This window comes from Mesoplodon bidens (assembly GCF_964165515.1).
Source record: "Mesoplodon bidens genome assembly, chromosome: 12".
NCBI lineage: Eukaryota > Metazoa > Chordata > Mammalia > Artiodactyla > Ziphiidae > Mesoplodon > Mesoplodon bidens.
This window is the reverse complement of record NC_138168.1, coordinates 91,137,621-91,209,709: the sequence shown is the minus strand read 5'-3', so window position 1 is coordinate 91,209,709 and position 72,089 is coordinate 91,137,621.

The following is a 72,089-nucleotide window of genomic DNA, read 5'->3' as shown; positions in this document are numbered from 1 at the left end:
CCTAAGAAACCTCTCCTCTTTTTACAGAAAAGCAGGTGGAGGTACAGAGAAGTATAATATCTTGTCCACGGTCAGGTCATACAGCCAGCGTGGGGAGGGGTAAGAGGTGCTCCCGGGAAATCTGAGTGTGGAGCCCCTGCTTGCTCCCTGTGTGCTTGGCCCAGCAAAGCAAGTCAGGTGGCTTCCCTGGTCTAATCACGTGGGACCACGGAGGGTCGAGCGGGATGCACAGAGGTGCCTGCCATAGTACTAGGAGAAGGGTCTGGTGAGCTGTTAGAATCACAAGAGGCATCTGATACCTTTTTTTTTTTTGCGGTACGTGGGCCTCTTACTGTTGTGGCCTCTCCCGTTGCGGAGCACAGGCTCCGGACGTGCAGGCTCAGCGGCCATGGCTCACGGGCCCAGCCGCTCCACGGCATGTGGGATCTTCCCGGACCGGGGCACGAACCCGTGGCCCCTGCATCGGCAGGCGGACTATCAACCACTGCGCCACCAGGGAAGCCCCGCATCTGATACCTTGATGACGGCGTGCAGTGAAGACATGGCTTACCCTGCCTTACAAGGACCTGAGACTGGATGCTGAGGTGGAGGTGGGGATAGGGCGCAGGGACCAAGATGCTGAGGTGTGACTGGACCGTGAAAGAGTAAGAGCCGCCCATGGGCCTGCAGAGCGTCCACAGTGCGTTAGTGGGTCACCCCGAACCTCCACGCGCTGCTGTTGCCCAGCCACCGCCCCCCCCCGGGCCTCCCTCCCTCCCTTCACAAGTCTGTGTTGAACACACCTTATGTGCCAGGCCTGGGGATGGCTGTCGGAGGTGGTGAGGGAGTTTGTTACCTCACCCAAAATTGTGAAGATATTCTCCAAGTTTTCTAGAATTTGTGTGGTTCTTAGTTTTATACTTAGGTTTGCTCTATACCATACATTTTTTTTTCTGAGTATGGAATCAGGTAGGGGGTTACTTTTCATTTTTTTCCATGGAGATGTCTAGTTGTTCCACCTATGGTTGTTAAAAAAAAATGTTCCTTTCTACATTGGTTAACAATTAATTGGCCATACAGGTATGGATCTATGCTTCACTTTCTATTCTGTTCTACTGATCTGTTTTCCTATCTTTATGCCAGTGTTTCACTGTCTTGCTTTTTAATTAATTAATTAATTATTTTTTGGCTGCGTTGGGTCTTTGTTGCTGCGCATGGGTTTTCTCTAGTTGCGGCAAGCAGCGGCTACTCTTTGCTGTGGTGCGCGGGCTTCATTTGTTGCAGAGCATGGGCTCTAGGCGTGCAGGCTTCAGTAGTTGTGGCACGTGGGCTCAGTAGTTGTGGCTTGCGGGCTCTAGAGCGCAGGCTCAGTAGTTGTGGCGCACGGGCTTAGTTGCTCCACGGCATGTGGGATCTTCCCGGACCAGGGCTTGAGCCCATGTCCTCTGCATTGGCAGGTGGATTCTTAACCACTGTGCCACCAGGGAAGACCCTCACTGCCTTGCTTTATAATAATTCTTGAATTTAAGGAGTGTAAGCTCTCCAACTTTATTCTTCTTTATTACTTTATAATATATATATATATATACACATACATATATATACCTCTTACAAATGGTTATTATTTTTGGTTTAAACCATCAATGTGTGATATAATATTTACCCTTTCTGGTAATCTTCACCTTTTCCTTCAGATCTGGAGTTCCATCTGGGAAATTTCTATTAGCATTTCTCATAGGATGGGTTTGCTGGAGAGGAATCCTTTCAGTTTTGGTCAGTGACTATCTTTATTTCACTTTCAATTTTGAATAATATTTTTACCAGGTATAGAATTCTAGTTTGTTTGTTTGTTTATATACCGTGGGTATTTTTTGGTCGTTCCCTTGTCTTCTGGCCTCCACTTTTTCTGGTGAGAAGCTGGATGTCATTCACATCACTATTATATATCATGCTATACCTAGATCACTTTACTTTTTTCTCTGATGCTTTTAAGATCTGTTAATTATCTTTTGTTTTCATCAGTTTTACTATGATGTTCCTAGGTTTATTTTTCTTTGCATTAATCCTGCTTAGGGTTTGCTGAGGATTTTGTATCTACGAGTTAGTGTTTTTCACCAATTTGGGGAAGTTCTTAACTACTGTCCCTTGATAGGTTTCCTCTGTTGCATTATCTCTCTCCTCTTCCTCTGGGACTCCAATTATTTGCATGTTTGATGTTGTCCCACAAATATTGTTTGCTCCTGCCTGATTTTCCTCCACTTCTTTTTCTTTTTGTTCAGTGAGGATTCTTTCCATTGACGTGTCTTCGATTCACTGATTTGCAGCGTCCAATCTACTATTAAACTTATCTAATGAATTCTTTATTATTAATTGCTTTGTTTCTAACATCTAGCATTCTAGAAACTGGTTCTAATTCCTAGTGTTCATGTGTTTGCTGAGTTCGTGTGTTCATGTGTCTGCTGAGTTTAGCTGTCTCTTATACATGCTATCTTTTTCCACTGGATACCTTAGCATTTTTAACATAGCCATTGTAAAGTCTCTGACTCTTAAAAACTCTTTAAAACTTCTGAGTTTATTGACAATTTCCTTTTTTTAAAAACATGGGTCTCTTTTCCTTAATTTTTCATGTGTCTTGTAATTTCCCATTTTCTGCTGGATATTTTTGTAGAAAAGAATAGTAGAGACTAAAGTAAATAATATTTACCTCCAGACAGAGGCAAGATCTTACGTGGTCAGGCTGAAGTGAGGGGATAAGCCAGTGTGATCTGTACTTCAGTGCAGTGTGGGTTTTGTTGCTGTTTCACTTGGATTCAGTTCACTACTTGCTGACATATTTGGATGGATGGGTCAGCGGAGCCTGGGATTTGAACACGGGCGTGGTTCCAGGGGCTGTCTCAGCTCTCTCACATCTGAGCTGTTGCCCTGCAATCTTGAAGGTCTTGAAAGTCTCAGGACACCTAAGAAGGGATGCTGGCAGCTGTCTTGTGCACCTCTGGCCTTCTGAAAGTGATTCCCTGTACCTGGGTGAGACCCCGCACACCTGACTGGACTCACTCTCAGCTCTCATTCTCTGATCAGCTTTTGCTCTCAGCACCCAGTGAAGTGCTCAGTGGAGGCCTACGGAGAATGGCTGGCAGTTGGGAGCAGAATTGATTCAAGACTCTGGCTACTCAGGATTCTATCTAGCCCATCCAGCTCACATGCAGATGTAAAAAATTTGGCTGTTTCTTCTTACCCTCATCCATGGTAGATTCATCCTAGTCTTGCCATTCTGTCATGGATGCGAGCATTCTTGGGTGTCTTCCCTTCTGTGAATGGCTTGTCACTTTCTAGACTTTAGTTCATTTGCATATCTTTGTGTCCTCAGAAATCTGAACAAATTTTGTGATTTTGTAGCTTACCTCCTTTTTCTTATTAAGTTAAAATCAATGGTCTCAGGCAACTTGTTTTTTAATTCAGAACAGAAGCAAAAACTCCTCTGATGTGTCAATGTGTTATTCACCTATCAAATGCTTTCTTTTTTCTTTCCTCTGACTTTTTTTTTTTTTTGAGATTTAAATGTCTAGGTATTGAGCTGGTTACTTTTTCATTAATCATCTTTACATAAAACGAGATTTTTTCCTGGCCAGCTATTGAAAGGAAAGTGTAAGACCATGCTTTACACTAGCAGGAATTTCCCTTGTTCCCCAGATGTGTGTGTGTACACGTGTGTGTGTGTGCATGTGTGTGTGTGAGCATGCATGTCTCTAATGGAGATAGGTGAAAAAATGTACTGTGCTTATGATGTGGTGTCACTCTTCTGTCTCTATGACACACTTATCTCTTCCAATATAACCTGTCTGCGGATATCTTCACTTCCAATTTAACTTCTTGATTTTTAAATTCCTAATGATCGTAATTTAAGTCTGAAGTTCTTGAGCACTTCTTTTTGACACATATAATTTAGCATGTAATTAAATGTATAGTAATTTGTATCACAGTCTGACTTTCATGGGTTATGTTAACCATGTAATCTGAGTTTCTGGGGCTTCATCAGAGTAATAACCCAGCTACTATTGACTCTCATTCTCAGGCCCTGAGGTAGTGTTCTGGATTCCTCAAAATTTCCCTCTCGTAATTTTGCAAGTCCTCGGGACTGTGCTCTTTCTCCACTGAACGGTGTCTCCAGAGCTGGCTTTAGCCCATATGGAATCCTTGTCATATCAGAGTGAAGACCTGCTCTGGACTGATGCAGCCATGTTGGGTGGGCAGCATGGGGTGCAAGCTGGCTTTCGGACACAACTCTTCTCTCCCTGGCACTCAGACAGACACATCCTGCACTATTATATACAGTACCTGCCTCACCTGGAGACTCCTGTAGTTTTAAAAACCTGGGTGTGCTGCCGTTTGTCAAGTATTACATCTCTGGCTGAACACCGAAGGCTTTCACTGAAGCTGTCCTTGCCTGGGGGCCACCAGGTTTGCCTTGGAACCCTTGCAGTGCCAAAGGTAAAAGATGACTGGCATATTTGGGGAAAGCGTGCCCATCTCACTTTTGTATTTCACTCTGTAAGAGGAGTTCCAAAAATTTTTTGTTTGTCCCTTAGGGATTAATAGAATTTTTAGTGAAATGTTTTCTTTTTTTTCTAATTCGAAAAACCCTTACAACTGTCTTCTGCCTAAAGAGACATTCACTACAGCACACAAAATGACAGTTAACACCTTGTTCCTGGGTCAAGCCCATCACACCGGGCTCTTCAGCCGTCATAGAAATCAGCTTCTACCAGATCCTTGGTATGCATGCAATTAGGTACAACTTAGTGCCTCAACACTGGGCCCTGCAGCAGTATTGCTCCAAAATCCACTGAAAGCAGGTTGCATGTAGGGGGCATACCTACATGCCTTTCACTCTTGATTCTTCCTTGCAGCCCACCAAAATTCTAAGTCCACATGGCTCAACGAATATTTTTACTTGATTTAATGTATATGGGATCTGAGGCTCTGATTAGAATTTATTTATACCCAAGAGGGGTATGAGTTTTGCAAAAACCACATGACCCCAAATAGTCCTGGGTAAAGTTGGACCTTCTTTTTGCATCACATAATGAGAAACTGGCGAGGGGTAGTCCAGGATTTACGATAAGGCTTCATGTTGCTAACAGGAGCCCAGATTCTCTTCTCAGCTCCGCAGTCTTTGCCACGTTGAATTTAACCCTTATGTTTTCGTCTTGTCGGGGGACTGCTACATTTCCAGGCCTCCAGTGCGGGAGGCTGAAAAAAGCTCTACAGACAGCTTTTATAATCTCTGTGGTAACAACAAACAAAGTAAAAGAGGGCTGAGTAAGCTAAGAAAATGTGCAGATTACTGAAGCTTCTCTAGGAAATGGAGCTTCCAATATGACATGGGTGTTGAAATGTTGACAAGTGATGGTGGTGGCCAAGGGAGTATCTTTCGGGTCCTTCACGAATGATACCGCCATCTATATAACCTTTTGTCCAGCTCCTTCTCAGATGGTACTACATATTGTAGCTTCATCCTCATCCCTTTTCATTGCTTTGAATTTATGCCTAATTTTCTAGAAGCAAGAATTCTGCCTTATTTTCTACTTAGTAATGTTGCTTAATAATATACTAGAAGACAGACCAAAAATGGTTTGAAAAATTACATGAAGTGTAGAACAGATTTCTTTCATGACCTTGCTCTTCAAATAATCTCCTCCAGCCCAGATAGGGCTTCCAGAGTATTCCTGACTATATCATGTTCTTTTAGGCAACTTCCCTCAGAACGTGGACATACCATTTCTACGGCAATATTTGGACATGCTATTTTCCTGTCAAAGACCAAGATTTTGTTAAAATCATTTTTGTTGATTCATTTTATAGAGACAAGAAAGCACTCCCCCGACACAGCTACGACGATGTCTCTCTGGTAGGAATTGGGGCTGCCCTGAGGCCAGCACACACGGGGACACGGGGTGCGTAGCTCCGATCTCCCACTGCAGGCTGCGTCTCCATCCAAGTCTTGTGTGTGTGCTCTGCCCTTAGAGGCCTAGTGTGTAAATGAATGCCATTCCTCACCTATGTAGGAGAATTTTCTCATCAGGAAAAACACATAGTTCAGACAGCGTTGAGGAAAATTCCTTGGGCTTGAGTGATTGATGGAAGGTGGGCTGAAAAGCAGGAGGTGGTGCGGATTCCAGTTAAACGGTACATGTTTTTGAAGAAAGTGGCACCTCTTCAGAGTGTCTAAAGGGCTCGTTTTTGACACAGATAACTAGCTATGGTTGAACCATGACTTATATTTGACTTTTTAAATAAAGTGTCTCATAAAAACAATTGGCATTCGTGTGACTTGTTTTTAACACATATTTTCATATTAGGGAAAATGAATACCCTGAAGAACATACCCAGAGAACAGTATTTTGTGAACTAAGAATGTTTCTGAGATGTTTTACATTGTTATTCGATATATTGAGATGAGATTAAAGAAAGAGCACGCAAATTATTTAAGAATTAGAAATAACCTAGTTTTATTGTTTTCAAAAGAATGCTACTATGTTGAGAGTATTCAAAAGCAAGAAAGGATTGCATTTTTAAGAATCTTGTATTAGAAACATGGTAAGCACTCATGAAATATGAATTATTTGTTTGCAATTTTTAGTTTACTGTACTACCAGAAATAAACTATTTTGTTGTGTTACTTAATTCTGGGCTTCCATTTTTGGTTTTGAAAATGTGTCCACTCTATCTGTGTAAGTTTTGCAAGGCATAGATTAGCCTAATGGCCTTAGTGTTAATGAGTAGTTCCATGTATCTTGTTTCATTTCTGCATGAACACCGTCATGGAGAAGAACACAGAGTATAGTAAGATAAATTCTATTTTTGAATGGTTATTCCCCTCATGTCTTCTGCCTTGGTCAGAATTAGCTGCTTTCCATGACATGGATAGTTTTTCTCTCTGCTCTTCCCTTACTAACTTCTCACCTTCTGCTCCTTTCATAGCATCTCTTCCACAGTTTCATTTTCTGTTTCTATTACAGATATTGACCTTTCAAAAAGTCAGACAGAACCTTGAAAAAGCATGGTCATCATAGCTCACAGACTCACTCACTCTGCAGACTCACTTACTCTGTGCCAGGAATTATACCTAATAATGTGTTCTTATTTTCTCTCCACACTAACCCATTGGGGCAAGCGCCGTTCCTACATGCAATTTATACGGCAGAGCCCTGGGACCTCAGAATACAGCACATTCCCAAATTCAGATGTGAACTACAGAAAACCACAGGAGGTCAAAGGGAAATCAACATGTCAGTCTTATGCTGGACAGTGAGATGCCCTGCCATAGCTATCTGTCACCACAACAACTTTGATGGGGTAGGGGTTACATAACTACTTTTATAATCTTACTGCATCTTGGAGTTTTCAGATGCTTGGCCAAGCTTACTTACTTAATGGGTTGCTGAAAGTGAAACCCAGGTCTGTATCTGTCTCTAAAGCCCGTGACCTTTCCACTACTTCTTGCCCAGGTTGCTTACAGGGACAAGATAGTTACCATGGGACGTGGTCCCTCTCATCTAATGTAACTAAGTTAAACTTAGATTGTTGCATTAGTCATTTTAAAAGTCATTCTACATAACTCTTTAAAGTATGACAGTGTATGCTTCAAACGGGATGACACTTGTCTCAATTGTTCAAAATTTCTTACTGTCTAAATTTAAAGTATTACTGGGAAATCTGTTTAGTTCTTTTCGTTATCGTGGTAAATTAATGCCATGGATAATGCAATTGAAAACAATTTCCAGTGGATAACATTGAACGTCACAGAAAAGATTTAAAAAATCCTGAAGATGTGATGGAACCATATTTACTGAGATGGTTTTCTAGCTTCCTGTAGGTAAAGCCACAGGGATTTTTACCCATGGTGTCCATGTGTTCTCGGGCGAGGTGATCAGCACAGCAGAGTGACTGCACGTCCCAGAGTGGTGGCTGAGTTACCTTCTGTGGATGACGAGGTGGCCAGGGTGCCTAATTGTTGCTTTCTGTCCAGCTAACTGAAAGTTGGGTGGGCATAAGATTCTCCCAGGGCGAATCTGGCACTGGTGTGGATATTTTCTTCATGTCATGGTGACGACTCATGAAAAAGTTTCTGATGCAATTTTTAGGAAGAGAACATGTTGAATTAGAATTCTTTTTTTAAAAATTTTATTATTTTTATTTTTTTTATACAGCAGATTCTCATTAGTTACCTATTTGAGTTAGAATTCTTTAAGATGGATTTCTCATTTGTTTCCAAAGCACCTTTTAGGCCCCATAACTTTTAATTAGATGTGGCTGTCGGTGTAGAGTCGTCCTTCTGGGTGTGGGTGGGGTGGCAGTGGATCAAAAATGTCAAGGGGAGGAGGGTGATATACGACTCTGCCTATTGCAGTCCTGACTGTGAGAACATTCCCTCCAGATGAGGCAGACAGAGCCCATGTGTGTTCTTGAACGCGTGGTTATTCAGGAGGGTAAACAGGTCGGACTGCAGGGCTCCTAAGGCTGGTTGAGTGACTTGCAAAAGTAACTGTGCACAAGTTCATAGTGGGCCCTTGTTCTGGATGCTTTACTAGGTTGAAGGAAAGTCTTACAGTTCTGAATCCAAGGACAGTGGGGGCAGAGGTGCAGTGGGAGGGAGATGAGCTGGGGCCTGGGGTGTGGAGAGAGGATGACCGCCAGCACCCGGGGCTGAGACCTGGCCTTTGCCTGACTTTCGGTCCTAAGGATAAACGTTGCAATATGTAGTATTGCCCTCAATATTTCACATATCTTACTGTACTTGGCCGAAGCCAAACAGCATAGCTGTTGTGAATGTGGGTAGTAATTGGTTGGGATTGAATCCACTCTCATCCAGCTCCAAAGCTGGTGATTTTCTGTGACTCTAGGTGGTCTCTCTTTCAAGTACAAAGCACAGGAGCAGATAAGGAAGTAATAATGTGAAGCTCACAGTGCCATGGGATAGACATGAACTGAACTTCAGTGACTACATGCTGAGCTGCTCTGCTTACCCTCCGCACAGGCCACCACTGCTAATGCCTGACCTGCTCCTTCTTGGTCCTGCAGGCTCTCCCACAAGCCCCTCACAGACTGGCCCCTTCAGAACTCTCTCCCGCCCCCCATCACTCCAACAGTAATTTGACTTCCTTATTTTGCCTCTTATGTAAAGACTTTTTTTCCTTTGAGTAAAACTACCAGGATCAGAGACTCTTGTCCTGTGTGTCTGACCTGCAGAAACATTTCGTTTGGTCACCCAGTTTTAAAAATAATTTGAATTTAAATGCCTTTTCCAGGTAGGTCCCATCAATGCCTGTTATTCTGTTCTGCTTTTTTAACTAATTAACTGTATCTTCCTGGTTCTTGCAAACACTGAATTGAGACCCTTTTATATACAGTGTCATCTGTGGAAAAGAAAAAGTCATTGTCTCACTTCAGACGGTGGTCCCATTTCTCAGGCGAGACCATTATGAGCTTCTCACTCAGTTGTACTTCGTTTTCGTTGGTTTTATTTTTTATTTTTTTCAGTATTGCATATGTTAGGTTTTGCCTTTTGATTTGACCTGAGAGTCTATATTTTACCAATGAGATTAGTTCAATTGCATTGATTGTTATGGAGGATGTTTTTAGTATTTTGTCATGATTTTTACGTTACATTTACTATTTTTATTGCTTATTTAAAACATGTTTTCCACTAAATTGATCTGTGTTTGTTTTTGTGGTTGTTTTGTTTTACTTGTGTACTTCTAGTAAGCTGGACATTTGTATTTTGTTCTAGCAGTTACTTTTATTACTATCCATTTATACTTCCTGTTCTATCCTTTAATATTTAAGTCACAATTTGGCTTGGTAGAAAATTTATCGGTCACATTCTTTCTTAGAAAACCTGTAGATATTTTTCCACAGATGGATGGAACGTTTCTAGTAATTATTCTGGAACCAGTCTGATATTTTTCTCTGACAGGTGACTTAGTCTTTTTTGTCTGGATGTTTAAAGGTTTCTTCTTTTTTTTTCTTTTTTTTTTGTGGTATGCGGGCCTCTCACTGTTGTGGCCTCTCCCGTTGTGGAGCACAGGCTCCGGACGCGCAGGCCCAGCGGCCACGGCCCACGGGCCCAGCCGCTCCGCGGCATATGGGATCCTCCCAGACCGGGGCACGAACCCGTGTCCCCTGCATCGGCAGGCGGACTCTCAACCACTGCGCCACCAGGGAGGCCCTAAAGGTTTCTTCTTTACCTTGCTTTTCAGTAACTTGTGAAATGTTCGGTGTCTGTTTTTCAGTGGCTGCTGTGGACTTTTCAACCTAAAGAATATATTTAAAAAATTTCTTTGAACTTGTTCTGTATTTCTGTATAATTTATAGCTTGACACTTGTCCTGTTCTTTTGGTTCCCTGTTTTGGGGGTATCTGTTATACATTTGTCATGCATTATATGCATGTCATTTGCACTCATCACTTTTACCTTTACTTCTTCGAATCATTATTCATTCCCACTCTATTCTGCTTGCTTCTGAATTGTGTCCTAAACCTCACTACTGTGTCTTAAGCAGTTTTCCTTCCACTGTCATCCCCATCTGAATTTCTGTGTGTATTACAGACACACTGACTATAGCTCCAGCAGTCTCTTTGACCTTAGATGGGAGCCTTGTGACAACAATGATAGAAAAGAAATCTAGAAGGACCTGGGCCTCTAAGACATCATGGACCTTCAGTACAAGCCTTGAATTGCCTCCGTCGAGATTTATACGTTAGAGAAAATTAAACTTCAATCTTTTCAATCTACTGTAATTTGAGTTTTCTATTTTATCTAGTAAAACTTGTCTCTTACCTGATATAACATGGATACATTACAAATTACCTAATTATGGACATTTGTCTTATCTGTAATATCTTGCTGCAAAACACTGCTGAGAGAAATAAAAGAAGATCTAGATAAATGGAGAGATACACTATATTAAGGGATTAGATTAGAAGGCGATATTATTAAGATGCTGGTTCTCCTTAAATTGACCTATAGATTCAAGGCAATTTCAATTAAATCCCAGCAGGCCTTTTTTGTTAGGTGTTGAAAACTAATTGTAAACTCTAAATGGAAATGAAAATGACCTAATATAGTCAAAGTAACATTGAAAAAGGACAAAATCCTAAATGATTTCAAGACATATCATAAAACTACATTAATCAAAGCTGTGTGTTACTAGCATAAAGATAAAAAAGATAAATTAAATAAAAACTACAAAAATAGATCCACATATCTATAATCAATTGACAAAGGTGCAACGGCAATTCAAGGATAATCTCCTCAACAAATGGTCCTGGGGCAATTGGTAGCCATATAAAAACAAAAACAAAAGTGTAAACACCTACTTCTCACCATTTAAAGCATCAACTTGAAATAGGCCCCAGGCCCAAATGCAACAGATAAAACCATAAAACTTCTAGAAGAAAACACAGGAGACAAGCTTAGTGACCTTGAGTTTGGCAAAAATTTAAAGAAGTTTAAACCCCAATGCCACAAATTATAAAAGACAAAAAAATCAATAAGTTTGACTTCCTCAAAGTGAAAATGTTTTCTGTTTAAAATACCTATACATTGTTATGAAAATGAAAAAGCAAGTCACAGCCTGGAAGAAAATATATATCCGACAAAGGACTTGTACATATACAGACCTCTTACTGCTAAATTATATGAAAACAAACAACTCATTTAAAATGGACAGAAGATTTGGACAGACACTTCACAAAATAAGATATATAGATAACAAATAAAAATGAAAATACACTATATAAAATTATTATGGAAATGCAAATTGAAACTACAATGAGAAACCACCACACACCTGCTATCATGGCTAAAATTTAAAAGACTGATTGTAATAAGTATTGACAAAGATTTGGGAACTCTCACACACTGGTGGTAGCAATGTAAAAGTGTACACCTACTCTGGAAAATGTTTGGTAGTTTCTTTAAAAATTGAAGACATATCTATATGTGGTCCAGCTTTTCCACTCCTAGATATTTGTCCAAGAGAAATGGAAATTTTGTTCCACAGAAATACTGGTGTACAATGCTTACAGAAGCTTTATTTGTACTACCTATCAACTGAAAACAACCCAAATGTCCATCAACAGGTGAATGGATAAGCATATTTTGGGTGTATCCACACAATGGAATACTACTCAGTAATAGCAAAGAATAAACTATTTATACATGAAATAACACTGAAGAATCTAAATATAATTATGTTGCATAAAAGAAGACAGACAACAAAAAGGTCATAGTATATTATTCCATTTATATAAAATTATATAAATTATATGCAGTTACAGAGAACACATCTGTGGTTGCTTCAGGGTGGAATTTGGGAGGGAGAGATGGCTCACAAAGAGGTACGAGAAATGTTTGGGTGTAATGGACATGCTCATGACCTTGATCGTGGTGGTGACCTCACAGGAGCACACACATGTCACAACTCATCAAACTGCACAAATTGAACACGTGCAGCTTATTATATGTTACTTATATACCAGTAAAGCTGTACAAATTTGAAACAAAAAGAGCTTTCAGGTGTGCAGTGGAAGGGTTTGGGAGTGCACAGAGCAGAGGAAAGGGTCTGGGTGAGGACGATCTGGGTGAAGAGTGACTTGGTGTGACAATCTCTTGGAGGAGTCAGCTCAAGCTGGACGGTCCTGAGGATACTGGCCACACCTTTGACTTGCAGAGGCTGGTGTGGCCCCCCCCAGGATGCAGGAGGGCAAAGCCTCCGCAGGGCACTGCTGTCAGGCAGGAAGGGGTCTCTGGGACCTGGGGTGGTGTGGGTGCGGGCGGGCGGCTTGGCCTACCTGGGGCAGGGGTCAAGGAGGTGATCATGTGATGGTCACTTTACATACCACATACATACTCATATACATATATACATATTCATTTAGGCATACACACATATCCATATCCACACACATAGGTACATATTCATATAGGCTCACATGCACACATATATATTCATATAATGTACATATATTTATCTTATAGATATACATAATGTACATATTAATACACATATACACTTTCATAAACATATATACATGTCCACACACACATATATTTTATTTATTTATTTATTTATTATTTTGCGGTACGCGGGCCTCTCAGTGTCGTGGCCTCTGCCTTGCGGAGCACAGGCTCCGGACGCGCAGGCTCAGCGGCCATGGCTCACGGGCCCAGCCGCTCCGCGGCATGTGGGATCTTCCCAGACCGGGGCACGAACCCGTGTCCCCTGCATTGGCAGGCGGACTCTCAACCACTGTGCCACCAGGGAAGCCCCCGACACACATATATTTTAATTTTTATTTTATTTTACTTTTTCCCAACCAAAAGCTTTATTTCGACAAGGGTGAAATTAAAAGGAAAATAGCGATAAAGCTCCTTTAACTGTGAATAGTGTATACAAGTGCACAAAGAATAAAATGTTTCTTGCTATTTTAAAAGTTCATCTGTCAGGAAAACCCAGTTAGGAAAAACTTAATCATCGCCTTTTTAATCTTTATTACAATTTATGAAGTGGTTCTTCTCATTCTGCCATTCTGAGCAAAATACATTTCAGAGATAGGAGAGAATTTGCACAGGAAAATTCATAATTAATACTACGTAATTAATAATGAACACATGCGGTCCTCGCCCCCTTGCCTGAGTCTAGAAGGGGGAAGCACTTCCTCAGCAGCCGTCCTGTGAGCTTGGCCCTGTGCCCTTGATCCTTGACCCTGTATGGCTGGCCTGGCTCAGCCAAGGCTGATGAGGCTCACTGCCCACAAAGGACCCTTCTTAGAGGGCTGCAGTCTGAGCCCTCCGCATGCTCCCGGCGCTCCCATTGTCCCCACGCCTCCAGACGCCCCGACCCTCCACTGCAGACCTGGCATCTGTCACGTACACCGTCCTCCGAGCCATGACTCAGCTTCTGTACGTGCCCCACGGTGCCCCTTGGAATTCGGGGGTGACACCTTGCCAGGGTGTCCCACGCGCTCTCACTGCGGCGCTGCTCAGATGGAGGGGACAAGGAACTTATGTGTCTGAGAAGCAGGTTGGCTTCATGGAGACGTGCACAAACAAACTGTTATGTGTTGTTTCTAAGTTGTTTGCCCTCCTCCAGGCCTACGAGACCTGGGGGTGATGGGAGGGGAAGTCGGCTGTTTCAGGAACTTGCTGATTTTCACACAGCTGTCATACTCTGGGAACACTTTTTACCTGGGGGAGGAGGCAGAAAGTTGATCCCAGTAACTGGAAAAATGACGCATCACTCTCTCCCAGTGCTTCCCAGGTGCAGCCTCGCAGCAGCCGGGACAGAGCTGTGCTCGGTGGGTGACACTCCCAAGTCTCCCACCTGCTGCAGGAATCCTGGCTCCCCTGCTCCCATATTCCCTCACCTCCAAGGAAGCGCCGTGGAGGGAAGTCTCAGCCCAGCGTGCCCCCGGCCCCGGCCCCAGGCAGTCATCACCTGTCACTCCTCTGGCCCCAGGACTGAGTACTGTCACCACTGTCCCCGCGCCCTGTCCTCCTGGAAACGCAGCCGCCCGAGGACTCTGTGGGGTGTCAGAAGGGATGTTGCCTCCCCTGCTGCCCCAAGGCACTTGCACTCCATCCCCAAGAGGGAGATTTCCCTGGAAGAGTGAAAAAGATTCGATGCAGCTGAGGCGCCAGGGGCAGGGGGGGTAAGCGTGTTACTCAGCTAGGTCAGTTTGCCCCACATGCAGCAAAGCCAACACTGAGATGCAGAGGTTTGCTGCGGAAAAAGGGTTGAAACTCGAGGCAGCCACCTGAGGAGATGGGAGAACAAATCTCAAATCACTTTCCCCCAAGCTCCCCGGGCCTCAGACCACCCTTTTTCTTTTTCCCATAAATATCCGGAGCCCTTTGCCTTCAGGAGGAATATTTGAGATTTGCCCAGATGCAGCCTTGCTACAGACTTCTTCACGGGATGCATGCTCAGAAAATGGCAGCGTTAGCCAGCTCTGAAGGTGGATTTTCTGGCTCTCTGACATCAAGTGGTCACCTGTTGGACACTCGCACATGCCCAGTTGGAGGGTCGATGGGTCCCAACCAGTCTTAACCAGCTTGAACTGGAACTGGACAGAGCTGACTCCAAGTTCCAGAAAAATAACTCAAGCAAACATCTTAATGTTCAGACTACATGCCCCTTGGAGGACATGCAAGTTTTTGTGAAAACAAAGAGAGCTCAATCAGTGAAGGCAGGTTCATTATTTATTAAGCCAATTCCAGTTTAATGGATCTAATTGATGACTATCCTCACTTCCAAGAGTGACACCCAGGTCAGTTACGAGGGAGAAGGGAGATGATGGCAGGATTAGCGGAGGTAGTGAACACAGGGGGAGAGCCCGTCAGGTGGGAAACAGACGAGTGGAGACATATCGCTTGATGCAGCTGTGAGATTTTCACATGGATTCGTCAAATACCATTTTAGGAAGTCTGAGCTGGGTATATAAATCTGGGAGTTGTTGTGCACGGGTGGATGAAGTCAAAGAGTGGATGAGGTTTCTTAGCAGACTTTGAGGTGAGGCACAGAAGAGGAGTCTGCATGGAAATCGGAGGGACTTTTTTTTTTTTTTTTTTACCAAATTGTGCAGCTTGCAGGATCTTGGTTCCCTGACCAGGGATTGAACACTGGCCACGGCAGTGAGAACGCCGTGGATTCCTAACCACTGAACCGCCAGGGAATTCCCCAAGGAGGGACTGTCATTTACAGATCAGAAAGGGCAAGGAGCTGGCAAAGACCACAAGATGGTGAAATGGAAGGGCTAAAACAGCACTGATGGACTGACAGATGAGGGAAGAGAACTTCAATGGGGACTTAAGCCCTGCCCAGTATGATGAGGACTAAAATGTGGAAGCAAATCCTAAGAACCAGGTTTAAAAGACGAAGTGCTAGAAAAACAGCTCAATTTTCCTCCTCTTTATTCTTATCCATCTGCAAATCTGCCGTGGCTCTTCACCTTGCTCTCTGCAGTGTTTTATTGGATGTTCGATAGCAGCATCCAGAATCAGGAAGCCATATGAACCTTGTGTGTCTGGTCCAGGGTCCATCCCGCCCCAGAGGCCAAGAAGCAGTTGGTAAAAGCCAAGAGGGAGCTGAGATGACTCCTCGTAGCTGTCCCTCAGGGTTGAAAAAAATACGAAAGCAGTCTGGCGGTTTGAGGGATCTGGGTTCACAACTGTTACTTTCCTCTTGTTTTGGCTCAATCCACAACCACTCCTGCCGATAAGAAAGCAAAAAAGCTGTGAAGGTTTTGCTTGTGTCACACAAAGATTAAAGCAAGAAGAAAATAATGGTCTCCATAGGAATCTAGAGAAGTAGGAAATGTCTGGGGAAAAATGGTGCATGGTTGCTAGGGACTGGCTACTGTTCTCTGTTGAAGCTATGAGTTATCAATTCTGACAAAAATAGTTCACAGGAGCCTGCTGAGCCTGGGCAGAGAATCTCACTGCACCCTCCTGGATGGGCAGATGGCGTCTCTCTGTGAACACAAGACAGTTCTAGGCACGGAAATCATGGTTTTTGAAGGATTTTCCCTCCTTCTCCATCTGATTCCCCTTTCTTGCATCGCAGGGACACAGGGCATCCCACAGAAACACTCTTTTCCTTGGAGGCAACCCGCAGTGGAGAAAAAAGTACCACCGCAAAGCAAAGGTATTTGCTGACCCTGTCAAGTTTTTCAAACCAGAAGCTTGAATCCTGGGTCCTGTGGGAAGTTCCCAGGACATTTCTGGACTCATGACGTTGATTGCAACCATTTTTGTATTGTCTTTTTTCTGTGCACTTTCTTTTTCTTTTTAAAATTTTTATTGGAGTATAATTGCTTTACAATGTTGTGTTAGTTTCTACTGTACAGCAAAGTGAATTGGCTATATGTATACATATAGCCCCTCTTTTTTGGATTTTCTTCCCATTTAAGTCACCACAGAACATTGAGTAGAGTTCCCTGTGCTATACAGCAGGTTCTCATTAGTTGTCTATTTTATACATAGTATCAATAGTGTATATATGTCAATCCCGATCTCCCAATTCATCCCACCTCACCCCTTTCCCCCTTGGTATCCATACATTTGTTCTCTGTGTCTGTGTCTCTATTTCTGCTTTGTAAGTAAGATCGTCTATACTAATTTTTGTGCACTTTCCTTTTAATAATTTGTTATAAAAACATATACAAAAATTTCAAAGAATAATGCAATTAGCACCTTAATATCTATAATGCAAAATAAAGTCACCTCTCTAAACATCTTTCTGATTGTATTCTCCACAATCCTGACTGCAGGGAACTGTTCTTAAAATTTATTTATTTATGTATTTTAATTTTTGGCTGTGTTGGGTCTTCGTTGCCATGCTAGGGCTTTCTCCAGTTGCGGCAAGTGGGGGCCACTCTTCATTGAGGTGTGCAGGCCTCTCACTGTCGCGGCCCCTCCCGTTGCGGAGCACAGGCTCCAGACGCGCAGGCTCAGTAGTTGTGGCTCACAGGCCCAGCCGCTCCGCGGCATGTGGGATCTTCCCGGACCAGGGCACGAACCCGTGTCCCCTGCATCGGCAGGCAGACTCTCAACCACTGCGCCACCAGGGAAGCCCCAGGGAACTGTTCTGAATTGTGTTCATTTCCAAACAAACACCTATGTTTTGGCTATTAAGAATAATGCTACTATAAACATTTATATATGTTTTGTGTAGACTTATGTTTTCATTTCTCTTGAGTATATTCCTAGGAGTAGAATTGCTGGGGCATACGGTCACACTATATTTAATGTTTATTTAATTGAAATATAGTTGTATTATGTTATAAGTGTACTACATATTGCTTTGACATTTGCATACATTAAGAAATGATACCAAGTCTAGTAACCATCTGTCCCCAACCAAGTTATTACAATATTATTGACCATCTTCCTTATGCTGTATATTACATTCCCATGGCTTATTTATTTTAGTTTATTATTATTATTATTTTAATTTTTATTTATTTTGGCTGTGTTGGGTCTTTGTTGCTGCACATGGATTTTCTCTAGTTGCGGTGAGCGGGGACTGCTCTTTATTGCGGTGTGCGGGCCTCTCATTGCAGTGGCTTCTCTTGTTGCAGAGCACGGGCTCTAGGCGTGTGGGCTCAGTAGTTGTAGCACACGGACTTAGTTGCTCCATGGCATGTGGGATGTTCCCGGACCAGGGCTCGAACCTGTGTCCCCTGCATTGGCAGGCTGATAATTAACCACTGCGCCACCAGGGAAGCCCCAGCTTATTTATTTTAAAGCTGGAAGTTTGAACATCTTAATCTCCTTTACCTATTTTGCCCAACACCAACCCCCTCCCAGCAACACACTGTTTGTCTTCTATTTCTAGTCATCTGTTTTCACTTTGTTTGTTTGCTTGCTTTGGTTTTTGACTTCCACATATAAGTGAGATCATGTGGTATTTTCTAGAACATATGGCAGTTTGTTATTTGTTGTCTTTTTGTTGATAATCATTCTGACAAGTGTGAGGTGGCATCTCATTGTGGTTTTGATTTGCGTTCCCCTGATGATTATTGATGTTGAATATCTTTTCATGTGTCTGTTGGCCAGCTGTATGTCTTTTTTGGAACAATGTCTATTTAGGTCCTCCACACATTTTTAATTTTTTTTTTTGATGTGCAGTAGTAAGAATTCTTTGTATATTTTAGAAATTAACCCTTATTAGATATATCATTTGCAAATATCTTCTCCCATTCAGTAGGCTGTCTTTTTGTTTTGTTGCTACTTTCCTTCACTGTGCAAAAGATTTTTAGTTTGATGTAGTCCCATTTGTTTATTTTTGCTTTTGTTTCTCTTGCCTGAGGATGCAAACACAAAATATATTACTAAGACCAATGTGACAGAGTATACTGCTTATGTTTTCCTTTAGAAGTTCTATGGTTTCATGTAAGTCTTTAATGGTCTTACATTTAAGTCTTTAATCCATTTTGACTTTATTTTAGTATATGGTGTGAGAAAGTAGTCCAGTTTGATTCTTTTGCATGTAGCTGTCCAGTTTCCCAGCACCGTATTGAAGAAGCTGTCTTTTCCCCATTGTATATTCTTATCTCCTTTGTCATAAATTAATTGATCTTATAAGTGTGGGTTTATTTCTGGGCTCCATATTCTTTTCCATGGATCTGTGTGTGTGTTTTTGTGCCAGTACCATACTGTTTTTTTTATTGTATATATAATTTTTTTTACATCTTTATTGGAGTATAATTGCTTTACAATGGTGTGCTAGTTTCTGCTTTATAACAAAGTGAATCAGTTATACATATACATATGTTCCCACATCTCTTCCCACTTGCATCTCCCTCCCTCCCACCCTCCCTATCCCACCCATCTAGGTGGTCACAAAGCACCGAGCTGATCTCCCTGTGCTATGCGGCTGCTTCCCACTAGTTATCTATTTTACATTTGATAGTGTATATATGTCCGTGCCACTCTCTCACTTTGTCACAGCTTACCCTTCCCCCTCCCCATATCCTCAAGTCCATTCTCTAGTAGGTCTGTGTCTTTAAAACAGTATGGTATAGTACCATACTGTTTTGATTATTGTACCTTTGTAGTATAGTCTGAAGTCAGGGAGTGTGATTCCTCCAACTCTGTTTGTCTCTCTCAAGATTGTTTTGGCTATTCAGGGTCTTCTGTGTTTCCATACAAATTTAAAAATTGTATGTTTTAGTTCTGAGAAAAATGTCATTGGTGTTTTGATAGCAATTGCATTGAATCTGTGGATTGCCCTGGGTAGTATGGTAATTTGAGCAATATTAATTCTTTCAACTCATGAGCATGGTATATCTTCCTATTTGTTTGTATCATCTTGAATTTCATTCATCAGTGTCTTATAGTTTTCTGCGTACAAGTTTTTTACCTCCTTGGTTAGATTTATTCTTAGGTATTTTATTGTTTTTGATGAAACTGTAAATGGGAATCCTTTCTTCTCTTTTCTTTTCTTTTTTTCTTTTTGGCCATACTGTGCAGCTTGTGGGATCTTCAGTTCCCTGACCAGTGATTGAACCCGGGCCCTCAGCAGTGAAAATGCAGAGTCCCAACCACTGGACCACCAGGGAATTCCAAATGGGATTGTTTTCTTAATTTCTCTTTCTTATAGCTCATTGTGAGTGCATAGAAATGCAACAGATTTCTGTGTATTAATTTTGTATCCTGCAACTTTGCTGATTCATTTATTAGTTCTAATAGTTTTCTAGTGACATCTTTAGGATTTTCTCTATAGAGAATCATGTCATCTGCAAACAGTGACAGTTTTACTTCTTCCTTTCCAATTTAGATTTCTTTTATTTCTTTTTCTTCTCTGATTGCTGTGGTTAGGGCTTCCAATACTATGTTGAATAAAAGTGGTAAGAGTGGACATCTTTGTCTTATTCCTGATCTTAGAAGAAATGCTTTCAGCTTTTTACCATTGAGTATGTTGTTAGCTGTGTGTTTGTTATATATGGTCTTTATTGAGGTATGCTCCCTATATACCTACATTGTTGAGAGTTTTTATCATAAATAAATGTTGAGTTTTGTCAAAATCTTTTTCTGCATCCACTGGGATGATCATATAATTTTTATTCTTCAATTAGTTACTGTGGTGTATCATGTTGATGGATTTGTGGATATTGAACCATCCTTGGGATAAATCCCATTTGATCATGGTGTATGATCCTTTTAATGTATAGTTGGATTCAGTTTGCTAATATTTTGTTGTAAAATTTTGTACCTATGCTCATCAGTGATATTGGCCTGTAATATTTTTTGTACTGTCTTTTTCTGGTTTTGGTATCAGGATGATGCTGACCTCAAAGAATGAGTTTGGAAGTGTTCCTTTGCAACTTTTTGGAATAGTTCATGAAGGATATACTAACTCTTATTTAAATATTTGGTATAATTCACATTTGAAGCCATCTGCTCCTGGACTTTTGTTTGTTAGTAATTTTAAAAATTACTGATTCAATTTTGTTACTGGTAATTTGTCTGTTCATATTTTCTATTCTTCCTGATTCAGTCTTGTGAGATTGTATATTTCTAAGAATTTATCCATTTCTTATAGGTTGTCCATTTTATTGACATATAATTTTTCATGGTAATCTTTTATGATCTTTTGGATTTCAGTTGTGTTGGTTGTAACTTCTCCTCTTTCATTTCTGATTTTATTTATTTGAGACCTCTTTTTTTCTTGATGAGTCTGGCTAAAGGTTTATCAATGTTGTTTATCTTTTTAAAAAAGTGTTCTTAGCTTTGTTGATCTTTTCCACTGTTTTTCTACTCTTTATTTCATTTATTTCTGCTCTGATACTTTTTATTTTAGGCATGGTTTGTTCTTCTTTTTCTAGTTTTTTTTAGGTGTAAGGTTACATTGTTTATTTAAGATTGTTCTTGTTTCCTGTGGCAGACTTGTATCGCTATAAACTTTCCTTTTAGAACTGCTTTTGCTGTGTCCCATAGATTTTGGATCATGGTGTTTCCATTTTCATTTGTCCCCAAGTATTTTTTGATTTCCTCTTAGATTTCTCCAGTGACCCATTTGTTGTTTAGTAGCATATTGTTTAGCTTCCATGTGTTTGTGGGTTTTTTTCTTGTAGTTAACTTCTATTCTCATACTGTTGTGGTCAGAAAAATGCCTGATATTATTTCAATTTTCTTAAATGTACTGAGGCTTGTTTTGTGGCCTAGCATGTGATCTATCCTGGAGAATGTTCCATGTGCACTTGAAAAGAATGTGTATTCTGCTGCTTTTGGATGGAATGCTCCATATGTTTCTATTAACTCCATCTGGTCTAAAGTGTCTACTGTTTCCTCATGGATTTCCTGTCTGGATGATTTGTCCATTGATGTAAGTGAGGTGTTAAAGTCCCCTACTATTATTGTGTTACTGTCGATTTCTCTCTAATGTCTGTTAATATTTGCTTTATGTATTTAGGTGCTCCTATGTTGAGTGCATATGTTTACAATTGTTATATCTTCTTCTTGGATTGATCCCTTGATCATTAGGTAATGTTGTTCTTGTCTCTTGTAACAGTCCTTATTTTAAAGTCAATTTTGTCTGATATAAGTATTGCTACCCCAGCTTTCTTTTGATTTCCATTTGCATGGAATACATTTTTCCATCCCCTCACTTTCAGTCTGTATGTGTTTTTAGATCCGAAGTTAATCTCTTTTGGCAGCATACAGATGGATTTTGTTTTTAAATCCATTCAGCCACTCTATATCTTTTTTTTCTTTTTTAACATATTTATTGGAGTATAATTGCTTTACAATGTTATATGAGTCTCTGCTGTATAACAAACTGAATCAGCTATACGTATACATATATCCCCACATCCCTTCCCTCTTGTGTCTCCCTCCCACCCTCCCTATCCCACCCCTCTAAGTGGTCACAAAGCACCAAGCTGATCTCCCTGTGCTATGCAGCTGCTTCCCACTAGCTATCTATTTTACATTTTGCAGAGTATATATGTCTGTGCCACTCTCTCACTTCCTCCCAGCTTACCCTTCCCCCTCCCCGTGTCCTCAAGTCCATTCTCTATGTCTGTGTCTTTATTCCTGTCCTGCCCCTAGGTTCTTCAGAACCTTTTTTTTTTTTTAGATTCCATATATATGTGTTAGCATATGGTATTTGTTTTTCTCTTTCTGACTTACTTTACTTTGTATGGCAGACTCTAGGTCCATTCACCTCACTACAAATAACTCAATTTCATTTCTTTTTATGGCTGAGTAATATTCCATTGTGTATATGTACCACATCTTCTTTATCCATTCATCTGTCAATGGACACTTAGGTTGCTTCCATGTCCTGGCTATTGTAAATAGAGCTGCAGTGAACATTGTGGTACATGACTCTTTGTGAATTATGGTTTTCTCAGGGTATATGTCCAGTAGTGGGATTGCTGGGTCATATGGTAGTTCTATTTTTAGTTTTTTAAGGAACCTCCATACTGTTCTCCATAGTGGCTGTATCATTTACGTTCCCATCAATGGTGCAAGAGGGTTCCCTTTTCTCCACACCATTTCCAGCATTTATGGTTTGTAGGTTTTTTGTTGATGGCCATTCTGACCATTGTGAGATGATACCTCATTGTAGTTTTGATTTGCATTTCTCTAATGATTAATGTTGAGCATCCTTTCAAGTGTTTGTTGGCAATCTATACATCTTCTTTGGAGAAATGTCTGTTTAGGTCTTCTGCCCATTTTTGGATTGGGTTGTTTGTTTTTTTGATATTGAGCTGCATGAACATTTCTTGTAAGGGCAGTTTAGTGGTGCTGAACTCTTTTAGCTTTTGCTTTTCTGTAACTCATTATCTCTCCTTCAAATCTGAATGATAGCTTTGCAGGATGGAGGTATAGAGGGTCCAATAGGTCTGCAAGTCTGTGGGACAATATAACTCTAAGTCAAATGTGAAAAATTAGGTATGTATATTTTAACCCATAGAGCAGCCACTATAAACACAAAGGGATATAGCTGAAAAGCCCATAGATGAATTAAAATAAAATAGAAAAAAATCAGATTATCCAAAAGAAAGGAGGATCAGAGGAACAAAGCAAGAAAATAATAATAAAATGGAAGACAAGGACCCCACTATTTCAACGCTTACATTAAATGTTGATGGTTTAAACATGGTAATTAAAAGCCAGAGATTGTCAGACCAAACTATATGCTGGTGACAAGAGACATACTTTAAATATAAAGACAAAGATAGCTTGAAAGAAATGGAACAAAAAGCATACACCATGAGCAAGAATAAATACCATATAAGAAAGCTTGAGTGGTTATTGTAATATCAGAGTATTACCAGAGACATTTTATTATCATAATAATAAAAAGTAACCATTCGTCAGGAAGACTTAGCAATTAAATATGTATATATGCTTAATAACAGAGCGTCAGATACATAAAGCAAAAATGGACAGAATTGGGACATATAGACAATTCTGCAATTACGGCTAAGAGTTATTATGCCTCTTTCTGCAACTGGTAGAACAAACTGAAAAAAAATTAGTAAAGACACAGATGATTGAACAATACTATCTACCACCTTTATCTAATTGATATCTATAGAATACTGAATTGAATAAGTGCAGAATACAAATTCTTTACCAGCGCACATAATACATTCACTAAGATAGGCAATATGTTGGCACATAAAGCAAGTCTCAATAAATTGAAAAAGATCAAAATCTTGAGAAATGTATTTCTGAACACAATGGAATTCAGTTATAAAGCACTAACAATAAAATATCTAGAACCGCCCCCCCAAATATCTAAACAGTATAGTTCTAAATAATTCATGGGCCAAAGACAAAATCAAGGGGAAATTAGAAACCATTTTGAACTGCATGACAACAAAAGAAAGAAGCTTATATCTGTGAATGCTTAAATGAGGAGTCTGAGCTTGGGGAGTCTGAGGTCAATGGGTGAGATATGGAATTAGCGGTCATTAGCATGCAGGTGTAATGGGCCAACACACACTTCCCAAGGAGAAAGGCAGAGGCTGCACATGGACCTCAGCGAACACTGACTCTAAGGGATGTGCACAGACACAGAAAGGGAGGTAAGAGAGAAGCAGGTGAGCATAGGAGATCTGATTAGCTTCTGACCTAGCTCCACCAGCCCCTGGGCTAGCACAACAAGGATTATCCTCATCTGGAAAAGAGCTGTGAAAATGCAGTTTCGCTGTGTCTTCCGCTGCAATAGTCTAAAAGGCCACACGATGGCGGCACAACATCGGCAGTGCTTCCCAGGGCCCAGTGTCATAAAATACTTGTGTGTTAGCGCACCCTCTTCTGTTGTGTGACCACACACTCATCCACTTACTACGTCGCTTATTGTTCTGACAAATATTTATGGAGTTGTTGCTATGTGTTAGGTACAAGCCCTACTACTGAGAACAAGATAGTTTACTCCCCACGTGTGGGATTGGGGTGCAGACAAAAAACCGTTAAGTCAAACAGGATAATTTCAGAGAGCAGTAGATGTCTGAGAACAATAGAAATCCGCCTTCTGGACAGCAAGTAGTGCTGGTGGAGAAGCAGAGCTGTAGGCGGGACTCGGCTATCACTGTATGGTCAGGACCTGCCGATCACACACTGACGCACAACTGTCCGGGGACAAGCAACACACACACATCTGACCATCTAGGCTCGTCTCACCCTTTCTGCTCTTGTCACCCTTCAACACTGAAATAAACAGCTTTTATTTTGCCTAGCTGTGCTTTGACTTTCCTTCTGATGTACGAACCCAGTTTACCTGTCTGTCTATCTATCTACCTACCTATCATCTATCCATCTATCCATCTTCTATCCATCTGTCTGTTCCCGTCTGCCCATCCCTCCATCTCTCCATCCATCCATTTAGGGCCCCATTCCACTATCAACCCCCCACTTTAGATGCCACTTGCATCTTCTTGGGGAGTGTCCCTCTGTGTGCTGCACAGATCCTCTCAGGCAAGCAAAATTCAGAGTTTAAATCTACGTAAATTGGGACAGGCTCAGTGACAGGAGAGTGGAGAATAAGAAATCATATCTTGAGTTGCAGTTGAAGAAACTTGGGCTGTTATCTAGAGAAAAGAAATCTCAGAGTTTTGGGGCAAAGTCAGGGCAAGGTGAGAGCCTTCCATATCTGGAGTGATTGTGTGAAAGGCAGGGATGGGGTTTGCCCTTGGTGACCTCAAGTGCAGAAGTGAAAACGGCTGTCAGAAGCCGGTTTTGATGGGATAAATGATAGATCTTTTCACAGTGTTCGCTAGGCAGAGGTGCACTGCCCTGCATGTGGGCATTTAGAGAGGGATACGGGCGGGGTGGGAGAGGTCAAACAGTGGATGGCAGTTCAACCAGGTAACTTTTGAGATGTCTTATCATCCTGAAATTATCTGATTTTTAAGAGAAAATGAAAAAGTCAGGAGTAACTAGAAAGAGGAGTCAGGAAAAGAAGTCAGACAAGATGACAAAGTTGGAGAAAAGCAAGAAGGTACAAAATGGGGTCATGAAGCCAAGGGGAGGGGCTTACATACATGTACTAGTAGCCAGATTGCAAGGGGCCAAAGAGAGGGGCTGATACAGGGGCTAAATAGCAGACAACATTTTATAAACATGTGCCCTGCAGGGACACGTTAGGCCTGGAGCTGAAGGGAAGGCAGGAAGGAGAAAGGGGTTTTTGTCTCTTGGTTTGTTTGTTTAAGGTTTTTGTGAGCAGAGGGGATTTACCAGCAGAGAAGATGGATGGGGAACCGCTGAAGACAAGTGATCATGGAAATACTCAGTTTATCCAGGAGACCTGTTGGTGTTATGGGGTATTCGTGGCAAAGGTCAGTGCTGTCTGTGAGGTCACCACAGCAAGACAGTGTGAGAAGGGCGGCCAGGAAGCACAGGAAGAGGAAGGGCTAGGGATTGAAATCAGAACCAAACCTGGATTTGAACCTGAGCTCAACCGCTTAAAGTTGTTGGGATCTTGGGCAAGTCATGTAACTAGAGCAGTCTCAGGTTCCCATCAAGTAATAGTCAAATGATTGCTATGATTTATTGAGTGTTTACTGAGACCCAGCCCTATGCCAAGTGAGTGCGCCCCATGTGTCAGCTCACGGAATTCTTAACACTGCGCATCCAGTAAAATGATTTCCCAAGGTCGCAAAGCTGACCCCAAACACTATGGGATATGGGGCCTCCCTAGCTGTCTGCCTCACAGTTGTTCTAAGGGTTAAAAAAATCTTGAATATTCAGAGTAGTTGTGATTATTGTGGTGGGATAAATATGCTTTATTTTATATTACTTATTATTTCTTATTTTACTATGTAGCCCAGTGTTTTTTTTTTGGCGGTACACGGGCCTCTCACTGCTGTGGCCTCTCCTGTTGCGGAGCACAGGCTCTGGATGCACAGGCTCAGCGGCCATGGCTCACGGGCCCAGCCGCTCCGCGGCATGCGGGATCTTCCTGGGCTGGGGCACGAACCCGTGTCCCCTGCATCGGCAGGCGGACTCTCAACCACTGCGCCACCAGGGAAGCCCTGTACTGTCTTTTTAACGCAATGTAAACAACTATATTGCCAATTATATAGATAGCACATCTATATGGAGAAAATTCAAATGAAACAGAAAATTAAAAAGAATAAATTAAAAATCATTCAAAAACTCGTAGCCACTAAGATTTCAGTAAACTTTCTTTCCAGACCTGTCTCTCTACAAGAACAGATATGCTATTTTTTTAAACTTTATTGAAGAAAATTGACAGATACAATTTTATATAAGTGGTGTACAGTATGATGATTTGATATACATACACAATGTAGAATGGGTACCCAGATCGAGACAATTCACACATCCATCACCTCACATAGTCAAGTGTGTGTGTGTGTGTGTGTGTGTGTGTGTGAATGCTTAAGATCTACTCCCAGCCACTGTCAAATCTGTAATACAGAATTATTAAGCATAGTCACTAGGCTGTACATTGGATCCTCAGAACTTATTCTTCTTGTAACTGAGCAATTATATCCTTTGAGCTACATCACCCAATTTCCCCTCCCCCAGCCCCTGCTAACCACCATTCTATTCTGTTTCAATGATATTTTTTTAGTTTCCACATATAACTGATACCACCCAGTATTTGCCTTTCCTTGTCTGGCTTATTTCACTGAGCATAATGTCCTCCAGATTCATCCATGTTGTTGGAAATGGCAGAATTTCCTTTTTTTTTTTTTTTAATTCCAGTGTGTGTGTGTGTGTGTGTGTGTGTGTAAATATATTGCATTTTCTTTATCCAGTCATCCATTGAAAGACATTTAGATTGTTTCTGTGTCTTGCCTATTGTGAATAATGCTGCAATAAACATGGGATTACAGATGTATCTTTGAGATCCTGATTTCACTTCTTTCAGATTTATACCCAGAAATGGAACTGCTGGATCATATGATAATTCTATTTTTTATTTTTTGAGGACCTCCATACTGTTTTCTTTTTTTAAAATAAATTTATTTATTTATTTATGGCTGCGTTGGGTCTCCGTTGTTGTGCACAGGCTTTCTCTAGTTGCGGCAAGTGGGGGCTACTCTTTGTTGCGGTGCGCAGGTTTCTCACTGTGGTGGCTTCTCTTGTTGTCGAGCACCGGGCTGTAGGTGCGCAGGCTTCAGTAGCTGTGGCTTGAAGGCTCTAGAGTGCAGGCTCAGTAGTTGTGGCGCACGGGCCCAGTCGCTCCGTGGCACGTGGCATCCTCCCGGACTAGGGCCCGAACCCGTGTCTCCCACATCGGCAGGCGGATTCTCAACCTCTGTGCCAGCAGGAAAGCCCCTCCAGACTGTTTTCCATAGTGGCTGCACCAATGTACATTCCTACCAGTAGTGCACAAGAGCGTTCCCTTTTCCAGCACTTGTTATCACCAGCACTTGTTATCTCTTGTCTTTTCCATGATGGCCATTTTAACAGGTGTGAGGTTCTGATTTGCATTTCCCTGGTGGTTAGTGGGGTTATGCACCTTCTCATGTACTTGCCGGCCGTCTGCATGTCTTCTTTGGAAATGTAGGTATGGATGTGTTGCTATCAATTGTGGCTCCTTGCTGGGCAGCCTTCTTCGTGGTACAACACGCCAGGTCTGTGTTACAAATGTGTGTTACTCTCTCCATGGCTGTGTCTTGGTCCACGGGCAGGGAGCCAGTCTCACACTGAGGACATGAATTCACTGACTCTTTGCCGCATACGAGGGCTGCATTTCTCAAGATACCTTCTCACCCTCCGGAAGGTTAAAAATCTGGTGCCCTGGGACTTTCTTACTTCTGGGAACTAATTTTTCTCGTCTCTTCTCTCTCTAAGGTACTGCAGATAAAGAATTTCACTGAGAGGAATCATGGGAGAAAAAGAGGAGACTTGGGTGAGGACATCCCAGCAGGATGAGGACGGCGCTGGTAGGAATCCTGCAGGCTGGCCGGCTTCCCTCACTGGAGCGCACAGCAGCCCTGGGGCCCCAGGTAGAACACGAAAGCCCACACTATCCCTGCCTTTCACTGCAACATAGACTTGGTAAGTTGTATCTTTCCATTGCAGTAAAATGATTTGTTTTGTAGAAAGGCGTTGCACGGGTAATTCGGTTTTAAGAGAAAGTGGGTGAAGACGGACGGGGTTTGCTGGCTTGTTCTCTGTTAGCCTGCGGGACGTGCCTTCACGTGTGAGAAATCACATTCCCTTTGCTTTAGGAAGAAGCTCTTAGCCAGGGTTTTTTTTTTTTTTTTTTTTTTTTTTTTTGCGTTACGCGGGCCTCTCACTGCTGTAGCCTCTCCTGCCGCGGAGCACAGGCTCCGGACGCGCAGGCCCAGCGGCCATGGCTCACGGGCCCAGCCGCTCCGCGGCATGTGGGATCTTCCCGGACCGGGGCACGAACCTGTGTCCCCCGCATCGGCAGGCGGACTCCCAACCACTGCGCCACCAGGGAAGCCCCTAGCCAGGGTTTTTTAACAGGGTCGCATTCAGGTTCCAGTGCTAACTCTGCAGCACACTTGGTCAGAATAAAATGGGGTATTTCCCTCCCACTCACGTGTTACTGGTTAAGAGCAGTCCTATAGCTGTCATTAGTTTGGTTTGTTTTTTAAAAATTTTTATGTTATATTGGAGTATAGTTGATTCACAATGCTGTGTTAGTTTCAGGTGTACAGCAAAGTGATTCAGTTATGTATATACATGTATCTATTATTTTTCAGATTCTTTTCCCATTCAGGTTATTACAGAGTATTGAGTATAGATCCCTGTGCTATACATTCAGTCCTTGTTGATTATCTATCTTATATATAGTCGTGTGTATATGTTAATCCCAACCTCCTAATTTATCCCTGCCCCCCCTTTCCCCTTTGGTAACCATAAATTTGTTTTCTTTCTTTTTTTTTTATTAGTTTCTGCTTTATAACAAAGTGAATCAGTCATACATATACATCTGTTCCCCCATCCCTTCCCTCTTGCGTCTCCCTCCCTCCCACCCTCCCTATCCCACCCCTCCAGGCGGTCACAAAGCACCGAGCTGATCTCCCTGTGCTATGGGGCTGCTTCCCACTATCTATCTACCTTACGTTTGGTACATAAATTTGTTTTCTAATTCTGTGAGTCTGTTTCTGTTTTGTAACTAACTTCATTTGTATCATTTTTCTAGATTCCACATATAAGTGATATCATGTGATATTTGTCTTTCTCTGTCTGACTTACTTCACTTAGATTAGCTTGGTTTCTGATTTATAGAAAACTTCCCTTCTGGGGAGTGAAAATGTGTTTTCTGTTTATCCTCTTAATCTCTCCTGAGACATATTTGGTGATTTCCAACGCAGGGAGGTAAGCTCAGAGTCCAAGCTCCCAGTGACGCACTGCGCCATCTGTGGCACCACTTAAAGTTAGTAGATAATAGGAGTCACGTAAAGCCTCCCAGGTTTGGAACTCTTTGGTCTTTTTTTTAAACTTTTATTTTATTAAAAATTTTGCATACGGTAAAATTCACCTGGTTTTTTTGGGTACAGTCCTATGGGTTTTCACACATAATGATGTCTGTAACCACGACACAGACAGGATACAGAGCAATTCTCACACCCATGAATTCTCTCCTGCTGCCCCTAATTGCTGGCAATCCCTGACTTGTTCTCTGACCCTAGGGTTTTGCCTTTTCCCGAGCGTCGTATAAATGGAACGGTGGGGTGTGTGTGACACGGCTCCTTCTGTTCTCAGCAGAATACACTTGAGGCAGGCCCATGCCATTCTCTGTATCAACAGCTCATTCATTTTTACCGCTGAGTGGTGTCCTTGGTGTGGACGGACCACAGTGTGTTCACCCATTCACCCACTGAAGGCCATTTGTGTTGCTTCCAGTTTTTGGTGATTATGAATAGTATTGCTATAATTATTCATGTATAAGTGTTAGGTTTTTGATAAGGTTTTTGTTTCTCCAGGAGAGATACCTAGGGCTGGGCCACGTGCAAGCTGGGCCACGTGGTCAGCAAGTACTCACCTCCGTGGGAGACGGGCCTTTCTAGCCACTGTCCCCTCCGCATCTGTGGCTTCCTTGGGTGACCGCGCTCATTCCATCTACACATGAGAAGACTCAGATCATGTCTCCATCTTTTGAAATGCAGGTCTGATTATTCCATTGTCTTACTCATGTCTCTTCTTGACCACTCGAACGTGACCTCCCCACATGGAACTCTCCCGTCTTCCTCCCAAACTGTGTACTCCCTGCCTCAGTAAACGGCACTGCCATCACCCAGTTCCTCAGGCCAGAAGGTCACCCTGGACCCCTCCCTTCCACTCTGCCTCATCCTCTTCACCAGCTTGTCCTGCTGACTTGATCTTCACAATATCTCTTAAAACCACCTACTTTTCTCCATCTCTGATCTACCATCCACACCACCTTCGCTTGGAGCTGGATTATCACAACAGCTTCCTCATAAGTTTACCTGTTTCCATTCTTGCTTTGCTTACCAATCCAGGCTCCAAACATCAGTCAGAATTAATTTTTTTTGTTTGTTTTTTGCGGTACATGGACCTCTCACTGTTGTGGCCTCTCCCGTTGTGGAGCACAGGCTCTGGACGCACAGGCTCAGGGGCCATGGCTCACGGGCCCAGCCGCTCCGCGGCACGTGGGATCTTCCCAGACCGGGGCATGAACCTGTGTCCCCTGCATTGGCAGGCGGACTCTCAACCACTGCGCCACCAGGGAAGCCCAGCCAGAATGAATTTTTAAAGGTATAAATCAACCACACTATGAGATGCCCCAGCTTAAAGCTCCCAGTGGCCTCCAGTGAAATATTAGGCTCCTGCCCTCCTGTCTGCCTGCAGCTCCTAGTATCTCTGTTCCCCTCACTGAGCCCAGCACTCCGGACTCTGTCAGGTTCTAGAACCTCTGCGTTCCTGCAGCAGGGCATGGCGAGGGGTGGGACCCCGTCTCACTGCATGGCTTGCCTTACTCATCCTTCAGGCCTTCCATAGCCACCCCTGACTACACTCTCAGCAAAGGTCGCCTTGTTATTCTCTATTGGAACCTACTTATTTACTTCTCTGGACTAAAAACAAGCGGTCGCTACTCGATTCTCTTCATTTTTGTTTGTTAGAATCTCTAGACTCTGTGCTCTGTAATGTGCATTTACTTCTGAGAGTATTCAATTCTACCATAAAGGATGAGTAAGTCTGTGAACCGTAGGTAAAAACTTTTAAGATATTTTAAGAATGGGAAAGGAGTTAGTTAAGTAAAAAGCTTGTATACATGGGCAGAGTTCATAGGTTGTGCTAAGTATAGATAAGTAGTTAGTAGCCTGAGAGTGTTAAATAGCAAATAGACAGCTAATATTCATGAGTAGCCTGGGTACTGAATATTCATAATACATCAAACATACAAAGGTCTTAAATATTCATAATATCCTGAACCATTATATGCAGAATATGCATGATGCTGAATGTCTATGCCACTAAATATTCAAGAAACACTAAATATACATGAGCACTTAATATTAATGAGCCCACGTATCAGTGACCCCATGTGCCCTCTTCCCAAGAAGCACAAATAAAACCCATAGTTGTTCCTTAGGCTAATTGGTAAAGCACAGCCAGGCATACTCGCCCCCGAACTTACCTAATAGAACAACTGTGTGTTATTGGCCTGAGGCACCTTCTTAGTGTGGGCTCCCTTGCTCAAAATTCAACTCTGGTCCTTATAGTGGCATCATCAGTGGGAAAGTCTGATGCAGCAGAGTAGGGGGAAGGGGGAGAGAGAGAGAGAGAGGTATAGAAATACAGATGATAGACAGACAGACAGATAGATAGATAAACGGGACCGAGGGAGAGAGAGAGATAGACAGAGAGACATATAGATATATAGATGATAGATAAACGGGATGGGGGGAGAGAGACAGACAGACAGACAGACAGATAGATAAACAGGAGAGAGAGAGACGCCACATACCCAGGTTTCAGGTGGTGTGACCCACCTGCTTGCACCTTATCCTAACTAATGCTAACTTACCCCATCTCTTTCCATTTACTTCTTGCCCTGTGTTTGTAACTGATGTTAGTAACCTGTGTGACTTGAGCATTTTATTCTGCCTGTGACCTCCGGTATAGCTTACCCAGTAGTGTGCCTGGAGGCTGCCATTGCGTCCAGGTGACTTCCTACATGACCTGCTCTCTGGAGGCGGGGAGGTCAGCTGTCTTCCTCTCTGTTGCATCCCTAGCAGAGCTGTAATAGTCTTTGTGGTTGAATCTCCAACAGCCATTCTCCCCCCAAATACTGAGCACGAGCCGGTGGTGGCATTCTCATGCTCTTTAGGGATGGGCTGTCACCCCAACGAGATGGGAGTCTGCTCGATTGCTTTGGGAAAGGTATCTTTGTGCTCAAGAAAGACTCATGCTCCTTTGCTTTCCAGGGTTGCTGTGGCAAGATCTGACCCATGGAACTGCTTTAGTCATTTTTGTGACCAAGCTAAGAAGAAAGCCAATAGCAAGGTGTAATAGAAAAATTTTGTACCGGACACTTGTTAAAAACAGCAAGACAGATTTTATTTGAGCTCCTGACTTTAGTACAGAACTGAGCTCAACTCCTAATGCAGCAAAGACAACTGGGGACTGATAGACCAAGAGCAGAGTGAGGGGCTCTGTGGGTGGGAATTTACTAAGAGGAGCTTGACTAGACATCAGGGTGGGGATTCTCAATAAACTGACTTAGCAGGAGTCTTTGATAAAATTGGGTTCAGCAGGCCAAGGGCAGGCAGGCCATGGTCAAGGCTGGTCAAGACGAGAGCTCAGAGGAGACTGACTGCAACTGGTCGAGGAGAGGGTCTTCATCAAAGGACAGCAGAGTGGAAAGATCTTTCCATCCGGGACCTTGGGTCTCAGATGACATCCCTAAGAGATTGTGGGCTAATCCCGGTGTACAATTAACCTCTGGTGTTCTTGTCATATGAGATTATAAATTCCTTATATTTTAAGTCAGCTTGAGTCATATTGTTGTTATTATTATTTTGGTTGTAGTTTTGTTTGTTACTTGTAGCCAGAAACATCCTAACTGATAAAACATGGCTTACCACAGAGTAGGTTGTTAAATATAATTTGGAGTGAATAAAAGAATTATCCGACATAAATGGCGTGGGTATTTAAAATTAATTTGCTGAAGAGAATTTTTAAAAATCAACATGTGTATTCTTGTAAAAAATTTCAATGGCTTTTATTATTATGGGATTATATATCTTATATATTAAAATTTTACCGGTATTTAGGCATAGAAGGTAAAGACCTAATATACTTACTTAAATTGTTTTACAAAGTATTTTCCAATAACATGGTTTAATTTGATTTGCCTACTCCTGAAGTATGCAGCATGAGTTTTATTATTAAAGATAATGATTTCCACTCACTCTTCAAATATTTATTAAGCGATTGCTGTACATGAATGTCTTGTGCTGGGTGCTGGGACGGAAGGTTGAATTGGACAGTCTGACCCAACGGTCATGGCATGTGCTCTAGAGCAAACTGACATGGTTCTCATAATGGTATGTGTGGGCGGGGGTCGTGGAATAACTTCCCATGGTGTGATATTTCGTTAAGACATAAAGCATGAGAATGACTAGTCACACAAATAGTTTAGTTACAAGGATTCCAGAGAGAGGAAACACAGTGCCAAGGGCCCTTGAGGAAAAATACAATTTGGCATATTCTAGGAAGTGATGAAATGCCACGTGAGTGAGTGAGAGAGAGAGAGCAAATCAAGATGAGGGTGGAGAGATGGGTCAGGGCTTATCCAATAGGCAGGGTCTTAAAGGCCATGATAAGCAATTTAGGAAAAAGAGATGGGCTGGTGGGGGAGGGGAGCACAGTGAATGCAGAGGACGTGTTAGGGGTGGGCAGCCCTCCCTGTGAAAGATGAGAGCCCAGGTTGTAGGGCCTGGAGAGGGGTGAGAGGTGGACTGGCATTCATTCTGGGAGTTGGGGTGCCTGGGTTTGCTGGGAATTGGGTGTGAACACGAAGAGAAAGGGGCGGGGAACTGAGCTGGAGCACCTCGGTTTCTGTCTTGAGCAACTGGATGAACAAAGGCCCTATTGACTGAGTTGGGGGGACTGGGTGTTGGGTGCATATTTTAGGGGAGAAATCAAAAGAGTTTCCTTTCAGACACCTGAGTTTGAGATGCCTGTGATTCCTATTGGATAATCAAGTTTGAAGCTTAGAAGAAAGTGTGGGCTAGAGATGAACTTTTAGAGTCTCCAGCATGAAAATGGTAATTGAATTGCTGGGACAGATGAGAAGAAGGCTTGGAATCAGGCAACATATAGGGCTCAGGAAGGGGAGCGGAAGCCCACCAAGGAGAGAGCGATGGCGTTGCTGTGCAGGTGGGGGGTCCCAGGGGAGGGCCAGAGGGAAGAGGTCAAGGGAGGAGGGTTTCCAGGACATGGTGTCAGCTGGGAAGATGCTCCTCCAGGAAAGATCAGGACAAAAACACAACAAGATGGAAGGTACGGTGAAGACTGCGAGAACCAGGTCTGGGCATGTTGGGATGGAAGCTAGACCCAAGGGAGAACAAGGGTACACGGCCCAGAGTGTGCAGACAGAGTGTAGACAGGGTGTGTAGACAAATCCATGGAAAGGTTTTCCATGAGGAAACAGAAATGGGGTGTCCAATGAAGCAACAGCTTTTAGAATGTGCTGTCCTGGAGAATGACTGTGTCCTGATGGGAATCGTCCAATGGAAACAGAGAAACTGCTAACGTGGGACGTCCCTGGGATGTGCCTGTGACAGGGCCCAGGCCACGGATGCGATGTGCTGGGTCCCTGTTGACAGCCAGCATCATAAGCCTCAAAGCCATGCTGATCGGCCCCTGATAATCCCACTTGCAGGTGAAGAAAACAAACTCTCAAAGAGATTAGTGAATTTACCCCAAGTTATGCAGTAACGGGGCTCAGAACTGGTTTGCTCAGCCTGGGCTTGGTCTTTCCACTCGTGGTTCCTGCAGCGACAAGTTTACTTATGAACAGTCAGCCACAGAGCTTCCCTTGAACCTTCTCAGATGAGAAACCTTCTCTGCCTGCGCCTGGACCCTGCTCCCCACCAGCCACAGGCAGACGCGCTGGGCAGGGACACTGCTGCCAGCGCGCGAGGCCATCGGGAAGGGGGCAGACCAGGTAAGGAGGTCCCAGCCAGACCTCACCTTGGTCACACTGTCCTCCGGACTGTGCAATGAAGGAGGTCTGCATATTCTGGGGGGGAACCAGGAGACCCTGAACGCGAACCTTCGGCAGACTGAAAGTAGTTTTCGTGATTTGAGATCAGAATGTGTGGAATATTCAACTGGAATAAGTAAATAAATAATAAATGGAATCCATTTATTCAACTGGAATAGCTTCAAAATATGACCAAAGATCAAAGTGAATGCATTGAAAATTCCCCTTGTAATACTTTTCCAAGCCCACGGCTACTCTGATTTAATTCTAAGGTACTTTATAAGTAAATCCATGGTTAGCCTTGTGTGTGTGTGATTTTGGGGGCGGCCTTTGGAAGACAGATCTGGACTCAAGATTCCTTCCTCCCTCCCTGCCCCCTCCCTCTCTCTGTCCCTCCCTCCCTCTTTCCCTCCTTCCCTTTCCTCCATTCCTTCTTTCCTCCCTTCCTCCCTCCCTTCCTTCCTTCCCATCCCCATTTCTCTGGGAAGCTAAAGAGCTACTTGGGAAACTGGACCTTGGAAAGCTGACTCTATAATTTATCTTTTCCATCTCTACCCCTCCCTTGGCCCATCACATTTTTTTCTGAGTCTGTATTTGTCATGATAAGACATTCAAATGGGACTTCCGGGTAAGATGGCGGAAGAGTAAGACGCGGAGATCACCTTCCTCCCCACGGATACACCAGAAATACAGCTACACGTGGAACAACTCCTACAGAACACCTACCGAATGCTGGCAGAAGACCCCAGACCTCCCAAAAGGCAAGAAACTCCCCACATACCTGGGTAGGGCAAAGCGGAGAGATCCCCACACAGAGGATCGGTGCCGAGCGGCACTCACCAGCCCGAGAGGCTTGTCTGCTCGCCCGCCGAGGCGCGCAGTGCTGGAAGCTGAGGCTCGGGCTTCGGTCAGAGCGCAGGGAGAGGACTGGGGCTGGCGGCGAGAACTCAGCCTGAAGGGGGCTAATGTGCCACAGCTAGCCGGGAGGGAGTCCGGGAAAACTCTGGAGCTGCCGAAGAGGCAAGAGACTTTTTCTTCCCTCTTGGTTTCCTGGTGCGCGAGGAGAGGGGATTAAGAGCGCTGCTTAAAGGGGCTCCACAGACGGGCGCGAGTCACGACTGAAAGCGCGGAGCCCAGTGACGGGCGTGGGACGCTGGGGCTGCTGCTGCCGCCGCCAAGAGGCCTGTGTGCGAGCGCAGGTCACTGTCCACACCGCCCTTCCGGGAGCCTGTGTAGCCCGCCACTGCCGGGGTCCCGGGATCCAGGGGCGGCTTCCCTGGGAGAACGCACGGCGCGCCTCGGGCTGGTGCAACGTCACGCCGACCTCTGCCGCTGCAGGCTCGCCCCGCACTCCGTGCCCCTCCCTCCCACCCGGCCTGAGTGAGCCAGAGTCCCCGAAGAGGCTGCTCCTTTAACCCTGTCCTGTCTGAGCGAAGAACAGACGCCCTCCGGCGACCTACACGCAGAGGCGTGGCCAAATCCAAAGCTGAGACCCAGGAGCTGTGAGAACAAAGAAGAGAAAGGGAAACCTCTCCCAGCAGCCTCAGAAGCAGCGGATTAAAGCTCCACAATCAACTTGATGTACCCTGCATCTGTGGAATACATGAATAGACAACAAATCATCCCAAATTGAAGAGCCCGGAGTCAGTGCTATGCCTCTGAGGCGGGAGAGCCAACTTCAGGACACTGGTCCACAAGAGACCTCCCAGCTCCACATAATATCAAACGGCGAAAATCTTCCAGAGATCTCCATCTCAACACCAGCACCCAGCTTCACTCAACGACCAGCAAGCTACAGTGCTGGACACCCTATGCCAAACAACTAGCAAGACAGGAACACAATGCCACCCATTAGCAGAGAGGTGGCCTAAAATCATAAAGTCCACAGACACCCCAAAACACACCACCAGACGTGGACCTGCCCACCAGAAAGACAAGATCCAGCCTCACCCACCAGAACACAGGCACTAGTCCCCTCCACCAGGAAGCCTACACAACCCACTAAACCAACCTTAGCCACTGGGGACAGACACCAAAAACAACGGGAACTACGAACCTGCAGCCTGCAAAAAGGAGACCCCAAACACAGTAACATAAGCAAAATGAGAAGACAGAAAAACACACAGCAGGAGAAGGAGCAAGATAAAAACCCACCAGACCTAACAAATGAAGAGGTAATAGGCAGTCTACCTGAAAAAGAATTCAGAATAATGATGGTAAAGATGATCCAAGATTCTATTTCCCAGATCCCAAATCTTGGAAATAGAATAGACAAAATGCAAGAAACAGTTAACAAGGACCTAGAAGAACTAAAGATGAATCAAGCATCGATTAAAAACACAATAAATGAAATAAAAAATACTCTAGATGGGATCGATAGCAGAATAACTGAGGCAGAAGAACGGATAAGTGAGGTGGAAGATAAAATAGTGGAAATAACTGCTGCAGAGCAAAATAAAGAAAAAAGAATGAAAAGAACAGAGGACAGTCTCAGAGACCTCTGGGACAACATTAAACGCACCAACATTCGAATTATAGGGGTTCCAGAAGAAGAAGAGAAAAAGAAAGGGACTGAGAAAATATTTGAAGAGATTATAGTTGAAAACTTCCCTAATATGGGAAAGGAAATAGTTAATCAAGTCCAGGAGGCACAGAGAGTCCCATACAGAATAAATCCAAGGAGAAATACGCCAAGACACATATTAATCAAACTGTCAAAAATTAAACACAAAGAAATCATATTAAAAGCAGCAAGGCAAAAACAACAAATAACACACAAGGGAATCCCCATCAGGATAACAGCTGATCTCTCAGCAGAAACTCTACAAGCCAGAAGGGAGTGGCAGGACATAATTAAAGTGATGAAGGAGAAAAACCTGCAACCAAGATTACTCTACCCAGCAAGGATCTCATTCAGATTTGATGGAGAAATTAAAACGTTTACAGACAAGCAAAAGCTGAGAGAGTTCAGCACCACCAAACCAGCTTTACAACAAATGCTAAAGGAACTTCTCTAGGCAAGAAACACAACAGAAGGAAAAGACCTACAATAACGAACCCAAAACAATTAAGAAAATGGGAATAGGAACATACATATCGATAATTACCTTAAATGTAAATGGACTAAATGCTCCCACCAAAAGACACAGATTGGCTGAATGGATACAAAAACAAGACCCATATATATGCTGTCTACAAGAGACCCACTTCAGACCTAGAGACACATACAGACTGGAAGTAAGGGGATGGAAAAAGATATTCCATGCAAATGGAAACCAAAAGAAAGCTGGAGTAGCAATTCTCATATCAGACAAAATGGACTGTAAAATAAAGACTACTAGAAGAGACAAAGAAGGACACTACATAATGATCAAGGGATCGATCCAAGAAGAAGATATAACAATTGTAAATATTTATGCACCCAACATAGGAGCACCTCAATACATAAGGCAAATACTAACAGCCATAAAAGGAGAAATCAACAGTAACACAATCATAGTAGGGGACTTTAACACCCCACTTTCACCAATGGACAGATCATCCAAAATGAAAATAAATAAGGAAACACAAGTTTTAAATGATACATTAAACAAGATGGACTTAATTGATATTTATAGGACATTCCATCCAAAAACAACAGAATACACATTTTTCTCAAGTGCTCATGGAACATTCTCCAGGATAGATCATATCTTGGGTCACAAATCAAGCCTTGGTAAATTTAAGAAAATTGAAATTGTATCAAGTATCTTTTTCGACCACAATGCTATGAGACTAGATATCAATTACAGGAAAAGAGCTGTAAAAAATACAAACACATGGAGGCTAAACAATACACTACTTAATAACAAAGTGATCACTGAAGAAATCAAAGGGGAAATTAAAAAATACCTAGAAACAAATGACAATGGAGACACGACAACCCAAAACCTATGGGATGCAGCAAAAGCAGTTCTAAGAGGGAAGTTTATAGCAATACAATCCCACCTTAAGAAACAGGAAACATCTCGAATAAACAACCTAACCTTGCACCTAAAGCAATTAGAGAAAGAAGAACAAAAACATCCCAAAGTTAGCAGAAGGAAAGAAATCATAAAAATCAGATCAGAAATAAATGAAAAAGAAATGAAGGAAATGATAGCTAAGATCAATAAAACTAAAAGCTGGTTCTTTGAGAAGATAAAATTGATAAACCATTAGCCAGACTCATCAAGAAAAGAAGGGAGAAGACTCAAATCAATAGAATTAGAAATGAAAAAGGAGAAGTAACAACTGACACTGCAGAAATACAAAAGATCATGAGAGATTACTACAAGCAACTCTATGCCAATAAAATGGACAACCTGGAAGAAATGGACAAATTCTTAGAAATGCACAACCTGCCAAGACTGAATCAGGAAGAAATAGAAAATATGAACAGACCAATCACAAGCACTGAAATTGAAACTGTGATAAAAAATCGTCCAACAAACAAAAGCCCAGGACCAGATGGCTTCACAGGTGAATTCTATCAAGCATTTAGAGAAGAGCTAACACCTATCCTTCTCAAACTCTTCCAAAATATAGCAGAGGGAGGAACACTCCCAAACTCATTCTACGAGGCCACCATCACCTTGATACCAAAACCAGACAAGGATGTCACAAAGAAAGAAAACTACAGGCCAATATCACTGATGAACATAGATGCAAAAATCCTCAACAAAATACTAGCAAACAGAATCCAACAGCACATTAAAAGGATCATACACCATGATCAAGTGGGGTTTATTCCAGGAATGCAAGGATTCTTCAATATACGCAAATCAATCAACGTGATACACCATATTAACAAATTGAAGGAGTAAAATCATATGATCATCTCAATAGATGCAGAGAAAGCTTTCGACAAAATTCAACACCCATTTATGATAAAAACCCTGCAGAAAGTAGGCATAGAGGGAACTTTCCTCAACATAATAAAGGTCATATATGACAAACCCACAGCCAGCATCGTCCTCAATGGTGAAAAACTGAAACCATTTCCACTAAGATCAGGAACAAGACAAGGTTGCCCACTCTCACCACTATGATTCAACATAGTTTTGGAAGTTTTAGCCACAGCAATCAGAGAAGAAAAGGAAATAAAAGGAATCCAAATCGGAAAAGAAGAAGTAAAGCTGTCACTGTTTGCAGATGACATGATACTATACATAGAGAATCCTAAAGATGCTACCAGAAAACTACTAGAGCTAATCAATGAATTTGGTAAAGTTGCAGGATACAAAATTAATGCACAGAAATCTCTGGCATTCCTGTACACTAATGATGAAAAATCTGAAAGTGAAATCAAGGAAACACTCCCATTTACCATTGCAACAAAAAGAATAAAATATCTAGGAATAAACCTACCTAAGGAGACAAAAGACCTGTATGCAGAAAATTATAAGACACTGATGAAAGAAATTAAAGATGATACAAATAGATGGAGAGATGTACCATGTTCTTGGATTGGAAGAATCAACATTGTGAAAATGACTCTACTACCCAAAGCAATCTACAGATTCAATGCAATCCCTATCAAACTACCCCTGGCATTTTTCACAGAACTAGAGCAAAAAATTTCGCAATTTGTATGGAAACACAAAAGACCCTGAATAGCCAAAGCAATCTTGAGAACGAAAAATGGAGCTGGAGGAATCAGGCTCCCTGACTTCAGACTATACTACAAAGCTACAGTAATCAAGACAGTATGGTACTGGCACAAAAACAGAAAGATAGATCAATGGAACAGGATAGAAAGCCCAGAGATAAACCCATGCACATATGGTCACCTTATCTTTGATAAAGGAGGCAGGAATGTACAGTGGAGAAAGGACAGTCTCTTCAATAAGTGGTGCTGGGAAAACTGGATAGGGACATGTAAAAGTATGAGATTAGATCACTCCCTAACACCATACACAAAAATAAGCTCAAAATGGGTTAAAGACCTAAATGTAAGGCCAGACACTATCAAACTCTTAGAGGAAAACATAGGCTGAACACTCTATGACATAAATCACAGCAAGATCCTTTTTGACCCACCTCCTAGAGAAATGGAAATAAAGACAAAAATAAACACATGGGACCTAATGAAACTTAAAAGCTTTTACACAGCAAAGGAAACCATAAACAAGACCAAAAGACAACCCTCAGAATGGGAGAAAATATTTGTAAATGAAGCAACTGACAAAGGATTAATCTCCAAAATTTATAAGCAGCTCATGCAGCTCAATAACAAAAAAACAAACAACCCAATCCAAAAATGGGCAGAAGACCTAAATAGACATTTCTCCACAGAAGATATACAGACTGCCAACAAACACATGAAAGGATGCTCAACATCTTTACTCATTAGAGAAATGCAAATCAAAACTACAATGAGATATCATCTCACACCAGTCAGAATGGCCATCATGAAAAAATCTAGAAACAATAAATGCTGGAGAGGGTGTGGAAAAAAAGGAACACTCTTGCACTGCTGGTGGGAATGTGAATTGGTACAGCCACTATGGAGAACGGTATGGAGGTTCCTTAAAAAACTACAAATAGAACTACCATATGACCCAGCAATCCCACTACTGGGCATATACCCTGAGAAAACCATAATTCAAAAAGAGACATGTACCAAAATGTTCATAGCAGCCCTATTTACAATAGCCCGGAGATGGAAACAACCTAAGTGTCCATCATCGGATGAATGGGTAAAGAAGATGTGGCACATATATACAATGGAATATTACTCAGCCATAAAAAGAAATGAAATTGAGCTATTTGTAATGAGGTGGATGGACCTAGAGTCTGTCATACAGAGTGAAGTAAGTCAGAAAGAGAAAGACAAATACTCTAAGCTGACACATATATATGGAATTTAAGAAAAAAAATGTCATGAAGAACATAGGGGTAAGACAAGAATACAGACACAGACCTACTAGAGAATGGACTTGAGGATATGGGGAGGGGGAAGGGTAAGCTGTGACAAAGTGAAAGAGCAGCATGGACATATATACACTACCAAACGTAAGGTAGATAGCTAGTGGGAAGCAGCCGCATAGCACAGGGAGATCAGCTCAGTGCTTTGTGACCGCCTGGAGGTGTGGGATAGGGAGGGTGGGAGGGAGACGCAAAAGGGAGGGGATATGGGAACATATGTATATGTATAACTGATTAAATTTGTTATAAAGCAAAAAATAAAATAAATAAGTAAAAAATAAAAAATTAGTTCACAGCAAAGGAAACCATAAGCAAAACAAAAAGACAACCTGTGGACTGGGAGAAGATATTTGCAAATGATGCAACTGGCAAGGGCTTAATTTCCAAAATATACAAACAGCTCCTACAATTCAATAACAAAAAAAACACAACACAATCAAAAAGTGGGCAGAAGACCTAATTAGACATTTCTACAAAGATGACATACAGATGGCCAATAGGCACATGAAAAGATGCTCAACATTGCTATTTATTAGAGAAATGCAGATAAAAACAATGAGGTACCACCTTACACCACTCAGAATGGTCATCGTTAAAATGTCTACAAATAATAAATGCTGAAGAGGGTGTGGAGAAAAGGGAATCTTCTTATACTGTTGGTGGGAATGTAAATTGGTGCAGCCACTATGGAAAAAAGTATGGAGGTTCCTCAAAAAACTAAAAATAGAGTTGTCATACGATCCAGCAATCCCACTCCTAGGCATATACCCAGACAAAACTATAATTCGAAAAGATACATGCACCCCTATATTCATAGCAGCACTATTTACAATAGCCAGGACATGGAAACAACCTAAGTGTCCATCGACAGATGAATGGATAAAGAAGATGTGGTACATATATACAGTGGAATACTACTCAACCGTAAAAAAGAATGAAATAATGCCGTTTGAAGCAACATGGATGCAAATAGAGATTATCATACTAAGTGAAGTAAGTCAGAAAGAGAAAGACAAATACCATATGATATCACTTATATGTGGAATCTAAAATATGACACAAATGAACCTATCTACAAAACAAAAACTGACTCACAGATATAGAGAACAGACTCGTTGTTGCCAAGGGGGAAAGGGGTAGATGAGGGAAGGATTGGGAGTTTGGGATTAGCAGATGCAAACTATTGTATATAGGATGGACAAAGAAACAAGGTCCTCCTGTATAGCATAGGGAACTACATTCAATATACTTGATAAACCATAATGGTAAAGAATATGAAAAAGAATATATATGTATAACTGAGTCACTTTACTGTACAGCAGAAATTAAACACAACATTGTAAATCAACTATACTTCAATAAAATTAAAAGAAAAAAAAAGACATTCAAATGAAAAAGGATGATTCCATATCGCTGTCAAATAAAGATTGGCAAATTCACACTAAGTCTTATTCTGTGTTCCCTCTCAGTGTTTGGAGATGGTGAGGAGAGGTCCCCTAGGCTGGCACTCTTGTGGGTGACAGAGGAACAAAGCTCCAAGTGAAGGCTTCTGGCTGCCAAGTCCTGTCTATTGTATGTCCATCTGGATAAAACCATTTACTAAAATTTTCAGATGTTACCTGAGATTCTCTAAAAGGCAGTTGACTTTGCTCGTGTTATGAATTAAATTTCCAAAGTGGGAATATGTCTCTCCTGCCATTGTCTCATTTCTTTCAAACTCAACTAGAATCATTGTGAGTCTGCCCATGTAGTTTTTTAAAATATTTATTTATTGCCCATGTAATTTTTTATAGCAGGGCTTTTATTTCACACCCCACCACACGGGCTGAAAACATGATTAGAATCAGTTTCAATTTAAAACTTAAGTAAGGAATGAAGGTCTCTCATCTCAGATGTGGGGCTGGCCTGAGGTCTAGGTGAGGTCACAGACAGTCATTTTTCACTCAAATTTAAACTGGAAATTGTGTCATCTAAGTTGGCATCTGTAGGACGCATTTGCACTAAACTATGAAAAACACATTTTGGTGTTGTCAACAAGTGTTTCCACGTGGCTAGGTTTTCTGTGTTCAGAGTTAGAAAAATAATTGGGCAGAGACCTTGGTGATCTGAATACGCTGAGTCTAACATGTACATTAACTCTGACCAGCCTCTTCTTCCCTTCCTGGACACACGTGCACACACACATATGCACACACACACATGCACCTGGGGCAGTCCAGTTAGGCTTGTTTAACAATGACTTCCACGTCCTGAGGAGCAATGCCCTGCATGTTTGGCCCTGGGGTAGAACAGACCTTTGGAATCCTGGCTCCCCATCTTGGCGAGAAACTTCCAGATGCTTCCTGATTCTTCATGTGCTTAACTACAAACTGGGATTCCTATCTCCTCCCCCTAGACTATTGTGAAGGCTGTTTGATAAGCACCAGGCCCTTCTCCCCCGCTGGACCTCCTCTGAGTTTTGGGGGTGTCCCACTGCAGGGATGGACTTGGCCACGGTTCCGGGTTGGAGGGGTGGTGCGGGCCCATCCCAGAACTCTTCAGATCTCAACTCTGCTACGCGGTTAAGATTCACTCCTCCAAGCTCAGTAAATTTGTCTTCATTCAGACCGATAGGACGGCTAAAAGTCAATTAGGGGACACCTCGGAGATAACACTCTGTGTTTCCTTTCCTCCTGGTCACACGACTGGACCAGGGTCGCTGAATTAAGGAGCCACGTGCCTGAGCTCTCCCCGATGGGTGGGGTGACGTCCACACTCCAGCCTTGTCCCCACTATGCCAGGCTCCCACTCTTGCCCATCTGTCACCTGAAGGCAGAGGACCCAGGGCCCCTGGGGTTCCAGGGGAGGGAGGAGCCGTGAGCCACCAGACGGAAGACACTGGGCCTTGGAGGGACCATGTGCAGCCCCCAGGGCCTCGCCAACCAGGGCTGGATGTGACGCGGCAGTGACACGGGTCAGACTACCGGGGCCGTATTTTCTGAATCAAAGATGAGGATTTACAATCTCACTGAAACGTGTGCTAAGAGGAGCAGTGAGGTAAAGCTTTGAAATTAGGACTCTCCTGGGAAATCCGGGAATATGAATAACGTTCCTTTTCTCGGCCCTAACTAACTGAACGTCAGCCAGAGGCATGAGCTGGACGGTACACGGAAAAGCTTCCACGGGTCCTCCTCGCCATCCCACCTCACTTCTAATAAAAGAATTGGGTGCCGTTTGACTCCTGAGAGTCATTTTGGCGTTTGCGTATTTCACTTTAAAATGTATCCACCGATCTGTCTTCCCAGCTGGGAATGGCCGTTGCTGCCCCGTCACCCTGCTGTTCACCGGGTGGGCCCCAGATGAGCAGAATCAGCATCTCCCGGGAGCCGGTGAGAAGTTCAGAATCTCTGTTCTCACCCCAGATATGCCAAATCAGATCCTGCATTTTACCAAGATACTCAGGTGATTTGCACGCACATTAAATTTAGTGTTTTTTTCTCTCTCTCACAACACTCCATAATGTGGTGGTATCTGGTCACCCATTTTGTGAACTAAGAAATTGAAGACTTAGAAAATGTATTTCTTCCCAAGAACCTTATTCCTAGAATCAAAGTAGTTTTTTTTTCTAATTAAGAAAACACGGAAGCTGTTTTATTAGATTGTAAGGTCGACATAGATTTAAACCAACCCTCACCATACATTCAAGTATGAGAGTGATGGACGGACACTATATAAGGCTGACATACAAGCCCAAGAGTTGTAGGTGCCAAAGGCCTTTGCTTTTTATTCCGAGCCTCACCATCACCTCGCTGTCTTTTCTCTGACTCTCTGTAGCTCCGACCTACCTGGAGCCCAGAATAAGTTGATTTGTGCTTCTTTCCATGAGAGTGCAGAACAGTCTGGAAACTGCAAAGCTGGCCACTGATGACGTGAAATGTGGCCACTGTCACAGCCCCTGCCTTGCATGCTCCCTGTCCAGTGGGTGCTGGTGCCCACACTTCCCAAGAGCTGGGCCCCACAGCAGGTTACCCCTTCCCACCCGTGCTGGGGGCAGAAATGGCTTTTCTCTGACTCAACTCCCCTGGAAAGAAAAGGTGATCAAGTGATTCAAACCATAGCAGATGTCCACCTCTACGCTGGCCCTGAAAAGGGATTTGGAGGCTTGTAAAATGACCGGTCATGTGCCATAACTGATTTGAGGGAAGTTGGGTTGTTTATTTTTCCAAGTGGCGGTTCTACCCACGTTTATGGAAAAATCTAATAGCTGTGTCTCTTAAAACATATGGCCTCTTGCTCCTACACAAAAGGGGTGAGTTAGCACTTTACCAACCGTCATAGCTATGGGCAACCTTTCAAAGCTTTGGAGAGGCAGTCGATTTTGTAATATTGATTCCAAAACTCAGATTTTTTATTCCTAAGCTGTTTCAACAGTCAACAAAATTGGCCAGAGGAGGCTGCTAGCAGCAATATGCTTAAAGATATTTAAGGGTTTCGTCTTCTGTTAAGAAAATCAGATGCCGAAGAGAGAAAAAGGGAAAGATAGAAGATTGGCAAAGACATATCATTTGAGGTTCTTAATTTTACGAGAGCATGTAAGAGGAGACTTTGGGTAAATAGAAGTTCCATAACAAACATGACATCACTCATATTTTTACCTCTTTCCAGAACTAACACTTATAATAATACTCCTTGTGTGTGTATATCCCCTAAAAATGCAGAAATTGATCTCTCATTTTAAAGTAATTCTGAAAGTTTGCCTGTCTAATCGGTAAGCAGTAAAGCCTGGATAAGTACTTGTTGTTTTAAAAGTGTATGGTTTTGATAATTCAAAAAGACGCATGTATCCCAATGTTCATTGCAGCACTATTTACAATAGCCAGTTCATGGAAACAACCTAAATGTCCAGTGACAGATGAATGGATAAAAAAGATGTGGTACATATATACAATGGAATATTACTCAGTCATAAAAAGGAACGAAATTGGGTCATTTGTAGAGAGGTGGATGGACCTAGAGTCTGCCATACAGAGTGAAGTAAGTCAGAAAGAGAAAAACAAATATTGTATATTAACATATACATGTGGAATCTAGAAAAATGGTAAGGATGAACCTATTTTAAGGGCAGGAATAGAGACGTAGACATAGAGAATGGACATGTGGACACAGTGGTGTGGGGGGGATGAATTGGGAGATTGGGATTGACATATACACACTATCATTATAAAACAGGTAGCTAGTGTGAATGTGCTATATAGCTCAGGGAGCTCAGCTCAGTGCTCTGTGGTGACCTAGATGATTGGTATGGGGGGCTGGGAGGGATGTCCAAGACGGAGGGGATATATGTATACATACAGCTGATTCACTTCGTTGTACAGCAGAAACTAACACAACATTGAAAGCAATTATACTCCAATAAAAAAATATATGATTTTGAAAGATCTATCGCTCTCCCCAGTAGCTCAAAAAATATAAAGGCAGAATACTTTATATGCTTATTAACACTTAGATTTTTAAATGCTTGATATAGATAAAAACTACCCCCTATTTAAAAAAGAAGAAGTCAGATGGGTGTGTTACTCTATTGCTACTCAGCAGTTTTAAATCTAATTTTCCTTTTCATTAAAGAGAATATGGTACAATTCAAAATAAAATTTTTTATTGATGTTGAAAGTCTGAGGGTAAATTTTTAGTAGAAACAGCAACTCAAGCACTTTTGTATTGATGCAGACAGAAGGGATCTTTGCCATGTTAAAGCTATACCAGAATTTAAAATCCTTAGATTAATCTTTATTCTTTTGGAGACTAACTTATTCACAATTAAAATACAATTGCCAGCAGGAGATACAGCTACTTGGTAAAGAACTCCACAAATAAGGAACTTGTCTGGTGTATTTGTCAAGGCTTCACCTTTTAGTTGGTGCCTTAAAATCTGCACTGCCCCTCACTCTAAATATGTTTGTAAAAGTTTCAGCCAACAGCAGGGCATGGGCGTTCACTCATGGGCTGTTTAAAAACCAACAATCCACACCAAGAACTCCACTCATGACAATGGGGTATGATGTTTCCCAAGGGAATTACGTTCAAATACGACTTCTGTGCATTTCAGGACTCAAAATTAATTTTTCTCCTTTTCATGTCTTTACATATTTTCCCCTACTCTTTTATTGGTGTGTTTTTCTATTTAAACATTTTGATCCTTTTAGGTAACAGGTGTCAGTCCCTGTGAAACCGGCCCTGCCATAATTTGGATGGTTGTGTTATAAATGTGTTTTAGGATTCCAAATTATAAAACAGTAATAAAAAACACCCATTTAAAAAAATTTACATGCTCTTTAAAAAAATTATAAAACCACATTGATGAGTAATATTAATTCATTTATGAATTTGAAATATTTTGCATCTTACCACATGCTAGGAGCTGTTCTAGGGGAGATTGGCCTAAGGACAAATATCCAGTTTACCCTTAAAAATGTCAAATATCCAGAAACAGTAAACATTAAAACCACCAGATAGCAAAATAGTAATTAATAAGAGTTTATTGTGCATGTAAGAACAGTTTGCAAACTAGGAGATTTCAAACCCCAAACTGATGGGATACTCAGAGGTGTGACATCACAGGGTGGCCTATAAAGAGAAAAGGTGGAAGTTGTTTACCCTTTACAGTGACTGGTTACTACAATGGGCAGGGGATTAGTTAAAAGTGATTATCTTATACCCTTTTAAGAAGATAACCTAAGTTTCTTTTATGAGTATCAGAGACACTCATAAGAAATAACCTAAGTTCAGTTTTGCTTATGTTCATGAAACAAGTTAGATTTAGCTTTGCTTACCTGGCTTACTTGGTTTTGTCTGCTTGGGAGGGTCTTAAACCTGGGCTCCCTTTTATTTTATTTTAACAGGGTTAATGCTCTATTGGAGAGACAGGCTTGTAATAAAGTTGATGTCTGTGAACAGCGCTGTGCTGGGGGTGTGGACCTGGTCACGTCTGCTTAGAGCTGACTTGCTTCTTGTGGAGAAAAGACAAAATAGCAAATGCATGGGTGTTTCCCACACATTTTGTCTTTGCACTGTGCCAGGCACTTGAACTTTTACAATCTGATTTTAGTTTGAACAATCTTGGGAGGTGGATACTATTTTCATCGGTATTTACAGATATGGGCAAAGATGGTACTGAAGTGACACAACATCATCATTTAACTAGTAGATGCTAAGCCAAGTGCCAAGTCCTGACCTGAATGCCAAAGTCAAAATTATTTTTAAAAAAATGTTTAATGCGTATTCATTTCTTTTTTATTTTTGAGAATTCATTTCTATTATAGAAGCAAAGATGTTCATGAAAAGATTCAGAAAAGCATAAGGAAGAAAAAAAATTATCTAAGTTTCCACCAAACAGTATTTTCTTGCATAGCTTTAACATTTATATGTTTTATGTACATAACTTTTAAATTCTGACAGCCACGTGGTCCACTTGCATTCAAAGAAGCACAGTCTAGCAATGAGTACAATAATTTGAAAGGAAATCCAGTCCTTAACAGTCTTTCTTGAAGCCCATGAAGAGAGGTCATGGCAACACTGACCCCTCCCACAAGACTTCTTTCATTGTCAATACTTGTTAAATGCTGTTGAGGTGCATGTGTGGGTTCCATAAAGGCAAGTAAAATAGTCAAACTTATTGTGTGTGACCTTGGGGAGGTCTCAAAACTTGTCTACTTATCAGTTTACTCATCTGGAGGGGGTCTACTGATGATTAATGAGATAATTTATGAATAATGCCTGACACAGGGTGGAGATTCAATGTATATTGTTCTATTCCTGGTTTCCTTTCACTCTTTCTTTCCAATAGTCTTTCATGCTGGATTATTGCACAGTACATGGATGAAAAAAAGTGTAGGTCACAATCCCTCCTCAACACTCTAGTTAGGGAGAAAACATATATACAAGAGTTAAGAAGTAATACATAACTATCTATGATTACGAAAGAAGGATAATGACCATTCCTCCATTCATAGGAGGTCCTGACATGGTCACCCTGTTGGCAGTAATTCATTTAATTCCTGTTCTGATGGGGCAATTGCATGCTCTAAGAATCCAAGAATCTTAATTAGAATTGAAGGTTGCACTGGGTTGAAAAGTGTCCTGAATTATGAATGCCTAGAACCTCAGAATGCGAACTTATCTGAAATAGGGTCTTCACAGATGTAATTAGTCAAGCTAAGGTGAGGTCATGTTGAAATAGGATGAGCCCTAATCCAATGATGTCCTTATATGAAGAGGTATATTTGCACATAGATACACAGAGAGGGGAAGACCACGTGAAGACACAGAAACACACAGGGACAACACGTGACAATGGATGTAGAGATTGGAGTTATGCCTTCATGGGCCATGGAACGCCCAGGATTGGTGGCACCCACTGGAAGAAGCTGGAAGGATCTTCCTTTAGAGCCTTCAGAGAGAGCAAGGCCATGCCGACATCTTGATTTTGGACTTGCAGCCTCCAAAACCATGAAAGAACAGGTAACTGTTGTTCTAAGTCACCCGGGTTGTGGCACTTTGTCGGGGAGGCCCTGGGAAACAGATGCTGAGGACCTCCAGCTGGGTTCCCGCCCGTCGGCAGCTCCCTCACCCCGTCCTCCTCTTTGCCTTGCTGCCGATCTTTTCTCCATCTGGATGGAGTTTCTCTTCCTACGCTCTCTTCCAACCACATCTCTAGCCCTTCTATGTATTTAGAGGCTCTTCACTAAACCCACTAAATGCAAGGGCTTTAGAGCAACTATTTCAAGATCAAGTCCCTAATTTTGGGCAGATATGTGTCTTTTGTGAGGGTTGTTTTACACAGTTCTTTGCTGAAAGGACTTCCTGGCTCTGTAACCACAAATAACTGTGTTGTCCTTCAGCATGTCACTAGTGTCCAGGCAACAGCCTACACAGCCCTTTGATTTATTGAGTCAATCAGGAAGTAAGAAGGCTCAACAGTAGATGGTTGATTGCTTTTTTGGATTTGGGGAGGTGGTGGCCTTCGTGGGTATTTGGATATATGTGCTTTAAATTTTTCCCAGTGTGGAGCTCTTTTAGTAATCTAATGCCATTTGGCAAACTAGCCCAAAACTCAGGGGCTGAAACCAGTAACCGGTGGTTTGCATAGGACTCTTCAATCTGGACTGGGCTCAGCTCAGCAGTTCTTCTGCTCATCCTACTTGGTATCATTCATGTGGCTGCAGGATGACTCCACTCACATAGCTGGTGCTTCTGCTGGAATGGCGGTTTCAGCTGGTAGCTGGCCCAGTCTCTTTCTCTCTGTGTGTGGTCTCTCCAGCAGGGTAGCCATCTTCTTTCCATGGTGTCAGACTTTGGTTACACCTCAGTGAGCAACTGATGAGGGTCAGGAGCTCTCAGGCCACGTGGTTGTACCCCTGGCTACTCTGTGTCCTTCGCAGGGCTTGTTTGCTGTTCTGGTAGTAAGACAAACTGCATAGAAGCCTTGAACCAAGTCTTCATTACAACCAGTTCTTGAACCCAGCCTAGGCTTTGTGGGATGGTGTCATTTAAGCTAAAATCGCCTTGGCCATTCTCTGTGTTGTAATCAACCCACAATTGCTTTCTGAGGAAAACTTTGAATCCATCTTTAGATATTGCTTCAGAACTCCTCCCTATGAGGGGGAAATGGCCCTTGAATGGTCCAGGGATGGCACCCATCCTGCATACTGACTAGAGGGTATGCAGTCCATCAATTTTCCCTGCCAGACCTTCAGAGAGCTGTGGGCTTGGGTTGCATTATTTTGACCCCCAATAGAATGTCTTTTACCCAGTTATGCTTTGGTTGTTGTGCCTTAAGTCTACATTAGGGAGAGCTGTTTTCCTTTCAAGCTTTTCTTAACGTACAGTCGTTGTCAAGGACACTGTTCAGTACATCACAAAGAATCATCACATGTCGGGGCTCAGTTAACTCGTGTTTCTCTGGAACAACTAATTTTTAAAAATTTTGTTTGTGCTGTCAGTTAGGCAATTGATTGTGTTTTCCTCTTTTCATTGGTTGATTGGAAGTATGGAACCAAATTTTCAAGTGTTCAGCAACTTATGATGCCTTTTTTGTGTACTGACCCTGCTTCCACATTTATTTTGTTTTCTCTCCTATTGTCTCATGTCCCCAAATTCCTATTATTTATTTCTAATTATATAGATATTGTTCTTTATCTTTTTATTCTCATGACTTCTGGTATGGTTTCTTGGGCACAGTAAGTACTTTATGATCCATTTTCATTGCCTCTCTTCTGCCAGACATACTCTCCTCTTACTTAGCTGCCTAGAAATTCTCAAATTACTTTCCATGTTTTAGTTCAACAATGGTAGATAAGCTATGTGAAGTTTTCACAACTCTTTCAGGAAGAGCTAGGTACTCGTTTTCCTATGTAACATGTATTTCATCCCTCACCTCCCAGCCTGAAGGTCTGACCAGACTGTTATTGCATCACAAATACATATACATATGTATATATATTTTTTCTTGGCATGGGGGCGCTCGGGATCTTAATTCCCTGACCAGGGATCGAACCCGGGCCCTCGGCAATGAAAGCGTGGAGTCCTAACCACTGGACAGCCACGGAAATCCTGCATCACAAATATTGTTGGGAATTCCCTGGTGGTCCAGTGGTTAGGACTCCACGCTTCTCATGCAGGGGGCACAGGTTCAATCCCTGTTCAAGAAACTAAGATCCCGCATGCCATGCAGTATGGCCAAAAACAACAACAACAACAACAACAACAACAGGGGCTTCCCTGGTGGCACAGTGGTTGAGAGTCCGCCTGCCGATACAGGGGACACGGGTTCATGCCCCGGTCTGGGAAGATCCCACATGCCGTGGAGCGGCTGAGCCCGTGAGCCGTGGCCTCTGAGCCTGCGCGTCCGGAGCCTGTGCTCTGCAATGGGAGAGGCCACAGCAGTGAGAGGCCCGCATACCGCAAAAACAACAACAACAACAACAACAACAGAAAACCCCCAATATTGTCGAATGATTGATGGAGTGATCATAGTTTTTGCTGAGTGTAGTTCAGATGTGATCTACTTCTCACATAACTGAGGAGTGCAGGGGCTCTTTTTTCAGTGATGGCAGCTGTTAACCCTCCCCTTCTATCCCCTCCAGCAGCCCCCAGCAGCCCCACCAAGACGGTACCAGAGAAATTCCTACGTCCACATCTGTATCGACACACATCAAACGGAAGCCTCAAGAAGCCAGTTATGGCTCAGTGCTATTTGCTTTGTACCCCTAAAACTTTGAGCCAAACTAAAAGTGTATCCATTATAATAGGAAGTAATGACTATTATAATGTAACCTTTGGTAAAATGTGCTTAGATTTCTGGTTCAATAAGTTGCTCTCAGCTGTGTGCAGGCTTTCAGTGCAGTAATAATTTGATAGCCATGAGTTTCCTGAGAGCTTCAACAGTTGGTTCTTTATCCCTTCTCATGTGTAATGCCGAAATTGTAGAATGCGTGATATTTTTAAACTAGTTATTTCTACATGGTACTGAAATATAGCCAGGCTACAGGCTGTGAGCTGAGACCATTCACACCTCCCACATTTAGCATTTTCTTGTGTTCCCATAAAGAACTGGTTTTCAAATATAGGAGGAAAAGAAATCCATGAAATCGGAAATATTTACAAAATTCGGAGGTACATATGATTCTGGTTATTTTAACTACAGAAGTTTTGTTCAGGAGAAATCTGTGGAAAAAAATGTTTGATGGTTGAAATCTTTAGCATTCATGATTTTAAGAAATATCCTCAGTTTCACAATACTTAATAGTGCCATATGGATGCTTATTAGAAATTGCTTAAGAATATATGGTCTGAGATAACTTTCTATAAAAGGGGGGAAAACCCAAAGAAATGGCTTATTTTTTGAACAGTAGCAATTGTTGGAATGTTTAGTTTGTGTCAAGATGCTGAAAATTTTGTGTTTTCTATAGCTCTAGAAGAGTATATAAAACAGCCATGTAGGTAGCCACTATTTTATCATGAATAATGTGGGGAAATTGCAGAGCAGTTTTATTATGTGGTAGAAAGAGGACTGGGTGGGCAGCTGGGGACATGGGTTTAACCCGACGTTGACCACTGCCCTTTGAGATGTGACAAAATGGGCTCCAGACACTCCCTTCTCTGATGATTGGTCGATTCCATCAGCGGAGGTAGCTCCCTGAGTTCATTTTTTTTTTTTTTTTTGCGGTACATGGGCCTCTCACTGTTGTGGCCTCTCCCACTGTGGAGCACAGGCTCCAGACGCGCAGGCTCAGTGGCCATGGCTCACGGGCCTAGCCGCTCCGCGGCATGTGGGATCTTCCCGGACTGGGGCATGAACCTGTGTCCCCTGCATTGGCAGGCGGACTCGCAACCACTGCGCCACCAGGGAAGCCCTCATTTTTAATTTAGAGATTTGAGTGGACATTTCCTCAGCTTTAGGTGCTGGTACCAATGGTCCCTGCTTAACAAAGAAAGGTGCAAATCGAGGAGGGGCAGCCCATGGGTCTGTAGGCATCGCCACCTGCAGCCCTGGCCACTCAGGCCCTTCAGTCAAGAGGTCACAGAGACATGCCCCTAGAGCGACGTTCCAGGACCTGGTGACCTTGCGTCTGTTAGAGCCGCCCATAAGATACCAGCTTGACAAGCCACTTCTCACCTGAATGAAAGGAAACTGCACCAGTGTGTGCTGAAACGTGTTCTGGGTTTAAAATGCCACCTGGACGACAGTAGACATCTCAATTTCTAGACCAAGATAGGGAAAAAGCAGAAAACTCAAAAGACCTCTGACTGGAAGATTTTTGGTCAAATTCTTTTCCGGGGACTTATGAACCTTGTAATTGATGGTTTTGTTTCCCTTTCTTGAGGGAATAAAATGGAATTTAAAAACTATATCCATTAAGGCAGTTAGACCAAGATCTGAGTGTTCTCCCTGAGACAATAAGTTATACGCAATGCAACACGGGAAGAAAATGTGTACTATTGGCAAAATTCTGGTGAGAAGCCTGCCTTTGTCCAGAAAGTTGGTTTGCTTGCTGACTGTGGTTCAGCTGGATGGGGCTGGGGGCGGGGGGTGTCGGCAGGAGCTCCCCTCTGTGCCTGACCATCACCCCAGCCCACTGCTTCTGCCTCAGTGGGCACAGAGCCCAGCCCTCTGAACAGTTACTTGATGGTCTCTCGAGGGGCTGGCTGTGCATAGGAGCCACTGCCCAGTTTTCTGTCCCCCTGGAGCGGATTCTGTGGGTGCTGCTACACGTGGGGTGTTGCTTCGGTGAAGTTGCCCCTGGAGAGATTCCTGATCAGTGGGGCTGAGTCTAACCCTAAAGACAGAAGGCAGCTGGAAGGCAATGATTATACTGACCTGAAGGTGGTGGGCGAGATAGTCAGATGGTGCAATTGACTCTAAAGAGCCACGTGAGGGCTTCCCTGGTGGTGCAGTGGTTGAGAGTCCGCCTGCCGATGCAGGGGACACGGGTTCGTGCCCTGGTCTGGGAAGATCCCACAGGCCGCAGAGCAGCTGGGCCCGTGAGCCATGGCTGCTGAGCCTGCACGTCCAGAGCCTGTGCTCCGCAACGGGGGAGGCCACAACAGTGAGAGGCCCGCGTACCGTGAAAAAGAAAAAAAAAAAAAGAGCCACGTGCACAAAGTGAACCAATGAAAGCCTGAAGGAGAGTCAACTGAGAGCAAATTCCAGTTGGATCAACCAGCCAAGCAAAGAAAAACAGAGGATGCACAGTGTTTCACACCAGACAAAGGTATCTAGTGAATAAACTAACTAACAAGAAGCCCCCAAAGCACTGACAAACAGAAACCTTGTTATTTTATCCAGAGCTGGGACAGCCTGGACCATAGTATATGGCCTACCGGGACACCGCAAGTTGGTTGTACCATATTCTCACTGTGACAGTTTTTCCTAGTCTTTGATCATCTCCAACACCTACGCCGTGATTTGACTCTACATAAAATAATTGGTGTGTATGTGCTCAAGCATAAAGCTCTCTTTTTATCCCTTAAATTGTCAACTGTATGTTTTGATCAACAACAACTATAAATGAGGTGAGGGGAAAAATTGGTTCTCAGAAAATACGCTCTTTTCTTCAATAGTGACATGCTTATTCAAATTTTTAATGTTTTTATGTCAGTAAGTTATTTTCATCTCAGTGTTTAATGATAAACACAAATAAAAACCCTTTATACATTCCTTGATAGATTTTGCTTTTAATTTTTTTATATATTCCTGTCAATTGTAAGGCATTCTCTGTCTTTCAATAGGACTAAATTATCCTAACAAAACTGATACTGAATAAATTCTCCTTCAAGTCAAGCATCTTGTTGAAAAATTGTACACGCCACACATTCTTTAAAAAATCAAGTTCATGAAAGACAAAGAAAATCAAGGAGATGTTCCAGATTAAAGGAGGCTAAATAGAAGAGACAACCAGATGTGGCATGTGATCCGGGATTGGAGCCCAAACCAGGATTTTGTCTCCTTGTTTGTTTCTCCATCAGCAGCATTATTGGGAAACTTGGAGAAATTTGAAAAAGGTCTGTAGATTAGATGTTAGTCTGTACCAAGTTTAGCTCCTGATTTTAATCATTGCACTCTGATTAGATAGAGCAAGCACTTGTTTTTAAGAAATGCACACTGGAGTATTCATGGGTAAATTTGTTATGTCTGTGGCACTGTGTTTGTGATGGTGGCAGGTGGAGTTCTAAAGATAAGGACCACCAAGAAAATAAGAGAAAAGATGCAAATGCATGATGTTAAGATTGAGGGTTGCTATGCAATCATACGTAAAGAAGAAATCAAGAACATTATAAACATATACTCTGCACAATTCTATAATAATAAACTGGGAAATTTAGTCAGAATATCAAGTCAAATTATCAAGAATCAGAAATTGCACTCATGGACTTCCCTGGTGGCTCAGTGGTTATGAATCCGCCTGCCAATGCAGGGGACATGGGTTCGAGCCCTGGTCCGGGAAAAGCCCACATGCCGCAGAGCAACTAAGCCCGTGCGCCACAACTACTGAGTCTGCGCTCTAGAGCCCACGAGCCACAACTAGTGAGCCCACATGCCACAACTACTGAAGCCCACGCGCCTAGAGCCTGTGCTCTGCAACAAGAGAAGCCACCGCAATAAGAAGCCCGCGCACCGCAACAAAGAGTAGCCCCTGCTCACCGCAACTAGAGAAAGCTCGCGCACAGCAACAAAGAGCCAACACAGCCAAAAATAAGTAAATAAATAAATAAATAAAAAATTTAAAAAAGTAATTGCACTCATTATTAAGCTTTACTAGTGATTCAAAAGGTACAGGTAATCATGAGACACTGGTGAGTCTCTAAATGGCAATTCGCTTAGAATGAGAGAAGGCAAGTAGATTTCACTAGGGCTTTTGGCCAGAAAAGAGGCAATCGACGACAGCTGCCTAAATTTGATCAGTTTAGTTCAAGTTCTGCACCAGGCAGTGTGACTCATAGAGGAACATAAAGAAGAGGGTGGTATGTGGGGAGAGAGGGATAGAACCCTACAGACAGATTATACAAGAGATAAGTGCTCCACTGAAACCCTTGACCAGGGCCTCTGAAATTGTTTTAGTCATACTTTCAACTGGCACTCAATTCACACACATAAATATAACACTTAAAAAAATCTCCCTCCTCACCAAAACGCTAAATCCCAGATGGCTTTATTGATAAGTTCTATAAACCTTCAATGAACAATTAATTCCTGCTTTATAATGTTATTTCCTGCCAAATTTAAACTGACAAAAAATTAAACTTTTCATTCTATAGCTAGAAAAGGACAATTCAAGAGAAGAAAATTATAAGTATAGTTTATTTTGAACACAGTTGTAAATATCTTAAACAAGATACAGCTAAGAAAATCCAACAGCATATTAAAAAAGACACAATAATTTAATGACATTTTCACGAATGCAAGATGGTTCGCCATCAGGGAACATGTCAGTGGAACTCACCACACTAAGACTCAAGTGTAAAACACATGATTATCTGAGTTGATGTAGAAAACGTTCTTGGTAAATTTGACACACATTTGTAGTGAAAACTGTTAACAAACTGGAAATAGAAAGAAACTTCTTCAACTTGTTAAAGTTATATACCTTGAAAGTTACAGCATACTTTAAACTTATGAAGGTCATTTTAATGTTTCCTCTAAAATTGTGAGCAAGGCAAAGATGTCCATCACTACTCCTATTATTTAACATTTTTACTTAAGCTCCTGACTAATGTTATAAGGAAAGAAAAAGAAATAGGGATTGGAAGGAAGAGATAAAGCTGTTGTTATTTGAAGATGATATAATCATTTACCCCCCCCCCCCCAAATCCAACTATTAAAACTAGGAAAAGAATTCACCAACATTTTCAGATACAAGACTTGTGAAATCTTAGCATCTCCCTACAATGACAATACTAACTGAAAAATATAATAAAAATACTATTCCAAATAGTAGTCAGAACTCTAGAGTATATAGGAATTAATCATTAATGCATAGAAATGTTATAGAAAAAATATTAAATGTTAATGAATGACATAACATGAAATGGAGAAATGGGGAGACAATCCATACTCTTGGATAGGACATATTAATGTTATAAAGATGTTAGTTTTCCCCAAGTTAAAGTATGAATCCAAGACAATTCCACCAAAAAATTGCAGTCAAATCTTTTCAAGGGATGCAAAAACCTTACTGTGAAATTTGTATGAAAGAATGAAGGTCCATAAAGGTAAGTAAAATTTTTAAAAAAATGTACAAATAGAGGGGACCTGCCTCACCAGATATTAAGACACACTACAGTGTTAAGGTCCTAAAAAATATGGGACTTCCCTGGTGGTCCAGTAGTAAAGAATCCGCCTTCCAATGCAGGGGACACGGGTAGGATCCCTGATCAGACAACTAAGATCCCACATGCTGCAGGGCAACTAAGCCCATGCGCCACAACTACTGAGCTTGTGCACCTCAACGAGAGAGCTCACGTGCTGCAAACTACAGATCAAAGTCTACCCTTTTTACTGCATTGAAATCTTTAAAAAATTGAGGACAGCTATGATTTCTTTTTAAGCTGAATGTTACCAGTTACTTGAGCCTTGCCTAATCAACAACGATTTTGTTATTCCCTGCCCTCACCCCAGGATTCGGGCTGCTCATAATGGGGTTTATGCAAGTTTGCCAACATCCCCTAAGAAGGGTGCCCGCAGACCCCACTGCAGATCTGGGTGGAACAGCCACAGCAGGATTAACATCTCCTTTCCTTCTGGAAATACTTTTCATGTAGCCGAAGAGCACAGTCAAACTTGGGTTTTTGGTCAGAGGATTATGCCAAAGTTGCCCGTGGAATTCTAGAGTTTCTTAATCCCCAAATTTCTTAATTATAAACTGCTGTTAAGTTGTGCTATCCTGGTGCAGAATTCAAATGCAAGACTTGATATGGTACTTATTCAGTTTCATTTTTTGGGATTTAGACCAATATGTCAGACTGCCAAGGTTTCTACTTTTTGTTTTATTTGGTTTTGAAGCCCACCTACACATTTTACTATCCATGAGAGCTTTCCATATTGAATAAACGCTACACGCAGATCATTTTATTCCAAGGCTGGTTTCTAAGGCTGTAGACCGTATTAAAAGCTTTGTGGCATTCCACTGGAAACCTCCTTCCATATGGCGCTATTCCATTAACCAGTGCACCAAACTTGCTCTGTATCCACCAATCTCTACGGTCGTCCGACCTTTATAGAGATGGTTTCCATTAATGAACAGGGACAATGCATTCAAAAATACCAAATGTACTGGGAAGTGAATTTCATGATTGTTAATGTGATTTTTATTATACCTGAAAGTAATTTCCTTTCTGTAGGAGAGTATGTCTGAAATTGTAATGGAAATTAATGAGAAATGTGACTCAGTGTATAAGCTTTCACTGACACTTTCTGGAAAAGCCATATAAAGACGTACACACGAGATGTGGATGACTAGAGGAGCTGGTAGACACCGTAGAGCTGTTTCTTCAAAAAGATTTCGATGGAAGTCAGATTCAAAGAGCCCGAGAATGAGCGGAAGGAACTAGAAAGAGGAGGTCTCCATACCTTCAGGCAGGTCTGAAGTGAGTAACAGGGAAGCTGGTTTACTACTCCTAACCTGTTCAGCCTGATAAACATTGTTCAAATTAATGCTCTAGGTGGGAGGACTGAGGTTGCTACTTTATTTAAAGGAACAACAGGAGGAAAAAGAAGCGCTGATTAAAGTCACAGATTTTAAAGAAACGAAGGTTTGGGGTGACAGTCCTCAGAAATTGAGAACAAAATGGGCTGCAATCTTAGAAGAGGTGAGACTAAGGGTGAGCTCATAATTAAACAGGGATGAGACGGAGCCAGAGGAAACCAGGGAAGGTAGCAATTGTACTGTCCATCTTAAAAACTGACCGGGACATGCCTGGAAGTTTCCCAGAATAGGGTGAGTGGGGGGAGGGAGGAACACGGAGGGAGAGAATGCACGCTGTCGAACTGTCCCTGAGAATATGGGCGAGAGAATTCCCAGGGACGATGGCGCCATGTTCCCGGCTATGCAGCAGGGACGCTGAGGACCCAGGGACCCTGGGCTCGCCAGTCAGCCATGTAGCTGTCCATAGGACTCCTTCACTCTTCCTGTTCCTGTTTCTGTTTTTGGATCTTAGGCACTCATGTCCTCTAATTAAACTAGATAGCCAACATAGTGGGAGAAATGTCAGATTAAAGCAAACGCCAGAATAAATGAGATTCTTTAAGAAAACATTTCTTATTTATATCATGAACTGTGTTACTTTGGGGTTTTTCCCCTCACTCAATTGTACACTAAACTATCACGCGTTTTGCTGTGTGATTTTTCTATTTGATCTATTTGCACACTATAGTGACAAAGAGGTATACTGTTCCATAAGCCTAACCAAGGAAACTATTGGTCTTCACACACAAAGTGAGAAAAGATAAATTCATAGACCTTAGCAAGCAAGTGAAGAGAACTGATACATCAGTTGTCATAATCCTCCACTTTGCACTGCTTGACAGCTCTTCTCTGCAAAACTCTTCAACCTCCTTTCAGATAGAAAACTTAAAACCTTAAAATAATGGGTTTGGATATTCTTTAAAAATTAACATTAATACCTTGAGAAATAAATGGCTAACTAAAAGTGTCATGAATTGTTACTATTCACACTTAATTCCTATCTTTTTCACTGACCTATTCACAGGTTGAGAGTAAGACTGAAGAGTCTAGAAAGGTCACAGATTTCCTTGTTGAGGAAATTGTAGGAGATGAATTTGAACACTGAGAAGCAAAAGTTAGCTGATAGGACTGGGCAGAAAGAGAAGCGCATGGGAGGAGGTGGAGTGGGGGCTTCTTCCAGGCTGGGCTCTGCCAATGACGTCAGCAGCCGTGAGCTTCCCCAGCTCGACCAGCTGGGCCACCCAACTGTGCAGGCCGTGGGGTTGGCGTTAAAATATTTGGATACGGCTGAGGAGTGTGAACAGACTCTTAGAATCACAGACTGTTTTTAGCAGAAGCCCTGGAGATGCAATTCCTAGGAGAAAGGATGTTGTCCTGAATTCATTTTTGTCAGTTATATAAATCAAACAATTCTTAATTTCCAATCAGATTTGAATTTAGGAGTGAGGTCTAGGAGTTAAAACCTTTTTTTAAATTTTAAATATTTATTTATCTTTGGCTGCATTGGGTCTTCATTGCTGTGCGTGGGCTTTCTCTAGTTGCAGCGAGCAGTGGCTTCTCTTGTTGTGGAGCACGGGCTCTAGAATGCAGGCTCAGTAGTTGTGGTGCACGGATTATTTGCTCCGCGGCATGTGGGATCTTCCCGGACCAGGGCTCAAACCCATGTTCCCTGCATTGGCAGGCGGATTCTTAACCACTGTGCCACCAGGGAAGCCCCTAGGAGTTAAAACCTTTTGAAAACAAATCATTTTGGAAGTTCTTGTTTTAGGGCTCAACTATGTGACCTTCCATTATGTGCATGAGAATGTTTTTAGAAATGTGGGTAGCATTTGGAGAGAAAGCTAGTCAAGCTCAGTGAGCCTGGGTCTCCATGTCAGCCACTGACGAGTGAACAAATAATTACTAAGTGCCACCTGTGTTGAAGGCACCCAGTGTACATCCGTGAACAGCAAGCAGAACTCCTGCCCCTCATGGGATGGAGAGCCCTAGTGGAGGAAAAGAATAACAGAAAAGAATAACATAAATAGGTGAACTGCTTCGTATGCTGTAAGATGGAAATACTACGAACAAGAGAGCCGAGTCAGGGGGTTTGGAAGAGGTGTTGGTGAGGGCTGTGATTCCTAATTGAATGATAGAGTGTGGGCCTCACTGCTGGACTGTTATTTGGGCAGCAGTTTGGTGACAGAGTGAGCCACGCAGGTGTCTGGGGAAGGTGTTCCAGGTAAAGGTCCCCAGGTCGGACCACACGCAGTAACACTGGGAGATGTGTCCACGGAGGGGTCAGGGGACCTAAGGGCCTTCGCCATTGTAAAGTCTCAGCCTTTGACTCAACGGAACGGAGCTCCACAGAGGGTTTTGAGCCGAGGAGTGATATTATCTCATTTACGTTTTTGAAGCATCACTTTGGCGGAAGTCTGGGCTCACACCAGGGCAGCGGCAGTGAAAGGGGAAGAAGAGTTCAGATTCTGGATACACTGCATTTTGGAGGGGGAGCAAAAAGAGGTGGAGGGATGCGTGTGGGAAACGAGAGGAAAAGATGAGTCAAGACTAACTCAACGTTTTGGGCCTCAGCTCCTGGAGAGAAGGCGTTTCCATCAGCAGAGCTGGGACTGCAGTGTGATTCCGTCACCCGCTATGGATCAAGCATGGTGCCAGATGCCAGCTGAAGCAGGAGCTAGGTCAGTATTTTTCCATCTCAGGACATGACCAATTACAATTCAGTGATTCTCACCTAGAATTTTAAAAATTCAGATTGAATGCTGTTGTGGGTACTCTGATGCCCCATGACGTACCTGGGGGTGCTGGGGACTTCAGCTGCCCGCAGCTCAGAGCTGCCTTCCTTACTGGGTGATACCTGTGACCACAGGGACCACCTTGCTTAAGGAGGAGCATGTGGCCAGGGCCTGGCTGATGGGGGCACAGAGTCTGAGCTCTTGACTTCAGTTGGGTAAGCAGGAAGGTTTCACCTAGTGCCAGGGCTCCCCACAGGATTGGCCGAGGCCCCGGGGAAGAAGAGCTCCATCTTCTATTCTGGGAACTAGATGGATATCAAGGGTCAAAGCCTAGTGAAGTCCAACTGAGGATATGCTGGGCTCGCCAGGAGCATAGAGGGGCTGTGGGTGGATGGGGAGGGGCACTAGGATCTAGAAGATCTCTGCTGGCAAGGTCCTGGGGCATATGCAGAGCAGGGAGAGGTCTGGAACCACCAAGGAGGCTCTCTGGGGCTTTCCTTTCCACAGGACATACAAGATGCTGACCCAGGGCAGTAGCTGAGGTCTCCAGGTAAAGTGTAGGTCACCTCACGCAGCAGGGCACATCATAGGCTATGAAACATCCCGATTTTATGCCCAGAAGATTGTATTGCCTATGTGACATTTTCCAGGGAACTATGTGCCACAAACCCACAAATTTTAGGTTTGTTTACCACAGGTTTACATTCAGCTAAAAACATTCAACAGTTAATGACTCTTCTAGAAAATGCCATTTGTCATGAGGTCCAGTTATCAGCGTGTTCAAAAAGAGATCAGACTGGGTCACCTAACTTTTTCCTTTTCTTTTAGTGTGTCCCTGCTAATTGCCTACTGTACCTGGAGTGCTTTGCAGTGACATAAGGTGTAACACCCTGGCAAGGACCCCAGAGGATAGTGGAAACAGCTAGACTGACCTGGAATTTTGGAAAAGTGATGGATTTTTCTATTAAGTGAAGCAGGAATGCTAGAACTGCCATGGTAGATGATGGAGGGAGGGATCTTAGAAAAATGGTCACGAGTGACTGTCCAACCGAAGTCCAGAGCACCCACAAACTGATTATGTTTTTTGTGCAATGTCCGGAGGACACACATTCACTATGTAAACACAGGAAGTACTGGGAACTTCCAATTCTAACTCAGATGGAGTAATAGGAACTGGATTTACCTTCTCAACTAAAACAACTATAAAACCAGACAAACTGTAAAACAAGGTTTACAGATATTGGACAGTAGGCAGCGCAGGAACAAGAGCCCTGGGGAAAGGAGACAAATGAGGCTCCAGAGGGAATTGATTTCCTTGCTCTTTCCATCTTCTAAAGCCACATTCTTTGCATTACTTGACTCATGACCCCTTTCTACACCTGCAAGACCAGCAGTGTATCACCTTCAAATCAACCTCTGCCTCCCTGTCACAGGGTTCTTGTGATTACATTTTAGACCCATCAAGATAATCCAGGATAAGATCCTTAACTTAATCCCATATGCAAAGTTCCTATCACCATATAAGGTAACATTCACAGGTTGCAGGACTTGGATTTCTTTGGGGGCCATTATTCAGCTTACAACGAGCATCCAGCTTGAGAGCACTGACTTTTGTAGTAGACTCTATCCAACAACAGCAGTTTTTCAAGTACAAATAAAACATTTACCAAAAAAGACTATATTCTGGGCCATAAAGCAAGTTTAAATAGATTTAAGAGAACTGAGAACATAAAAGCATATTCTCCTTTCACAACAGCAAAATACCAGAAATTAATAACAAATTATATTGAAAATATCCAAATATTTGGAGACAGAACAACACATTCTAAATAACCATGGATAAAAGAAGAAATCACAAAGAAAATTTGAAAATACTTTAAATTGTATAAAAGTGAAAGTACAACGTGCCAACATTTGTGGCATCCACATAAAGCTGTGCTTACAGAGTAATTTTTTTTTTTTTTTTTTTTTTTGCGGTACGTGGGCCTCTCACTGCTGTGGCCTCTCCCATTGCAGAGCACAGGCTCTGGACGTGCAGGCTCAGTGGCCATGGCTCACGGGCCCAGCCGCTCCACAGCATGTGGGATCTTCCCGGACTGGGGCACGAACCCGCGTCCCCTGCATCAGCAGGTGGACTCTCAACCGCTGCGCCACCAGGGAAGCCCTACAGAGTAATTTTTTAGCATTAAGTGCTTATATTAGCAAAGAAGAAAGGTCCTAAATCAATCCTAAGCTTCAACTCTAAGAAATTAGGAAAGAAGACAAGTTAAACCTAAGCAAGAAGAATGAAGAAAATGTTAAAGAGAATAGATCAGTGAAATAGAAAACCAGTAAAGAAAACCAGTGAAGCCAGACCTGTGTTTTTTTTTTTTTTTTACAACTTTATTGGAGTATAATTGCTTCACATTGGTGTATTAGTTTCTGCTTTATAACAAAGTGAATCAGTTATACATATACATCTGTTCCCATATCCCTTCCCTCTTGCGTCTCCCTCCCTCCCACCCTCCCTATCCCACCCCTCCAGTCGGTCACAAAGCACTGAGCTGATCTCCCTGTGCTATGCGTCTGCTTCCTACTAGCTATCTACCTTATGCAGAACTGTGTTTGAAAAGGTTGATAAAATTACTAAACTACAGGGCTTCCCTGGTGGCGCAGTGGTTGCGAGTCCGCCTGCTGATGCAGGGGACACGGGTTCGTGCCCCGGTCCGGGAAGATCCCACATGCCGCGGAGCGGCTAGGCCCGTGAGCCATGGCCACTGAGCCTGCGCATCCGGAGCCTGTGCTCCGCAATGGGAGAGGCCACAACAGTGAGAGGCCCGCGTACCGCAAAAAAAAAAAAAAAAAAAAATTTACTAAACTACAGTATAATCAGACTGATTAGAATAAAATAAAGAAGACAAAGTTTACCAAAATCAGATATGAGAGAAGGTCGTCACTACAGAGCCTACAGGCATTGAGGGGATAATAAGGGAATTACTTTATTTCATAGGAACTAATATGTCAACTTACATGAAATAGATTCCTTACAGACAGGAACTACCAAAGTCACTCAAGAAGAAACTGATAACCCGAATAGCTCTATAACTATAAAGTAATTAAATTCTAGTTAAAAATATTCCCACAAAAACACCCCAGACAAGCAAAACCCTCCAGGCTCAGGTAGCTTCACTGGTGAATTCTATCATACACTTAAGGAAGAAATAGTACCAGTTTTACACAAATTCTTCCCGAACATGGTAGGAGTTGAGACACTTCTTAACTCCACTGAGGAGGCCAATAGGACCCTGACACCAAAAGCAGATCAATATACCTCATGATCAGAGAGGTAAGGTTGGTTTAACGTTTGAAAACTAATTAATATAATTCACCGTATCAAAGGACTAAAAAAACCCACCATATGATCATCTTAATAAATTCAAAAAAGATGTTTACAAAATTTAATATTCATTTTTAGTAAATAAAATTCTTGGAAAACTAGGCATATACATTAATTTTATCACATGATAAAGCACAGCGATAAAAAACCTACAGTAGCCAACATTGTACGTGATGGTGAAAGACTGAATGCTTTCCCCCTAAGATCTGAAACAAGGCAAGAAGACTCACTCTGGCCACTTCTATTCAACATGATTTTTGAGGTCCTACACAGGCAAGGAAAAGAAAAAAATAAGCATATAGATTGGAAAGGAAAAATTAAAGCTGGCTTTCTTCTCAGACTACATGATTGTCTACATAGAAAAATCCCTAAGAAACTATGAAAAGGCTACTAGAACTAATTATTTTACCAAGGTTGCAGGTTACATGAGCAATACACAGAAATTAACTATATTTCTATATGCTAGCAATGACTGACTGGAAATTAAAATTTAAGTGTGAGCATTTACATGAGCATCAAAAGGTGAAATACTTAGGGATAAATTTAACAAAATGTGTCCAAAACCTCTATACTGCAAACTAAAAAAAAAAAAAAATAGTTGAAAAAAATTAAAGACCAAACAAGTGTAGAGAGATTCCATATTCACGGAACAGAGGAATCAATATTGCTACGATGCTTCCTTTCCCAAACCTGACCTATGCTTTCAATGCAATCCCAATCAAAACCCAGCAGGCATTTTGGTAGAAATCAACAAGCTGACACTAGACTTTATTTGCAAATACAAAGGACCTGGGAAATCCAAGACAGTTTTTAAAAATTATGACAAAGTTGGAGGACTTACACTACTAATTTCAGGGTTATTACAAACAAATTGTGTTATACCTATGTAATAGAATTGTATCAGGCAGTATAAAGGAGCAAATCACTCCACCCAAACATGGCTGAATCCCCAAATCATGAAATGAAGCCAAAGAAAGCAACCATGAAAGGCCACATACTGTTTGAGTCATCTCTATGAAATTCTAGAAAAAGCTGAACTGTGGTGACAGAGACCACATTGGTGGTTTGCGGGAGTTGGCATAGGGGTATGGGAACTTTCTGAGGTAGTAAAAAATTCTAATCATGATAAAAATCCATGAATTCTACACTTGAAACTGTTGAATTTCATTGTGTGTAAATTACACCCCAATGGAATTGATTTAAAAAATAAGGAATGCCCTCGTAAGAGGAGCACCAGTGCTACTGCAAGTCTCTACCCTAATCAGTGACCTCTAAGTGGTGCTATGTCACCAGCAGCTACGCTCTATGGGGCTGGGGACAGGGCAGGAAGGAGAGTGGTCCCACCACCATCTTGATCCAGTGAGTGATCCCAATCTCTCAGTGGAACGTGTTTGCAACATTCTACAAGTCCTGGTTCCCAGAGGGCAGACATTTCTGAATTCCCGTCTGGGGACACAATGAGAGTCCTATTAAAATTCAAGCTGTGGCTGTCACCCAGGTGTTTCAGGGTCCTGGTACCAAGAAAGCAGCGGCAAGGAAAGAGGAGCTGAGCTGGCCTCTGGGAATTGACGGCTCTTTGGGAAGAGCGAGGTTGTGGCTTCACGTGGGGAGGGAAAGAGTGTATTTGTTGTTCAGACGAGCCACTCGGGCTCCTATGCTCAGCTTTTAAATTGAAAAAAAAAATCTCAAACTTACAAAAAAAGTTGCAATTCAGAAAATACCCAGGATGGTTTTTTACCTGCATCTATTGAGAGTAATTTGCCAAACTGATGCCCTGTCACCCCCTAATACTTTAGTGTGTGTTTCCCAAATGTAAGGGTATTTTCCCACATACCCACAATACAGCCATTTTAAAAAATTAAAGTATAGTTGAGTTATAATGTTGTGTTAGTTTCTAGTGTGCAGCAAAGTGATTCAGTTATACATACCTACATATACTCTTTTTCATATTCTTTTCCATTATAGGCTATTACAAGATATTGAGTAGAGTTCCCTGTGCTAGACAGTAAGTCCTTATTGTTTATCTATCAATATTTTACATATAGTAGTTTGTATCTGCTAATTCCAAACTCCTAATTTATCCTGCCCCCCTTCCCCTTTGGTAACCATAAGTTTGTTTTCTACGTCTGTGAGTCTGTTTTTTATTTCGTAAATAAAACTAGTGACACACCCCTTCTACCGGATCTGCAGACCTCAGTCGAGTTCCACCAAGGCAAGCTTGTTGGTGACAGTTGCAGCCCTCGTGAGGTGGCATTTTAGTGGCAGATTCAGAGCCAACGATGCAGCTGTGTTGCAGGCTTGGGGACCCCAGCTCAGGGCTGTTAGCTCCCTGACCCTCGGATCAATCACTTCATTTTTGATCTTCCTTTCCTCTCCTCCCTTTTCCTCTCTCAGCATTTCCAGCGCGGTAGAGCTAAATTCCTCTAGGCATGAAATACCTACAGTAGCTTCTGTTGTCTCGAATGGATCCTGGCTGATATGCAGATTTAAAGTATTAAAGAAAAAAGGTTTGGCTGCAAACCTTGGTGATACTCATGAGACCCTACAAAGTCCAGGGCTCCATGGATCCTTTCGTTTGTCCCCGTGGTTTTCATTAGGTTTACCTGTGAAGATCTCAGTTCTCTTCCACTCCCAGGCACTTTCCCACCCACTTTGAAGTTAGCAGTGACCATGTCACTTGCTTTGACAAGAGCCATGTGTCACTTCAAGGAAGAAGTCTGAAGAGTCACTGCAGATCCTCTACGGCCCTTTTCCTCGCCCGGCTATGGTGCAAACATGTGCTAAGTTCGGTCCCTGCTGAGCCAGTTCCTAAGTGACCACAGTGAGTAAAGACCTGCCACCTACACACAGTGAACATGAAGCATGAGCAGGAAATACATATTACTGTTCCAAGCCACTTAGAAACAGGAGCTGTTTGTCACTGCAGCATAACCAAGACCACTGGACGCACACAGTCAGGCTGCACCTGACCTTTCACGAGGGCTGCTCCTGCCCAGAGCACTAGTACTTTTGGACTGGGCTGCAGAAATCGGCACAGGGTTTGGTGAGGCATCCTTGATTGAAGAGTGGAATTCCCACCTCCTAGAGGTTTGTCTCCCTCTCTACATTTCTGGCCTCCACACTGGCATAAAGAAACTGTACCATCGAGGACACCTTCTCGGGGTAATGGATTTCCCTGAGGCCAGAGAGACCTTCCCTTGGCACATTGCAGGCTTGTTTCTTTGTTGCTGTTTGATTTTTGTTTTTTACCATAGAAGAGCTTTTCTTACTTGAGTGATTTTAAATTTTAAATAAAGAATTCAAAATTCAGGAATGCATCATGATATAAAATAATCAATAACTGATCACTCAAGTCTTCTCATGCATTTAATGATTATACATGTTTACTCTGGCCTCATAAAAATGATGAGTTTGACGGACTCTAGTTGAGATCATCTTTGAGGAGACAGGGGAGCATGCGTCCTGTTGGTTACAACAAGCTCTTTCCAATCCCGGGGGTCTGTGGATCCTGAAATCCCCGTGACACCACTTCCCCCATTCTTCCTGCCACTAACCCCTACTCAGATAAAACCTTCTGTCTTAGACAACTTAAATAAGCCCGCACTCACTTTAAGTTCTCCTATGGTATTTTTTCTTCTTAATCTCAACAAATTGGCCATTGTTTATTTCACTTCACGGTGACATGTTTAATGTCTATATCCACACTAGATTGTAAAGACCAAGAGGATAGTGACCACCACAGCAGAAAACAGTTCACCATGGTATTTTCATCACCGAGAGCACTCCCTGGCACACAGTGGTTGCTCAACCTGTATTTTGTTGAATAATTTAGCTGATTAATGAAAAGGCAGGGCATACTCATTCCCTTGTGCCTCTGTTCATGACTTAGCATTGCAATACAACTTAGCAGCTGTGTGGCTTTGGATGAGCTATATAACCTCTCTGAGCCTAGGTTTCCTCCTCTGTAAGATGGGAATAATAATAATACCTACCTCTAATTGGCTTTTTCTTCCTGCCCAGGATATGAACACACATCCTTTTGGATATTAATGGCTTATATTATGAGTCTTGGTGGAGGCAACCTGCCTCCGCCCAGAAAAGCCCACAACCCTGGCAGCAAAGACAAGAGCACATAACCTAAGCCCACCAATCAGATGCTCTCACCCAAGCTGCTGAATCCCGAGGGAGGGTCACAAAGATGGAAGGTGGGTCAGGATGGGCAGCAGAAGGGGGTCTTAAGTGGACCTACTTCTTGGAGGTGACACTTGCCCCATCCCCCAACCTTGACTGGTTTCTGCTCATTGAACCTTTTTCCCAAATCTTCTCATAGGTTTTATAAAATACATAATATGCATCCAAAATATTCCCTTTCTTTACGTTAGGCACTTGATTTTTATGAGTAACTGCCAGGAACCCTGACCATATGAGACTTGTGAGGATTACATTACACGATCATGCCAGGAGCACCGTAACTTGGTGTCTGATAAATGCTCAATACAGGTTAGCTTCTGTGTTATCCACAGGCTGTTCTGCCTAGAAATCCCCCCCAGACACCAAGTGAACAAAGAGGATAGCCCTGCAAATGCTGTCTCGCTTTTAATTATACAAATGGGACAAAATGGCAT